This window comes from Talpa europaea (genome assembly GCF_964194135.1).
Source record: "Talpa europaea genome assembly, chromosome: 8".
In the NCBI taxonomy this organism is placed as follows: domain Eukaryota; kingdom Metazoa; phylum Chordata; class Mammalia; order Eulipotyphla; family Talpidae; genus Talpa; species Talpa europaea.
This window is the reverse complement of record NC_140075.1, coordinates 110,947,107-111,018,077: the sequence shown is the minus strand read 5'-3', so window position 1 is coordinate 111,018,077 and position 70,971 is coordinate 110,947,107. Positions and strand designations below refer to the sequence as shown.

The window sequence follows — 70,971 nt, the reverse complement described above, 5'->3', positions numbered from 1 at the left end:
CCCTGGCAGGAGGCAGTTGCCCAGTATAGACAGCTGGACTCCCCTGAGCTGCACTTTGCCCAGTGTCCTGCTCTGGGCCCCTGAGTCCCCTGTCCCCAAGCTGTGTGTCCTGGGTTCTCTCCCTCAGCCCTGTGGCTGCCCATGAGGCAGAGATGGAAGGCTCAGGCCTGGGCCCCGAGCAGGAGAAGAGCCAGGCTGAAAACCATGTCCAGGCCCTCCTTTGCCAGTGGAAAGGGGCGGCTGGTCACGGGCAGCACCCAGCTGTTCAGCACGCTGGACTCCCACCCCATTTCACGTTGCTCAGCTGGTTGGAAAGTGAAGGTTACAGAGAACTGTCCCCAGATCAGCCTCTTCCCCAGCTCTGGCTGGCCAAGGCTCCCTTCCTAGGAGGGGCGGACAAGGCAGCACAGGTAGAAACTGAGGGGCCAGGTGTGCAGGAGAAGCTCAGGTGCTGTGCCTCCTCCCCTGCTGGACAGCTCTCTTGGGTCTGGAGCAGCTTCCAGGGTGCCTTGTGGGAAATGCATTGTGGGGTCTTCCCCCAGCCTGCACCCCAGGAGTGCTGGACCCCCGGGGTCGGGGGGATGGGGGCACAGGGACACACCTTTTGCAAACCAAACCAGGAAGACCTTAACTGCCGCTCACAGGTACAATCACACAGGGACACAGTTCTTTGAAATTAAGAAGAGCAGACCTCTGACAGGGTAAGTATGGGGTGCGCCCTGTCCCTCTGCACTAAGTCTAACTGTTCGCCCTACCGTAGGAGTCTTTGCGTGGAAGCTTATAAGGCAGACAGGGTCTCCCCAGGGAAGCCCACCAGCAAGGGCACTAAGGATGTCAGAGGACACTGTGAGTTCGATCAACAACCAGGTCCCCTGATGGAAAAGAACCCCTGTCCCTATGCTGAGCTAGGAGGGTGACAGGCAGCCCCCCAGCTTGCCTTGGTGCTGGTGTTGGGTGGTGCCAGGTAGATGGTCTGTGTATGTGCCTCCAGTCTTTTTTCTTTTTTAATGATAGTTGGGCCCAGCAGGTGAGAGTCTGCCCCCTTTTCTCTGTTCCCTGCAACTGCCTGTGTACCCCCACTGCAAGGAACCTGTGCATCACTCCATTTGCTTACTGCACTCGCTTCTGGTCATGTAGCACAAGACCAGTGTCTGAGCACCGGGGATGCCACTAGAGAGGTCGCTGAATCTCTTCCCATTCCACCACCCAAGGGTTTGGTGAACCTGAAAGATGCCCTGAGAGTAGGGGAGAGTGAACCCTAAATGCCATGGCTGGGTCTAGAGGCTCAGCATAAAACCACCTATAGTCTTAAAACCCCGTATTTTACACATCACTGAATTGTACATCCTGCCCCGCATGTAATCTGTGTTTACGCTCCTCTGAAAAATGTTGTAATGGTTTATTGGCTAAAAAGCTCCTCCCCCTGGAGGAATCCAAGGTCTCTAACCCCAAAGCTTTGCTCTTGTCCTGTGGCTGCTGTGTGCTGGGATCTAGCTTCCACTGGGATGGAAGAGTCTGGTGCCCTCCTGGGCGAGGCCATTGGCCAGGCTATAAGCTCAAGCAGAGTCAGTGTTAAGTGAGGAGGGAGGAGCCTGGCTTCAAGGACAGACTGTCTTAAAGTGGCCTGAATTCCAAGTTCAGGAACAGGCCAAGGAGTCTATGGGCAGTGACTAACTGCCTGAGATCCCATGTCTGAGGCCCTGGGCGGCTGGCCAGCTGTGGGGGAGCATTTGCAATCAATTAAAAGCTCTTTGGAGAAGCCACAGTTGGGTCAGGGGTGTCCACTGTGCTCTGGAAGGGATGAGAGATCAATGTCGAGGTCCCAGCATCCTTGGCACGCTTCCTCTGGTGGCACCAGCATGGCGGGAGGCGCCAGCCCAGTGGTTGTCAAAGACCTGCCCGTGTCTCTGGTTCCTGCCCCCTCCCCCAGAGGTCTTTGGAGTAGAGCCTGGGGGGAGGAAGTGGAAGAAGGGAAGAGGAAGGGGCCTCCTTCCTTAAGTACCTGCTTCTTCTCCCACCTCCTTAAACTCTCACTGGGGTGTCCCACCCACCACCCCCCATCTCCCCCCACCCACCACCCATCCCCCACCCCCCACAGGCCCTGGTCCTGCACTGAAGCAGCTTGGAAGGGGGTGGGGAGCCTCTGTCCTAGCCTTTCTAGTCTACCCTCCCCCACGCCCCTGCTGGAGTCTCTTTCCTCACTGCTCTGCCTCCCCTCCCCCAGGCTGATGGACCTGGCCAAGGAAATGACCAAAGAGGCTCTGCCCATCAAATGCCTGGAAGCCGTGATCCTGGGGATGTATCCTTCCTGGCCTCGGGTGCAGCAGAGGAGGCCCTCTGGGCCCAGCTTCCTCCTCTGGAAGGGGAGGATTGAATAAGCTCCAGGGCCCTCCCAGCTTCCTCTCCTAGATTCATGAATTTGGCCCCAAAGTGAAGGCACTTGGGGGGCTCAGTCCTACCCCCCAACTCAGTTGCTAGCTTCCTGGGCTTACTGCGCAGCTCTTTGAGTCTCGAGGACACTGTGACCCTGTTCTCTGAACCCTAAATCAGGACACATTGTCTCACAAAGGCTGTTGTGCCACTTCCAGAACCAGAGTCTGGGAGAAGCAGGTTGAATGCCCGAATGTCAGCATTTCCAGGACATGCTGATTTGTGGGGAGATGAGGGATGGGATGAGACAGAACTCAGAACTGCCTTTAAAAAAAAAAAGTAAACCGTTTCTCTCAGTCACCTCCACCCAAAAGGCAGAGCTGAGGCCCAGGGTACTGCGGAGCCACCAGGGTAGCCAGGCCACATGGACTGGCCCAGTCAGAGTGGGAGGTAAAGCAGGTGTCTGTGGCCGCTGAGGGCTGTATCTCCCAGGTGGGCGACTCTCTGCCCCATTGGAGGGGTCGCCCTGTCCTCCTCTGGCTGGCCCCGAGCCTTCTCCTGGCGTTTCCTTAGCTGGAGTGGCATGGCCAGTTACCTCACCAACAGCATGCCCACCCTGGAACGCTTCCCCATCAGCTTCAAGACCCACTTCTCAGGGAACTACTTCCGCCACATTGTGCTGGGGGTGAACTTTGGGGGCCGCTACGGGGCCTTGGGCATGAGCCGGCGCGAGGACCTGATGTACAAGCCGCCCGCCTTCCGCACGCTCAGCGAGCTGGTGCTGGACTACGAGGCCGCCTACAGCCGCTGCTGGCACGTGCTGAAGAAGGTGAAGCTGGGCCAGTGCGTGTCCCACGACCCGCACAGCGTGGAGCAGATCGAGTGGAAGCACTCCGTGCTGGACGTGGACAGGCTGGGCCGCGAGGACTTCCGCAAGGAGCTGGAGCGACATGCCCGGGACATGCGGCTCAAGGTCAGTCTGGGCACGGGCCCTGGCCGCAGGGGTCCACACACGGCCCGCGGTGGGCCACGTGTGGACATGAAAGAACTGCCTCTTCCTAGAGGGTCATGTTTCAAGAATGACCCACCCCTCCCTCCTCGGCACCCCAGCCCAGCAGAGGAGGCGCGGGGATCAAGGGAGGTCCTTGTGGGGCCTGGGCTTTGCTTGTGGTCACTGTTACTGAGACAGCGACCTCAGGTGGGCAGACCAAGGCCCCAGAAGAAGGAAGGTCTCTGGGTTTGGGTTGTGGGCAGGCCTTGGAGCAGGGCTGGGGTGCAGCACTGGCAGTGGAGGGGTCTTGTCGGTAAAGACGCACCAGTGGGAAATCAGCCTGTCTGAGGCAAGGGTGGAGTGGGGTGGCAACAGGGGCCTTCACTTCTGTGTATCCTGACTCTTGACTTCCCAATGCCCCCCCTTACAGTAAAGGGCCATGAATCTTAGGGGAGGGCCAGGGCCATTAGACCCAGAGCAGGGGCTGAGTCACTGAGTTTGCCCCTGAACCTTACAGTGGGCAGAATCTTAGCCTCTCCCGGGGACCTCCTGGGGGAGAATGAGTCTCCCCTCTGGGTAAGGCAGGGTGCTCAGCTCCCCCCCCCCCCCCCCCCAGTGTTCAGCCATGGCTGCACTGTGAATCCACCCCTCCAGCAGCCTGGAGCTTGGCACTTTCATGCCTGCTGTTGCTCCCCACAGCCTGGTAGAGGCTCTGCTCTCCAGGTAGGAAGCCCTGAAGGCGCACACAGTGCGGGGAGCCCAGACTTGCTCAGAGGCAGTGAGATGGTACAGGAGCTCAGTCTGGCATGTCACAGGTGCCAGGAGAACCCAGCGGGGCATGTAAGAACTCGGCTGCCCTGCCCCACTAGCCCCTTGGCCAAGACCTTATGGGGTGACAGCCCCTTCCTGGGAGCAGAAGCAGAGTACAGCTGACCTTGCTGCTCTCGGGGCTGCCTCCCCCAGCTCCCATGCTGGTCCACCTCTGCGAGGGCAGCCCACAGGGTGGCCCATTGCCCCGGCTCCTGCTGTTGGAGTCTCATCCTGTCTTCAAGGGAACATGTTGGATCTTGAGTTGGAGCTAGTGGTTACCTAGTCTTTAGCACTGTGATTCCCAGTCTGTGCACTGCTGAGGATGCCCCGTGTTATTTGCTGCTCTCCAGCACCCCAGTGTTGCCCATGTTTTGAAAATTCAGGTCAAGCTGACCACGCCTTATAAAAGATGATTCAATTGCTTTTCCCATATTTTCTTAATCAGAGATAGAACTACCTGTCTGAGCTTCTGACTGGCTCAAGGTAACCAGAATCACCCATCACCTGCTGGCATCCCGGCCTGAGCTCAGACACGGCTGCTTCCCCAGGTGGCGCTTGGCGTTAGAGTAAAAGACCCTTTTCTTGAGAGCACCCTACAGTATCACAAAAACTCTGGCTTCTCCCATGTCCACAGTATTTCAGGGGCTGCAGAAAACTGGGCACTTCTGCTGAGGAATCCCTACCCTGGCAGTTTTAGTGCCCGGAAGGCAGGTTTAGAAACAGGGCATAACTTTGCTTGAGGCTTCCTGGACCCTGCCCTGGGCAGCCTCACTGCCTGTGGTGCCTTCAGGGCACGGTGGGCTCTGGGGCAGCCCGGGAGTGAGTCTTCATTTCTTTCTTACCAACAAGATTGGCAAAGGGACCGGCCCGCCTTCCCCCACCAAGGACCGGAAGAAGGACGTTTCCTCCCCACAGAGGGGCCAGTCGAGCCCCCACCGCAGGAACAGCCGCAGCGAAAGGCGGTGAGGGATAGGGTCACGCATGGGGGACCAGAAGGTTTTTTCCTTTGCCCTCATTTTCCAGATCCTGCTTATTCTTCACCCTGTTCTCACACCCACCCTTCTCCTCTCTTCTGCCCCCACCCCCACAACCCGCCCTGGAGGTGACTTGGGGGGTGGGTTTGTGTGCTGACAGGACTGGCCTGGGTTGCCCGTGCGGGGTCCTGGTGGCCAGCAAGGGGGCCTATGCACAGGTCTGAGTACAGTGGCAGGACGGGCCCTGTGACTGTGGGGGGCAGAGAGGGGAGCCCTGGAGACAGCAGGTTCTCTAGAATGTCCTTGGTTGGAACATGCCCATCAGAAGGCAGCTGCTGTGAACCTAACTTTTGCCCCCGTGAGTCTGTGGTTTTTGCTCTATCTAAATGGCAGAAACTCCCCATTAAAACACCAGGCCGCCTCCTCCTCCTCTGATTTGTCACCTACCTGTCAGTTTGGCTCTGTCTTAATATCCTGTCGTTCAGGAAGCCGCCTCTCTGATGGGAGTAAGGGCTCGAAGATATCCAGCATCATTCACTCAGACCCAGGTGGCTTGTGTAGGCAAGAGATTCCTCTGGAAGAGACTCACAGGTTAACCTATTACCTTTGACCAAGTTAGCAGACCCACAATCAAGAGCAAGTCTGTAAGAGACACGCTCAGGGGAAGACCGGCTGGTTGGGGTTTTCAGAAACTTCCCTACTGTTCTACTCTACTGAATACTCTGCCTTTGCATGTGGGGCACCTTAGAGAATGGGGCAGGGTCCCCAGGGATAGCAAGAGCCACTCCCTGGCCACTCACCCTTCTCTCTCCTCTGCTCTCTCCTCCTTCCAGGCCTTCGGGTGAGAAGAAACCTGCAGACCCCAAAGCCATGCCAGACCTCAATGGATACCAGATCCGGGTGTGAGGCGGGACAGCTCCCCAGGCCTGCCACTTCTGGGGGCCGTGATCCACTGCCAGAATCAGACGTGCCCCCTTGGGGGGAGGAAGGGGCTGGTGATGGGGCAGGGTGAGGGGTAAAGGGAAGAGTGTGTCCCAGCTCAGCCACCCAAGCTGCTGCCCCTCCCACCGAGCCACACCCCTCACTTTGGGCGGAAAGGCAGTATTTTATTTGAAGTTCTAAAACTCAACAACTGAAGTTTAAGTTATTTGGGAAGAAATGAAAACTAATGGCTCTCCCAATGGCTGAAAGGCCAGTGCAGAGGAGACCCAAGTGCCACAGGGCTGGTATAGAGGGGTTGCTGGTTCTGCTGGTGCCCCTGGCATCTCTGGGATTTGGGCCTACCCTGTGGGAAACCTCCTGATCCCCTCAGGCCTGTGGCAGGCCTGGAGCTGGAGTAGGGAGGGATGGAGGCTTCTGTTCTGCCTGCCTTGGCAGAATCTTGACCTCGGGAAAGGGAAGCAGGGTAGGGGTTGTCCTGGGAGGGCCTGTGTAGCCCTATCGGGATCTTGGCACAAGTTCCTCCCTCCAGAGTGCATGTCCAGGGTCTAGGAGAGGACGCAGGCCCTAGCAGCCCCTTGGACACTGCCATGTGGGCAGATAGGCCTACGAGTGTGGCCCCTTGCAGGGTGAGCTGGAAGCAGCCCAGGAGCAACCCTCTGGGAAAGAGTTCCAGCTGGGTGGGTCTCCTGGCTCAGTCCAGCTCTGCTTACTGCTAGGCCAGGGGCCTCCCTGCAGAAAAGCTGGTCTTTGCTAGGGGGTCAGCACATTTGGGAATAGAGCAGACCTGGTGGATGGCAGGAACCATGGTTGGCGAGATGGTGGGACACTCAGGCCTGGGTCTTTCCCACAGCAGTGCCCAGGGGTGGGCCTGTTGCTCCCTGCTACTTCCTCTTCTCCCCCCACCTAGCTGCAGCTGAGGAATTGAAGACCAGACCCGGATGCTTGTTCCGGGACCCATTTTCCCTCATTTAGCAGCCCAGCTAGTTTGGGGCCCCAATGATGATCAGATCTATCACATGTGGCAGCTTGTCAGAGAAGCACCTAAACAGCTGGAGTGGTCCACAGCCTGCCTGGCAGGGAAGTGAGGGGCTGCAGAGAGAGGTTGGTAGGGCTGGGGGGAAAGTTCTGGAGGCTCAAGCAAGAAGGAGTTGTAAGGCAGTGTGGCCACTGAGGAGCAGCAGAGCCCAAAATTGGGGGGTGTAAGTGAGGAAGGGATGTGGGGGAGAGTTTAGAATCAGGCTGCCTAGGGAGTAGTGAGCTCCCTACCGCTGAGGTAGTCAAGCAAAGATTAGATGGTACCTTGTCAGAAGTGATAGAGAGGATTCAGGTGTGGAAGGGTAGCTGCATGGGATGATCCTTAAGGCTTCTTTTCACGGAGAGGCTATGATTCAGCCTGAGGCAGCTGTGAATAAGGTTGCAGAGGGGCTGGGTGCCTGGAAGAGGGAAGTTCAGAACAATGAATTTTAACTAAATGCCTACACAGCAGACAGGTAAGTAGAAGAAGGGTTGCAGGGCTGGGTGTGGGCTGTGGTAAACTAAAGAGTGCATGCTCCATTAGAGGGGACTCTGCTGCTCAGCTGTGCTCACAGTGCAGGCCCTGCATTGCCAGATTGTCTGATTATTATCAGAGACCAGAACTCTGAATTTTTATGTGAAGCATCCTGATTTTCAGACATTAGCAGCAATCAGTTCAGAGAATTTAAAAACCCACTACAGGTGAAAAAAGAATGCTAGTCTATCGTCTTGGAAGTAGAGCTTGTGCTGGGAAGAAATTTGCAGAGAAGCCTTGAGATGGAAAGTGTGAAAGTTCCAGGCTTCCCAGAGCAGGCTGGACCAGGCAGGGTCCTCACTGCCGCAGCCCTTCCCAAATGGCAGCTGCCCTGCTCATCCTCATCACTCCCCTTGCACACAAGAGATGCCCTGTGGTTGCTGTGCAGTTCTCAGCCTTCCAGGGCGATGGATGGTGCCTGGGAAGCTAAGAAAGGGGGAAGGAGGAAGGGACACAGGGCGCCTTTGCTGATGCCAGTGCCCATCAGGGAAGGCATCAGGGACTGGCAGCTCTTCAAACCAGCAGCGAGGTCAGCTGGTCAGTCCCTTGCCTCACCAGCTTCCTCAGTGATCCTGGGGAGAAACCTAAGCTCTCCCCCCACAGGCTGCCCCCTGGCCAGACCAATCTGAGGGGCAGTGACCCCTGACTCACCATCCCAGCCTTCAGGTAGTGAGGGTGGTGGTCCCTGTGTCCCCACATTCACCGGAGGCAGATGGCTCGCTTTGGGGAGTATGAGGCAGAAAAGGAGGCCTTTTTTGAGTCTGGATGTGAGTTCCTCATGAAGGCTGCAGGGGTGTTCCCTAGGCACCCCTGTGCATGGCAGGACTCGAGGGAAAGAGAGAAGAGGCATTGGGCAGGGAGCTGGGCAGGAAGATACAGGGAAGCTGCTCCTGCTACGGGAGCTCTGGAAGGAGGCTCCCAGATACAGCTCCCCCAACTCCACCCCTCTGAGGAGACAGAAGGAAGCCCCAAACCCTACTGCTCCCTGTGAGGTCGGGAGCTGATTACCCCAAACTGATCACCCCCTAGCACTCTTCCTTAGCTGAGACCTCGGGCCTGTGGAGACCACCACAGGGTACAGCGGTGCTTTTTAATTTATTTTTAACTTTTTCATATGTAGCAACCCCTCCTCCCTCCTGGCCGTGTTTACACAGGCTCTGCTCCCTGGGGCTGGCCTGGCTGCAGAGTTTCTGGGGAGGCAGAGGCAGGGACTTCAGGGCCTTAGTCACCATCCTCGCTATCACCTCATCTTCCTGTGAGGGACGGGGGCTGGCTCCCTGACTCGGGGCTGCCTTCTAGCATTCAGCTTGGGTTCCTCAGCCCCCAGGGGTGGGGGCTGCTGGCTGTGGCAGGGTCCAGGTGAGGTTAGAGAAAGCTGTTCCATGATCGTGGGGTCTCCCCAAAGCCTGGCCCCTTGCGCAGGGTCAGAACACTGGGAAGCTGGGCCCAGAGCCTTCCCACCCCTCTGCCTGCCAGCCTTGGCCCTCCCGTGGTCTCTTCCCACCATTGGTTCCCCTACCTGTCCTGCCCTGGGCATGGAGGCAGTGGGGGGCGCAGCAGCCTCAGCCCTGGGGCGCCATGATTCCTAGAGTCAGAGGAGCCGAGTCGGCCATGTCTGTCATCTCACACCTGACCCTTCCAGCTCAGACTTGACTTCCTCCCCTGGGACAGGGTCTCACTATGGCTGGTCATGGGCTGGTGGGCTCCTAGTTGTACCTGGAACGTTGTCTGGCTTAGCTGCGGCACTGTCCCCAGGCCCACCCTCTGGCCTCCAAGTGCGTGGAGGGGAGCACTGGGCCCGGCGTACTCACTCAGTCGTGTGCTAGAGCTCACCTGTGTTAAGCCCCTACTTCCCTGTTCCCATGAGAAACCTGTGTGAGGGGCAGGGAGCGGCCTCCAGAGGAGCCTGCACCAGGCCGGGCAGGCCTGTGCGGTGCTAGCCACAAGCCCGTCAGTATTGCCCCCCCTCACCATCCTGGTTTCCCTTGTTCGTCTGACAAGGGAGAAGCCTGGTGTGCATGGCCCGTGGAGCCCGTGATGGTGGACTGCCCCCGCCCCCCAAGCTCTGTACTAGACTGTTTGTTCTTCCTGCTCTTCTCATAACAGTATTACCCTCCCCTTTCATGTTCACACTTCGTCTCATTCCTGTTCTCATTTTTCCCCTGAAATGAATAAAGTCTCCCCAGCTCTGGTTGTGTGAGCTGAGCAGAGCGGCATGTAAGCCTGCTTCCTTCGCCTAGGGCTGGGGCCTGAGCGTACACCACCCGCTACGGCCAGCCTGACCAGAAGTGGTTGTGCGGGTGGGGGTGGGGCAACCAGCCCCAGCAGTCAGAATGGAATTTCTGAGGTCCTAGTCTGTCCCCTATAGCCTGGTGAAGCCCCTCAGCTCTTGTTCCCCTAATCTGGGAGCAGCTCTTCCCTGCTGGCCGTAAGTGAGCCCTTCTCCCTCACACAGCCAGCTAGAGTCTGCTTCCAGGCTGCATTCCAAAACCTGCTCTCCTGTCCCAGTCCCCAGCTGCCCACTGGGACAGAGGAGAAAGGCCCAGTGTTCTCCTGGGAGATGGTTGTTTCAGGAAACCCTAGCAACCAGAGTCTGAAGTCCCTCCTCATCACAGTTGCCGGCCCAGAATCAGTGGTAGCTAAAGCTTCGGGAAACCCCTCTGCTCCACCAGCACCCGCTTTCGGCAGCACTGTCTGGCTGGACCTCTTCCTGTGCTTCAAAACAAGCCCGAACAGCTGCAGCCAAACTTGCACAGGTTTTCACCTTTAATGCTTCCTCCCTGCTGTGCTCTCCTGCCACTCAGCTTAAGAGGAAAACTCTGGATCCCAGTGAAGACCTAACTCGCATACAGTTTAGCACAGCAGGACTCCCTCATTCTTGGCCGCGCATGGTGGTGGGGCTGGGGCAGGGAGGGGAGGATGGGCAGGGCAGCAGGGAAGAGGCAAGGCCGTCCTTTGAAGTCCATGAACATCTTGGAATATATACCATTAAATAGAGGCAGTTTTGTTACTTACAGGCTCATTTAGACCCAGCTTAAACGATACTAAAAAAGGGTCTCTCAAGGGAACCAGGATTTGTGACTAACTCAGATTGTACACCTTTACACAAAGGCAGTGTTTTCCTTTACACAAAAAGCCCAACATACTAAGTGAAGGGCATTGTGGGCAGGTTTCCAGGAGATGGGCATGCGCAGCAACCCCTGGATGGCTCTCGTGGACATGAGGGCTGAGTGCGTGCTGGGGCCACAGTCTGTCAGGAGTTCAGCAGCTTTGCCACTTTCTTAGAGTTAACACAGAGGTGAATATCTGACTCCTGGGAGGATCAGCACCCAGCTTCCTTGGAGTGGGGAGTACCTCACTTGTAGTTGCCCCATTCCCTCTGGCTCGCAGGTGTGTGGCCTGATTTTGGCACCTGACCCATTTGGGCTGGCCCTCTGCATACAGGTGGCACGTCTTAGAACCCTGAAGAAGAAGAGGGTGGAGCTCTGCCGCCCTCCTCTGTCAGGTTCTGTCATCTTGGCCAATACTGTGTAGGGCAGTATTGGCAGGAAAGGGTGGTCCTGCCGAAGACCAGCTGACTGGCCCAGATCTGGGCTCCTGGCTACCCTATTTGCCTGTGGGGTGAGGGTTTCATGGCCACACCAGGACAGGATCTGGGAGAAAAAAACAAGCCAGGTAGTTGCCTGACAGGTGGTGGAGACAGGCCACCCCCGTCACCTGAGTCCAACCCACAAGAGAATGCGCACTGTCCATCCCCAGCCAGAAAGGACTTGGTCGTGGGAAAGACAAACCTCCCAGATTTTAAGTGGAAAGACTCCACGGCTGTATGAGGCCTCAGGCCTTAGGGGTGCAGGGAGCGACTGGGAATGGGGCAGAAGGCAGACTTCTTTCAACACATGAAGTCCACATTAATACCACATCAGCTGTCCTGACGCAGGCGAGATCTGCGCCGAGCAGGCTCTCAGCTGGCCAGCGCCTACCTGAACAGTTTGCACATTCACTCACGCGGAGAGAGACAAGCGAGGTGGTGTGGTGGACCAGGGTGTGTCTGGAGTGTAGGACCGCTGCCCGGCTCTCTCCCCCTGGGAGACACCAGAAGAGGTGGGCCCCTCCTCCTGGGAAAAGGTTGTCACACTGGAATGATGTAACCAATCAAAAACCAATCCTTTGGTTTCAAAGCCACACCAGGGCAAGAGCTGGAGAGAAGAACAAAGCCCAGTGGTAGCCGGAGTGGTCCTTTCTCTTCCTGGTCTCCAAGCTTCAAGCTGCCTCACCTTCCCTTCCTGGGCAGCCCTGATGTGTCTGCTTGCCCCACGAGAACCTCTCTCTCCTCTGCTCCTGGAAAGGCCACGATCTGAGGAGTGTGGGGCAGCAAGAGATGAAACAAAGGAGATTCTCAGTCTCTCTTTGGACTTCTACTTGCTCAGCTGTAAAGCTGCATCTCAGCACCTCAGCTGCCCCCGCACAGTCTAGGCCTGCAGGAGCAGAAGCAGGAGCCTGGTCACTATAAGCCAAAGTGTTGCTCAATGTGACAGAACCGGGGCAACCCTCCAGGCCAGGGAAGGTGTCTCTGAGGATATGCCTCACAATTTAGCAGTTCTGGAATAATCCGGCTCCATAGGCCAATTGTCCCACATAGCTGGGAGAACTACCCACCTATGTCCTACCAATAATACTCCAGTATTCCTATAGCATCCCTCGCTTGCTAAAGCCCTCACAAGGAGAAAAGATGATTAAATTCCCACTTTAGCAAGGCGGGGTTCACTTACCCGGAGTCACCAGTTGATCAGGCCAGGATGATAAGTGGTGTTCCTAGACCCTGGCTAAGATTTTCCTTCTATTGAATCCTAACCTGGGTGGTTCAACAAAAGCACCTGAGTCTCTTTAAATAACTCAGATCCTGAGGGACTAATCTGGAGCTTTGGAATCTGAGACTCTGCCCAGGTAAGGGAGCAGGCAACCCTGGCTCAGGGCCTCCCATGGGCATGTAGGCTTGGCAGAACCACTGCAGAGAAGGCTGGAGGAAGACACAAGTGCCAGCAGAGTGAGGCCTGTTTCCAGCAACAGATGGCCCACAGCTCAGCCCTGGCTCCAGAATGCAAAGGAGAGGATCAGAAATAGACGCTCAGCAAGAGGCATCTGCCACACGCATCATGCCTCATGTGGCTGCGTGGCTCGGCTCGGGAAACACACGTCTCGTCCCACTTCCGGCACAGACCCTCCTAAAATGTAGTGTGGATTGGGGGAGGCAGGGGGGACAGCAGATGGAATAAGAAAGAAAGCAGCTGAAAGAACCGTTCTCCTCTTGCATGGCAAGGATGGGAGCGGGAGCTGCACCCCAAAAAGTTGGGAAGCAGACTTTGCTCAAGTGCTTTGCCTCCCAGGCCTCCCAGCAGTTACCAGCAAAAGTTTACAATACATTTTTCTGGTCTGGATTCAGGACTTGAGACCCCACCCCAGGATCCAAAGTTCCCCAGTCTCTTCCTTTCGGCCCACCTCATTCTCCAGGCCCTCCCTCATCAGGCCCCTGAGGATCCTAATAAAATGACCAAGAGTGGGGGGAAAAGGCAAACCTTTATTTGGAAAAGAGAGTTTCTGTGAGCATTTAAAACCCCATTTCACTTCCAAAACAAAAATAAATAAAACAGGAAAAGATTGCCTATCACGCTCCTGCCCTCTGTCATCTTCAGCCATTTTTAAATTGCATTTCATAGCAGAAGAGAACAGCAATGGACCATTGTCCTGTGAACCACCCGGACAGTGTCTTGAGACCATCTCAGGAGGGGCTCAAGGAAAGACAGAGAGTCAAGGGTGGGCTGTGGACAGATGGGCCTGGGGCTCAGACAGGCACATGCCCAGTACCCAGTAAATCATGTTTTAAAAAACAAAAAACAAAAACCTATGCAGAGATAAATTCCCCCGAACCTAGGCATGGAAAACTTGTAACCATGAACGCAGCATCGAAATTCAAGCTGGGTCTTTGGCTTTCAAAAAAAGGAAAGAGCACTAACCTCTGGTTAACTGTCCTTAACTGCAGCCTCTCGGCCACTGCCTTCAGTTCCACTCTGGGGGCCAGGTGGGGCAAAGCCAGCATGTCTGCAAGGGTCAGCAGCTACCTGAGTTAAGGGAGATGTGGTGGGGAGCTGGTCCTGGAACATCCCAGGCCGCCTCCCAGTAATGAGAGATTAAGGCATGCAGGTGACACCTGTGAGCCAGGGACCCCCGTGGTTTGGTGGGGTGCCCCTCCTGTAGGAGAGGGTCTGCAGAGGCAATGAGCAGCCAAGGTCTTGTTGGCCAGAGCAAATCCGCAAGCTCAGCCAGGCCACCTCAAGTTCTCGGACCAGTTCTGCACAGGGCCACCCCTGCTGAGAATCAGGTTTGGCTTGAGCCAAGTGGCAGGCTTTCCTAGGGGAAAAACAATGGGAGGAAGTGGGGGAAGCAGCGAAAAGGGAAAATTTGTGGGAAGAGGCACAGAAAATTGCTGCTTAGGTGTGCAGAGGAAAAACAAGTCCCTGAGGTCTTGAGTCCCAGCTGAAGCAGCTGCAGAGCCCACCTACTCTCTTCCCTACTCCCCGGGACTCCTACCCTCACCCCAGTTTTGCGGGCTGCAGAATCCTGTGAGACAAGAACTTCCTGGAGGTTCTTTCTCCTCATCCTTGAAGAGATCAGAAACCTTACACCATGATCCCAGTCCACAAACTTTTGCCTCCCTAAGGGCAACCTGGGAAGAGGACATGACCTAGAGAAAACATGCCAGGTCTGCAGGGAACTCTGGACCGGAGACTCAGAGGTTACTGGGGCAGGTGGTGCTTCCCCAGGTCGGCTGCCCCAGACTGTGGGGCATTCATTCCACAGCCCAGATGGGAATATGCCCTGGCTGGCAAGATGAATGCCTCAGGAAACATAGGATAAAAGGAGAGAAGGGCCGCCCCCCTGCTGCTGCCTGGCAACACACAGCTGCCAGGTCACGCTCTTGGCCTGCCTTTTGGCTGACAGCCCCAGTGTGGAAGTGGGCTGTTCAGACGCAGGCCTGGCTATCCGGAGCGGTCCTGCCCTGACAGGATCCATGCACGCCACACACATGTGTGTGCCTGGAAAGGGGGGTTGGACCCAGAGGTACAAAAGTCAAGAAGAAGATCGGGTCAGAATGTACCACCAAGAAACGGCCTGAAAGCAAATAACCAATGAGATCAATAGCTCCCGCAACCCTGGTAATTAAAAATCAAGGGGGAGCACTGGATACATGGAAGGAAGGGGGAACCCCCTCGTTCAGCCTCTCCCAAGACCACTGAGTATGTGGCACAGGATTAGGAAGAGGTTGGGATGGGGCAGGGACCACAGGCGAGAACATGGACAAGCCTGGAGAATATCTAACCATGGGGAAAAGGGAACAAGGGAGGGAGGGGATGGGGACATAAGTTCCTTGGATCTAAGTTTCCAGAAGCATTGGATATTTCCACAGTCTCTGATCCAGTGAGCTCGCTCTTCTGGAGGAAAAGCTCTCTTCCCCGGGAGCTGTCATGGGGCGGTGACTTCCATCCCGAAGCTGGCCAGCAGGCAGAGGTGGTCTGAAGAGCAGAAGGGGTTGGGTAAGCCATTGGCAGCCCAGAGAATCTCTTCAGAGAGGAGGGCGAGACGGCCCAGGAGCTTGAGCGTTCCATCTTGATACAGCCTGCGGTCTGGGGCACAAAGCAGAGGCCAGTGGGTAGAGCAGCCATAGTCACCTATGGGGCTTCAGGCAACCCCGCCTATGGTGGCATCCCTTGGTTGCCCCCACTCCCCGATCCTGCGGCCTCTGGCTGAGCCTCCTTCCCCAGACACTCCACGACAGATCAGTGAATGAAGCAGGGTGGGTTCAGTGGGACTGCGGCAAACTGGAGAGCATCTGCCCAGACCCAGCATCACAACATCTGATTTGCCAAGAGAAGCTGGAAATGCAGATTTTCTACATAAAATCTGACTTTTAAACACAAACAATTAAGGCAAACATTTTAAAAACCATCCTTTACACAAAACAGGCCTAGAGCTGGCAGACTCTTACACCTCACCTATGGGTACAGGGCAAGGAAACAGGTTAGGGTCTCTAACCTACCCAAGTCCCTCACTCACAGGGTTCCACTGAACAAATTAAATCACCTCCTGGGGTCACAGTTTTATCTCTAAAATAAGGATGGTTTTCAACGATCCGCCCCCCCCCACACACACACACACACTCTCTCTCTCTCCCTCTCTGGTGTTGCAATGATAAGAGAGAAGGAAGGCAAGTGGCCGAGGTAAGTATAAAGAGGATGACCAGTGCCAGGTAGGCATAAAACAAACTCCTGTTGCCCGAGCAGCCCAAGTCTGGCCACCAAATGCCTGACTCAGTTGATAAGCTGAGCCCAGGACCGACCAGGCTTACCAGTTCTGTTCCCGTTCTCAAAGGACTCAGCTGAGAAGAAGATATAATCCACTGTCGTTCCAAGGCCCAAGGGCATAGTGGTGACCTCTGGGCGGCCATGCTGGGGCAGGAAATGGGTATATACTGAGGTCAAGTGGAGGCAGTGCTGGATGGTGCCCACAGTCCTACAGGAGTGAAGAGGGAGATGTCAATCAACAAACATCACTTTTCCCAAGGTTACTTTCTCTGGGGACTTTATGAAGTATTTTTAAGGGATGATCCCAAGTAGCTCAGTCTCAGCAAATTCCTTCTAATAAGAAGCTGACAGTCTTAACCTAATGTAGAAACAGACAGATTTATAGCCAGTTCCCCTAACATTCCACATCCTCCCCCATACTCTCCTCTTACTCCTTGGTGACGGAGACCTAATGTCCCCGTCCCTGGTCAGCAACCTCTCTGCGAGGCCTCACCTCCTAAGGAAAGAGGGCGAGGACTGTTCACCTGCAAGAACCTAAGTGGGTCACCCCTGGTCTCTGCATACTTTCAAGTCCTTCCGCAGCTTAATAGGTATTAGAGGAAGACAGAGCTCGGTGAAAAGTGCTCCCCACAATCAGCCTCAGGTAAGCCGATGGGAATTTCTCTCATGCACCTAGACGGGGGTGACACGCAAGCTGGAAGGCACTGGGGGGACACTACCTGGGGAAGACAGTCTCAGGCTCAGGCTCAGATGCGTCTTCCTCGAGGACAGACTCAGTCCAGCCAACAGGTCGCTCTGGAGGAGAGAAGGGGGTTTGGCATTCACAGACCGTGAAGCAGGGTGCCACCTCGCACCATGAAATGCCCCTCAGATCCTTGAGCGGGGACAGAAGGGGACAGAGGAAGAGAAAAGGTGAAGGGAGGAAAGATACAATGACCCAAAGCGAAGAACCTCAAGAAGGCAAATATTCCGTGGTCTTTAGCAGAATGGTCTTCCATGGTAAAATGAAAAAGAACCTTTTTTTAAGTTTATGTTTTCAGAACAGGAAATAAAAGCACATGGCACAAAAGTCAAACATAGAGAACAACACCCCTTCCACTTTGGGGCCTCTGCCACTCATTTCTCATCTCCAGAAGCAACCCATGTCACCAAATTCCTGACGTATTCCTCCGGGTTTCCATCATGCAGCACCCAGAGTGTGTGTGTGTCTGTTTGTGCTACATAGATACACACACACACACACACACACACTCACACACGGGATCAGGGTGATGGGCTATGCGTGCTCTGGTGGTGGGGGAACTATGGTGCCCACGCCTGAGGGGAGAAATCATATATTGTCTAAAAATTAATAATGATGTATGAAAAAGTACCAAAATGAAAAATAAAATGTTTCTTTATATACCTTACATGTTCCTGTTAAATTTATTAGTTTTTCTTTTTGTTGTTACTAGGTCTATTTTTACTATCTTTTTTTTTTTAAAGATTTATTTATACAAGAACTGGGGTACAGGCCAGATGCGCAGGAGGGTGAGAGAATTCACCAGAGTGGGGAACAGAACAGGCCGACTGACGAAACACATTGCTGAGGGGAGCAGTGGGCGAGACAGGAGAGGTCTGCTGCGCCATGTAGGACCCTCACCAGCAAGCCAGGATCAAACCCGCGCTGCAGAGGCTGCGGACAGCTTCACAGCGCTGCACTCAACCACCTGCACCACTAGGGGAGGGCCTATTTTTACTATCTTTTAATAAAAGTATTATATCATGTATAAAAATGTGTATCAATATAGAATTGATACCTACATATTAATTTTGTAGAATTATTTTAATGCTTAGAATAGCTTTTACTTTATTCTCTTGGATGAACAGTTACATAACAATATTAGCAGCAAGTACTAACCCTCCATGCCATTTTTACTTCTATATTCTTACCTATATTTCTATTTTCCATTTCTAATTTGTTAGCTGCTATTTCTGAACACAGCTAAAGGATAGTGATATCCTGCTTTTGTTCAGAAATGTCATACAGCATCTTCTTTAAGTAAGATGCTGGTATCTGGAGCTGAGATAAATGTGGGGTTTTTTTGTTTTTGTTTTTAAAGATTTATTTATTTATTTGTTTGTTTGTTTGTTTATTTATTTATTTATACAAGAACCAGGGTACAGGCCAGATGCACTAGAGGGAGAGAGAATTCACCAGAGACAGAGCGGGAAACAGAACAGGCAGACTGACTGAAGCACACTGCTGCGGGGAGCAGCAGGCGAGTCAGGAGAGGTCTGCTGTGCCATGTGGGACCCTCGCTGGCCAGCCCGGATCAAACCGGCACTGCAGAGGCTGCGGACAGCTTCACAGCGCTGCGCTCAACAGCCTGCACCACCAGGGGAGGCCCTGAGATAAATGTGTTTTAATCATGTAAGGAGTTACCGATTTTTTCTTAATTTAAGAGGGTTCTTTTCAAAGGAACCTAGATGATAAATTTTAACAAATTTTCTTCAACATTAAAAAAAGATGGTGTGTTCTGTATACTTTAATAGACTTCATGTATACATTAGCATGAAAATTATAATAGACTTCCCAAAATCAAACTACTGTTTGATATTACTGTTGATAAACTACATTTGGTCATGATATAAACTACATTTGGTCATGATATAAGACCTGCTAGGTTCTATTCCTGACCCTCTACTTAAATTTTTTGCATCAATTCATGATAAAAAGAATTCTCTTAAGTGGAGAATATAAGAGTCTATAGCCTTTTTCTGTTAATTGTTAAATGTTGGTGTCAATATACTTGTTTGATAAAATAACTTGACCCCTTCCTTCCTCTGTGCGTTGTAACAATTTAAATAGTAATGGAATTGCGGTTCTTAAAAGACTTGATGATACTCTCCTGTCTGAGTCTGGTATTTTTGGAGGAACTGCATCTTTGAAACCTTTTTCTAATATTTCCCATGATAGTATATGTAGATGATCCCTCTATCCTGCAATCAGTTTTAGTAAATTACATTTTCTAAAATCAATATATGCCATCTAAATTTTCAAATTTTTTGCACTTAGTTGAGCAAAGAATCCCCTTCTAATCCTATCAATTTTCTGTATCTAGATACTTGACTTGATCCTCAGCCCCACCTTTATATATGTTAACTAGTGAGGATAACTAATTGACAGCTGTTTTTCTGTCTAAATAACCAACTTTTAGATTTATTATTATTGCATTTCTTTTTTTAAGATTTATTTATGCATAGAAAAACTGGGGTGTAGGCCAGAGGTGCAGGGGGTGAAAGGATTCACCAGAGACAAAGTGGGGAACAAAATAGGCAGATCTACTGAAATACACTGTTAAGGGGAGCAGCGGGAAAGACAGGAGAGATCTGCTGTGCCATGTGGGTTAGCTCCCTGGCTGGGGATTGAACTCAGGTTGTAGTGGTGATAGTGCTAAGACTTAACCTCTAGGCTACTAGAGAGGCCCACAATTGTATTTCTGTTCTTAAAATTATTTACATTTTTATCCTCTTTCCTTCTGCTTTCTTCCAGTTTGTTCTTTTTTTCCTAACATAAGCTGGATACTTAATTCACTTCCATCTCTTCTCATCTATTAATATAATTCTGATTCTATAATAAATATTCCATACAATTCTATAGATTTTTCACTGCATACTGTTTTAGCTATAGCCCATAAATATATGGTATTTTCATTATTATTTTCCAGATACCCTGCACTTTCAGTATAAATTTTCTCTTTAACCTAAAAGTTTGAATTTTCTTAAATGTCCAGATGATAATTTTCCTTTGTTTTATTCCTATTTAATTTTATTTTATTTTTTAATTTTCATTTATTTATATAAGAACCGAGGTACAGGCCAGATGCACGGGAGGGTGAGAGGATTCACCAGCGACAGAGTGGGGAACAGAACAGGCAGACTGAGGAAATACACTGCTGAGGGGAGCAGTGTGTGACAGGAGAGGTCTGCCGTGCCATGTGGGACCCTCGCCAGCTGGCTGGGATCAAACCGGCACTGCAGAGGCTGTAGACAGCTTCGCAGCATGGTGCTCAACCGCCTGCGCCACTGGGGGAGGCCCTTTATTCCTATTTAAACTGCATGTGTGAGAGAAAGATGACTATACTACTTCCTCTGTTTGAAACTTACTGAGGTCATTTTTGGTGGTCTAATACATGGTCAATTCTTAAGAATTTCCTATGATTACTTAAAAAGATGTTTCTGCTCTGCTCTGTGTTTACAGTTTGATGTGTAGTGATTTACCATCAGATTTACCAGGACATGTTCCATAAGTCTTCTGTATTCTTAGTTATGTTTTATCCATTTGATCTGTTGCAGGTAAGATGAATTAAAACCTTCTACCATTAGTTATTTTCTGACTATTACTCCTTGTTATGTCCTGCAGTTTCACTTTGTGACTATTGATGTGATGTTATCTGGAGATGCACATTCAAAACACGAATATCTTCATCTTATCAGAAAAATCACAGTGACCCAGCAGGATATTAAAAATGGTTTTCTTCAACACCAGCTTCTGCCCAAGCAGCATCTGTACAAACACCACTTTGGCAGTTAGACGGATTCAAGCCTTCCACCTGACCAAGCAGGCGTGAGTGCATCCGTCATAACTGCCTCTAACTGAGCTGCACCCTCTCCTGGGCCCATTTGGCACTGGCAGCAGCCAAACAAGTTCTTCTGCAAGAGAAGCTGAATTCAGAACTTTCCTGGTTGGAGAACCGATCAAACCGCCTTTGCTCTGTGGTCAGTCTGCAAACAGTGGTTTTATAAAAATCACCTATAATTTTTTTTCCCCTGTAATACACTTATATGGGCATATGCTTTGTTCTTACTGGTTAGAAGACGTGAAGTTCCAGCGTTCAGTGTAAATACACAGTGCTCAGAGAAAGAAAACATAGTAACCACTACTAGTGTAGTCACAACCATACTGCAAAGAAGAAATCATTAATGACTGAAAATATTAATGAGAGAGACTTCAAAAAAGAGAGCTGGGGAGTGAGAGTCACTTTTATTTTTAAGTTATACAACCTGAATGATGTAGAATGTCCCAATGCAATGCAATGTCAGTGTGTGGGAAAGTCACACAATCACTACCTGACACTGAATCTTTTGCAAGTCAGAGGATTCCCATTAAAGTCAATGTCACAGTCAAGTCAGCGTGTTTTGATGTGCAGAGTTGGGATGAATGACTCTAGTATTGGGCTGGAAATAGTACTTGTTATTCCATCTCAACACACCCTCTTGAAAAAAGAACTCATGGTATGATCTCCTTGTGCTGCAATTAAGTCTTTCTACTCCTAGCCTAAGAATGGTGAGAGCTTTTTAGGTTTAAGTCTTTAAAAGAAGTTCATCGGGAGCCTGTTTGGCGCTGGGTGGGGGTACCCAACGAACAGAAGGGCATGCTCCCAGTGTGTGGTGGATAAATGTGTTTACGCACATTTAATCTCAATTTTGAAAATACTGCTATTATTTTGCACTGTTAGTGAACTTGATACTTTCTGCTGACAAAGTGATTGTCAGTATGTATTTTAAAAGGATTTGGTTTAATTTTGTTATTAAATTGAATTGCTTCTTTTGTGCTTCGAGTACAGCACTGATTTTTTTAATAACCTATTCTTGACATGAAATTACCTACGTGGGATCCTGTCACCACTAAACTTTATGATTTTTCAATCTTAAAACAATGAACCACTGCTTCCCTGCTTGAGCCTGACTGATACACAAATACTTATCCCAGTTCCTGGCACATGCCAGTTGCTCAATGCCCAGTGGCCATCATTATTATTATTACTGTCATTACCACAGCTGTAATAAATAGTTTCACAATTGAAAAAAAAAAAAGCTGAGCCATTGAAATGTTCACTGTTCTGTGAAAAATGCCAATTCAAACTAAATTTCAACAAGAAAAAAAATAAATTCATTGCTTACCACCAGTCCTTCTACTATCGTTCTTCCCCAGTCATTGTTTGGTTGTCTAAAAGTTATTCTTCTAGTGAGTTCTTCAAGAAAGGCTTTTGACTGAGTTTAAAATTCTTTTTTTTTTTTTTCCTATATTTATTTATTTATTTATTTTTTCTTTTTTTTTTTTTTTTATAAATTTTATTGTTATATTCCCCATACAATTGCAGCCCCCCATTCTGACCCCAATCCCTCCCCTCCCGCCCCCGCCCCCCTAAAAGTGTCTCTGGTTCATAGTTTTTTGTTGATTTTGATTTTCACTTTCTTATAGTTATTCATTTTCCTGGTCCCTTATTTAAGTTTTCTAGATTCCTGCTATGAGTGAGACCATCCGGTATTTTTCTTTTTCTTTTTGGCTTATTTCGCTGAGCATGATCCCTTCCAGCGCCATCCATGTTGCTGCAAATTGCATGTGTTTATCTTTTTTGAATGCTGAGTAATATTCCATGGTATATATGTACCACATCTTCTTGATCCAGTCATCTATTTTTGGGCATTTGGGTTGTTTCCAAAGCTTAGCTATTGTAAACAGTGCTGCTATAAACATAGGGGTGCAGGTGTTCTTTGGAATTGATGTTTCTGTGTCCTTTAGGTAAATACCTAGGAGTGGAATTGCTGGGTCATATGGTAGCTCTATGTTTAGTAGAAATAAACCCACAGATTTATGGTCAACTAATCTTTGACAAAGGAGCAAAGACTATGCATTGGAGCAAAGAAAGTTTGTTCAATAAATGGTGCTGGGAAAACTGGGTCGCTACATGCAAAAGAATGAAGCTTGACCACCACCTCACACCATACACAAAAATCAACTCAAAATGGATTAAAGAACTAGACATAAGACCTGAAACCATAAAATATATAGAAGGAAATATAGGCGAAACACTACGTGATTTGCACATCAAAGACATCTTTACAGACACATCACCCAAAGCAGTGATAGTGAAGGCAAAGATAAACAGTTGGGACTATATCAAATTAAAGAGCTTTTGCACAGCAAAAGAGACAATAACAAAAACAAAGAGAAACCCCACCAACTGGGAGAACATTTTTGCACCCAACACTAATGATAAAGGACTGATCACAAAAATCTGCAGAGCTGATGAGACTCAACAACAACAAAGAAAATAATCCAGTCAAAAAATGGGCAGAAGAGCTTAAAAGAAACTTCTCTGAAGAGGAAATGCAAATGGCCAACAGGCATATGAAAAAATGTTCAACATCACTTGTCATCAGGGAAATGCAAATCAAAACTACCATGAGATACCATCTTACACCAGTGAGAATGGCACATATTAAAAAAACTAGCAACAACAAATGTTGGCGAGGGTGTGGAGAAAAAGGAACTCTTCTGCACTGTTGGTGGGAATGCAAACTGGTCCAACCACTGAGTTTAAAATTCTTGAGCCCACATCTTCCTTCCATGAAGACTGCTCCATCGTCTTCTCGAGTTGAATGTTAAAAAGTACGAGGCCAATCTTAGAAGCAGCTCTATCTTTTTGGTTCAACTGCCCAATTTTCTGATATTTAGTAACTTCACTGGGATGTCTTCGTTTTGATTTTCCTATGTCATTTCTTACAGTGACATGGTACACCCTCTCAATCTAAAGATTCAGATTTTGCATCTTCAGAAAAAGTTTTCCTCCAATCACACTTAAAGTTGCCTTTTGGATCATTGTATCGGTTTTCTTCTCTGTGAGCTCTGGTGATATGTGTGCTGAATATCCTTATCTTTGACTACTGCCAGCTCCCCTCGTCCTTTTATGCCTTCACTTTCTTTTCATCTTGCTTTCTTCCCCTGGACCTGTGCCTCATGTCCTGTTTTCAACAGTATCTATTCTCTCTTGTGCAACATCCAATTTTGCCTTCAGTTTATGTGCTAGTCGTCATTTTTTAGGACAGTTCTTTCCTGCGCTCTGCTGCTTACATTTCATCTTCTAATGTGCTGCCATGTCTCTGAACTTACTTTATAAAGACAATGGTTTTGTTTTTGTGCTCCTATTTTATAGAAGCAATTGTTTTTTTTTATTCATTGGAAAATAATTTTCATATGCTCTGTTGCATGAGAAACAATTATTCTCTTTGAAATGTTCCTTACATGTCATTTATTTCTCCTGCATCTTCCACTTTTTCTTCTGGCATTGTTTTAGTGTACATCTCACGCTGGCGCCTTTTGGGTCGCCCACTCTGAATTGGTCAAGGTTTTCCAGTACCACCTATTTGTATAGTGTACGTAAGGGAAGAGCTAGGTATGCATTCCAAATAACGGGAATTTTCTTATGATATAGGATTGCATTTGAGTCCTTTTAATCTTTACTTTAATCTTTACTCCCCAGTCAAAAGAAATCTACAGCTCAGAAGTATCACATCTTCCCTCTGCCACTTGAACAGACTACTTAATGCAAATATGGCTTGACTGATCTTTATTGGTGCTTTCTCCACTGCCTCATAGGACTAAAACAGGTTCAGAGAACATCCTAACACAATATGTACATCTATTCCTATAGGTGAAACAAGGGATTTTGATTTTGTGCCTCAAAATATATTCCTAATCTTGGAAAAATGCACTCTGCTGGTTCTTTCCAGTATCCATACAGCCCCTGGGGTGAGTCGCGGCACACTCCTCCAGCACCCCTGAACCATCTCTACTGTGTTGTGCAGCCATTTCTCCTTTGTTGTGGTTCATGGCTTCAGAGAGCTTCAGATCTCCCAGTTTTCTCAAAGATAGAGTCTACATTTCTTTTTTCCATTCTCTTCCCTGCTTTGGAGTAGTTTCAGAAACAAGGGGGAGGGGGTGCCAAGTACACTCTGCTACAATCAGCCTGAAAGTTCTCAAGAGGAGTAACTATGTTACTCCCATCCGGACTACTGTCCCCTGTGATTTGCAATGCCCCATCTCTGTGTCTTCTTTCCCATACACGTTGTACTCTTGCCAGTTATAAGCAATGTATGGCTAAAAAGATTAAGTGGCTTCTCAAGTTTCAGGGCTGTTTAGAACCCAGGTCTCTTGATTGCTGGTCCATATCCTTACTGCATTGCACATCCAATTATGTCCATGGCCACTGAATCCCACTGACCTTCCTTCTAAGCATACTTAGTAGCAGAATCTGGCCCAGCAGACCTGTCTTGACTAGATGCAGGCTGCTCCCCTCAGCAGTGTATTTCAGTCAGTCTGCCTATTCTGTTCCCCACTCTGTCTCTGGTGAATCCTCTCACCCTCCGCACCTCTGGTCTATACCCTAGTTCTTGTATGCATAAATAAATAAAAATATTTTTTTAAAAATCTGATCTCTAAGAATTTTATCTAGGAAAGACTAAGAGACCACAGAACTGATAAATACCAGGGGTGAAGAGGAAAGAAGGCCAAGAAGACAGGCTTAGTTCCCATTACCTGGCTTCATATCTGTGACTCCCTCCATGAGAACCAGCCCCACCGGTCGCCGACAAGCAATGTTGCAGAAGCGGAAACGCAGCAGGAAGTCTCGGCTATACTTACGTCTCTCTGAAAAACCGGGGAAAGCCACACAGTGAAAGAAAGGAAGAGGAGTAACATGATGAGACCTCCTGAATACCAAGAAGCTTCCAGCATGGGGACCCAGAGCAAGTCTGAAGATAGGGCACTTTCCAATGGCTATGAGTTAAAGTTACCCGCTTCATTAGGTGACTGTGAGGAAGACAGTGAGGAAAACAAGAGGAACTTGCTAAGGAATTGAGAGGGTTACACCTTGTTTCGCCACTGAGGTGCCGGCTTTCTCCCAAAATGTGCATGGAGCCACAGTCACCCAGGAATATGATACACACTCACCTGATTTCTTGGGCTGACAATAGGTGACATACTGGCAGCAATCAGTGATGCCCAGGGAGCTGGGCCATAGCGGGGCCTGCAGCTTCCGCTGGTAAAGCTGATGGGAGAAGTCCTCCTGTCCAGACACCTACAAGGAAGGACCAGGTGGGAATGAGGACACTGAGATGGACAAGGGAAACATCCCACGTGTTAGGACGTGTGGATGAACACACTCACGATCACACACTACACACATAATGTAAGCCATGTAAGTTCCCATGGGAAGGTTAAAAATAAGAAGCTAATTAAAACTATTTTTTTTTTTTTTACTAGAAACACTGAAATACCCATGAGACAGTGCTGAGGTGTAAGAGAGTGAGATATGTGAGTCAAAGAAAACAGAATTGTGTGAGCATATGGTCCTCTAAATTTCAGAAAAATCTACACACTTCTCCACAGGAAGACCAGCTTTCCAGGATTTTAATTTGCAATGGGAAAAAGGTTTTCTTTGGATCTTCTAGATCAAGGTTAGCATCTTAAACCTGTTACTGAGAAACCACAGAGTCAAAAGCACCAAAGCCTATTGCTGTCCCTATGTCACCATCCTCAGTCAAATGAGCAGCCTGGGAATGGACAGAGCATCGTAGGGGAAGCATGTGGCAGCATCAGCCATCTGCATGTCTCCAACATGTGTAGCCAAAATCCCTTTATTTCATTTAACGACAAACGTCTGAATGCCAAGTGTGCAAGACATGAGCTAAGTGCTGGGGGAGAGAAGTGATGAACACAACTTCTCTGCCCTCCGAGGACATAAATTCTCCATATGCTACCTGCAGTACAAGGAACCTGGAACTGAATGACCCCTTACTAGCTGTGCGACTTCAGGCAAGTTAATTAACTCGCCTGGGTCAATATCCTCTGCTATAAAATGGGATAATAATATAACATTGATACAGGAACTGGAAAATGCTTTTTGTACATTATTTTATTTAATCTACCAAACAAAAGAAAACTTTAGTAGATGCCATTATATCCCCAGTGTAGACATGAAGCAAATGGGGCTTAAGGAAGTTAAGAAATTTGCCTGATGTGGGAAATCAGGGATTTGAACTAAGGACTGTCTGGTTTCAAAATGAACGTTCTGAATCACTATGTTAACAATGTCTGCCACACTGTGGCCATTTAGTAATTTTTTTTTTTTCCTGTTCCTTAAATTTATTGAGCACAGCACCTTTCTGGCAGAACAATGCTTTTCTCTGCACATGCAGCAACCAGGACATCACTGGCACTTGAGTAACCTCATTAAAATAAAAGGCCATCGCTTCTCGGCCTTTTGGCTAAGATCAAGTGTAAAATAAAAGGCCAAAGTGTCCAAGAACAATTCACTTTGTGTCCTTATTTCATATCACCTCGCCAAAAATTAAGCAGTAAATTGCATTAGCAGGGGTGAAGCAAAGGAACAGGAAGATTAAGTGACATAAAAGAAATCAATACAAACTGAATCCATCACAGTGCTAAATAAACTATGATAAAACTGAGATATCTATGCTGTCACCTTTCAGCAGGTGACAGGAATGAGCAGATTCATATACACGCTGAGTGAAAAAACTCGAGCTACAAAGGGAAACATACAGTGCTATGTCATGTGTACAGACACATACACACAGAGGACAGATTACATAACGGCTGGTAAAAGCAATCACTGCATAGCACTGGAGGGCAAGAGCCCTGGGCCTAGACCACCAGGTTACAAATCCTGACTCCACCATTACCCTGTATAACTTAGAACCAGCAAATTATCTAACTTCTGTGCCTTCATTTCCTTATTTTCAAAATGGAAGCAATGCCAGAAATTGTGAAAATTAATACATGTAAAGTGCTTAAAATAGCATCTGGCACACAGTCAGCACTTACTAAATGTAAGTTATGATTACAAAATCATAGGAACAGAGATAGCAGCATCACGGCACAGAAAACGATCTGGAAGAACACCATCAGGCTTTGAACAGTCATTACTTGACTCGAAGGAAGGGAATTAGATAATCAAGGGGCATTGGTTTTCTTTTATGTTTGGAGTCTTTGCAAATATGTAAACATGTACTGCTTGCAAATGAAAAATGAATAAGAACTCAAAGGATTCCAGTAAGCCAAAGGCACTCAAGAGTTCCCAACTTCTAGATTTCTACAAACTATTCAACCAACAAAGCAAAGCAGGACTGGGTCAGATCAGGTGTAACCCAGGCCCCTGCCACAGATGTGGCACTGGATGCCAACACCTGGCTCTCTCCCTAGCTGTATCCCCCCCCGCCCACGGTGACCGCCCCCATTTCACCTTCCACGCCGGCATCCCATGGTACTGGATCTCTCCGTCCCTGATGAAGTTGTAGAGAGGCGAGTCAGGGACGGAATTCAGGTCCCCGCACAAGATGATGGGGCAGTGGCTGCCATCAGACAACCTGGCCACCTTGTCCACTTCGGCCAAGAGAATGGCCATCTGAGCCAGCTTGACATCGCCCCGGCGTGGGTTGTATAGGACGTGGGTATTTGCCACACATAAGGGGGCCACCGAGACTTGCCCCAGGCCTTCTGGGACTAGTGGCTGCAGCAGCAACACTAAGCCCACGTTGTCCCGATTGAGGAGCTCCAAGCCAGGCCGGAAGTACTCCACAGGGCTGGCGCAGAGCAAACGGAATCTCGTAGGTTTGTAGCAGACAGCACAGCCATCTGTTTTACATCCGGTCCTCCTCTTGTAGAAACAGGTAAAGCCTGCAAGGAACACCCCACCAAGGAGAGGGGTCAGAGTCCTTGAAGCCTGAATCCCTCCAACCAGTGGCAGCAGCCCAGGTGTGTACACCTAGGGGACTCTCCTGCTGCTCACAGGGCAGGCCTTGCCCTTGCCAGTGCCTTGGTTCTGCTGCTTGTAGCCAGATGACTGAGTGCTAGAAGGGGAAGGAGGACAAAAGGGCATGAAGAAATACAACTTGATAGGAAAAGCACGAATCAGACAAGTCGGAGTCCTAGCTCCACAACCTACCCTGTGTAGTTTTGTACCTTGATCAAGTTACACACGTTTTTAAAACCTGTTTCCTCAGCTATAAAGTGGGATAATAGTACTCAGCCTCCAGGGTTGGTTATTTCAAGGATTAAGTGGCAATGTGTGTTAGAATTGCATTAAGCACTGCAGAACTCACCCTTCTTTCTCACCCACACCAGAAAGAGCTGGCTCACAGGTGAGAATGAGGAGTTATTGGGACAAAAGACAAAGGCAGTGCCCTCAGGAGAGCAGACAGGGCTGCAGGAAGGAAGGCTGGCAACGATGCCAATGCCAGGAGCTGCATTACCCATCATTCGCAGAGAGGGCTCCAGCTGCTCCCAGTAATGATCTTCCTGGACTTCCTGGAGACACAGGATCTGGGAAATTAACAGGACAACCAATCACTTCAGTGTACCGAGTGCTGGAGTGTGACTCTGGGCCTAGAGCAGGCACTGAGGACAGGTGGGGAGCTGCTGCAGGTGTCAGGCATGCTCACAATGAAACTTCCCACAGGGTTGACTTACCAGACACACAAGGCAAAAACAAGCCTCAGACTTAAGCTGAGAAGACCACAAATACGTGCAGGACTTTCCTGCTCCTGAATCCCTCAAGTCTCGCTCCCTGGCTAAAGGTACGGGGAAGTGCACACGGAGGGAGAATCTTCTCTACATCTGCCAAAACTCATTTACCCCAGGCAGGCAAGTCCCAAACCTAGGCAGGGATCCAATCACAAGAAGAGTATGAACTGAATTCTTTTTGCAAGAGAATTGGGAAACAGCCCAGGTCCCGAGCAAATGCAAGATGGCACCTCCCCCCTCTTTACTCACATCGGGGTCCCAGTGCTGGAATTCCTGCATGAGGTTCGCAAAGCGATAGTTCCAACTGAGGATGTCCGGGTGGCAGTGCAGATAGAGCTCTGAGCTCTGCTGCATCAGGTCCTGGGCCAGGATGTTATAGGACATGAGTGTGAACTGGAACTGAGGGCCATCCCCCACCTCCAGGCCCTGGACATCTGGCTGAGAGGAGAAATCTTCCCATTCTCGCCACAAGATTTCTGTGAAGCAATTGGGAAGAGCATGTTATCCCGAGTGCTGTGTGCTCTCCTGACCCAGCGATGCTGTGTGAGAAGCTCCTTTCTGCATCCTCCCGCCACCCGGCCCTTGTGCCGGGCCATCTGAGCAGCGCTCAAAGGAGCTTCTCAGACCACAAAGCCAGAGAATCTCCGCTTGCTCACCACGGTGCCACAGTATCCAGCACAATACCTGGGGCCTAGTATACACTCACTGCCAAGGGCTCACTTTTGATGAATCCATGGGCCTCCGGGGAACCACTCAGATCAATGTTCTGAACAGTCACCCAAGGTTAAAGACATCTCCAGAGTAACCTCAGTCTGGGGAGTTCTCTGAAGAGCCTGTGGAACTAGAAACCACTTGTCCCCCATCTCCCCTAGACTGGGGAACCACATGGACTTCAAACCTAATTGCATCACAGAACTCACTCTTCCACGGGAGTCCAATAGGTAACACATTAGAAAGTGGAGCATCCAGGCACTCTCCATCTGTATCCCTAGGAAACCCTTAGGTCACCTCCAGAGAAACAACAGTGTACAGAACTAAGACCTGTCACTACCTAGCTATGTGGCTTTTGGTGGGCACCAGTGCCCTTCTGCACAGTGGTTATTTCATCTGTGAGATCACAGGCCTGGATCAGGTGATCGCTGAGGCGCCTCTAGACCTGACGCTTCAAGAGTCTAGGGAAAACAGGCCACAGAGGCAGAGCTCCCCACTGGAGAATCTGGTTTATCAATGGCTTCGCCCACACCCAAGAGAACCTGCTGCCAATACTCGTGTAGCCCTTGTCGACTCACCGTGATATGGGATCTCTAATGAGGGAGGCTGCAACTGCCCCAAGCCCTCAAAAGGCCAGATGGGAGCCTCTTCCTGGGGCACAGGCTCGGATGCTAGGCTCCAGGCCACCACAGCGGGGTCCTCCTCCCACTGCTCTGCGGCCAGGGCACCCATTGGGAGGACAGCACAGTCAGCGTACTGGGGGGCCGTCTGCATGGGGACTGGGGCCCACATGGGGCCCTCAACCTCTGGCAGTGGCTCCTCTCCTTGCACCTCTGGGAAAGGCTCCTCCAGATTCTCTGCTGCCTGCAGGTCACTCAGCGGCCTGTTGGACCACTTGTCCTCTGAAGCAGCTTCCTGTTCTCCAGGATTATCCATCAGGAGTGCCAGGCTACTCTGGGCTAGTCCCTTATCAACAAGGGGACCCTCGTTCACAGTTGAGAGCCCCTGGCTTGGCCCTTCTTCTCGCCACTGCTGCAGTAGGCCCTCACATTCCTCCTGGCCAGGGCCCCGAGGGGCCATGGCAAAGTCTCCCTCTACCTGGGAGGGTGAGCTCTTCGCCAGGAGGGCATTTTTTCGACATGTGAAGAAAGCATCTAAGAGGAAACACAGAACACCATGTTATAAAGATGACAGCATCCCCCAACCCATACTCTTCTCCCAATCAGAATGCATGTAAGTCACAGACAAGCAAGAATCGTATCCATCTTGCACATCATTGTGCCTGAGCCTACCTGTTTTAGTGCCTAGAACATCACCATCAGAGTAAGGTGCTTACTATGTGCCAGGCAGTGTTTTAAGTATTAACTAATATATATGATAGGGATCTGATAAATATTCAGTGCATGAATGAAAGAAGGGTTGTCCCATGTAGTTCAGGACAGACCTGAGCATATATAGCCACACCCCTTTTATCTGGAGATTTAGATTCTGTTAAATATCACCTTTCAGGTTCTAAGAGCCATATTACATTGGAGTCAGCACTTGACCATAAATCACAACTGCAGGTGATGTTCAGGAAAATTAACAAAACTAGGTGACCCTGGACCATGGCCCTCGGCAGGTGGGCTCACTCTTGACTGTAATCTGGGAACAAGGGAAGGTTGAACTAGATAACCTCCAAGAACTTTTCTAATTCTATAAATCTCCTAATGCATTCCAAAAAGATTAAAGTAGATTTTTTTTAAAAAAAAAGCGCCTCAAAATCTATACAATTTACTTCTTAGCAAAAGCCCTCGGTCCTCTTTTCCAAGCTATTTATTCTACTCATAAATCTTCACAAACTTCATTATCAGCTTCCCCATTCCTTAACACATCAGAGGCTGCAAATCAGAAAGTGCCAACAACTGACAGCAAGAGACAGCTGCCATCTCTCTGCTACAGCAGCCACAAATGACAGCCAACAGGCAAGAAAACAGGTGGGAAAATCTCTAAAATTAGAGCCCCAAAACTCCAAGCAAGTATTTTGATGCAAGCAAACAACTCACACACACTAAATCACTTATTTACAGCATAGAACAAGGGATATGCATAATCCTGACCCTCAACCACCAAGATTCATTTTATCAATCTATTTTTTTTAAGACAAGAAAAACTTCAATACAGCTCATATGTTGAAAGACACTATCTTATTTATGGCTATTGTGGATTTATGTCCCTCTAACCCAGTGATTTCCAGAGGTGATGTTGCCCATAGGGTACATCTGGCATTATTTGGAGATACGTGTTTGTCATAACTGTGGGGGCGCTACTGGCATCTAGTGGTCATAGGATAAGGATGCTACTGAATCTCCCACTGTGCATGAGACAGCCCTACAACAAATTACCCCCATCCAAATGTCAACAGTGCTGACTAGAAAGTCCTGCTTTAAACCCGTGGGTTGGGCTGCTCGCTGTAATATCAGAGACCTACTAATTCCCTGCTCCTTGAAACATCCTCTAGGTATACCAGATGGCAGGGATTCTTTGGGTTTGTATGTGTGAGGTTACTAGTTTTCAAATCTGGTAGGTTTTTGTTGGTGGTGGTAGATTATGGCAATAGACTCCTTTAAAAAAATTTTTTTTCTGTAGAAATCAAAAACTCACAGTTACTACAAGTGGGGCTACTTTAATGGGTGTGTAGATTCAAAAGGGTGGCTTCTCCCCTTTGAATTCCTTAAAACTCTACCGGTCTAGAAACCTCTGGACAAATATGTAATCACTTATGTAATCAAATATGTATCACATGTAATCAAATATGTAGTTATGGACATTGGAAAAGCTCCAGAAATGACTGCTCCTAAACATGCTTTAATTCTCTGGCAACTTCTTTGGAGTTTCTCTTTCCTCCTAAGTAAGGATAAAGATATTCCTGAACTGAGGGGTGACTATACTCCTGGCAGTGTGTTAGCAAGAGAAGTTCTGGGCAGAGCAAACATAGGCCTGCCCTCCTGCAGCTTGCATTCCAGTGACAGACACCCAGTAAAAATGAACATAAGAAATACAAACGACACACATTGTGTCAAGTTCAGAAGGGAAAAGCACAGAATGCAATTGGGCCCCTTATTTTCTAGGAAACTACTTCTGGGTCCTGCCCCTTGCGTTGCCAGGGAAAAGCCTGGCTCTATGGGACTTCACAGGGGAACTGACCATCTTAGGAAAGCCTCAGGAATTTCAAAGGCCAGGAATGAGGAATTCACGAAAAAAAGTGACAGAACAACTCTCTTCTCTCTCTCCAGTATCAGCTGGGCATTGCCTTCGCCCCACACACCTCTTACAGGAGCTGGACTTACACTGCTTCAACTGTTCCTGAGGACCCGTTTGGTTTTAATCTGGCTGAGAGGGGGCGCAAGAGCGGCTGTGGGGAGGGGGGGGTGTGAAACTAACAGGGCGGGGGGAGGGGGGGGAGAGGTAGCGAGAGTCTCCAGGCCTCAGCCGCCCCGGCCCGGCGGCCTCCCCCCAGACGCCCGTGGCCCTCCCCGGCCGAGCGGCCGGCGCTGGGCCGCCCCCAAGGCCCTCCCCGCCCACCGCGGCCAAACGCCGCCAGGCCGCGGGCCCTGGGAGCGGCCGCCGGGAGCGTCGCCGGCCGGTGCAGGCCCGTGAGGTCAAGGACCACCCGGCGGGGCCCGCGGGCCGCCTCCCCGCATCTGGTCGCTGCCCGGGGCCGGCGGCCGTGGGCCCGACCCGCCGCCCCACGCCCCGCGGGGCCCCGCCGAGGCGGGCCCGGGCTGGCACCCGCCGGGCAGGACGCGGCGCCGGTACCTGACAGGGCGCGGAAGAGGCGCGCGGCCGGCAGCAGCAGGTAGCACAGGCACGACGCGATCATGGCCCGCGCCCGCGCCCGCTCCGCGGCCCTGCTCGCCGCCGCCGCCCCGAGCCCCGCCCCGCCCGCCCGCCCGCCCCGCCCGCCCCGCCCGCCCACGTGGCGCAACGACGCTTCAACAACTACTTTATTGAGCGCCGGGGCCGCGCGCGCACTCGCGGAGGCGGGGAAGCCGGTTGCCTGGGCGACCGCGGGGCCGCGCTCCCCACAGCTCCCCGGGCTCTGGGTTTGGAATGAAGCGCCTCAGGCCTTCCTGGTGGCGCAAGGGGTTTAGTGCCGCACTATGAAGCAATCCGCAGCCTCTGCAGCACGAGCTCGATCCCCGGCCCGCCAGGGAGAAATCCACATGGCATGGCAGACCTCTCCTGTCTCCCCCTCAGCAGACCTCTCCTGTCTCCCCCTCAGCAGACCTCTCCTGTCTCCCCCTCAGCAGCCTCTCCTGTCTCCCCCTCAGCAGCCTCTCCTGTCTCCCCCTCAGCAGCCTCTCCTGTCTCCCCCTCAGCAGCCTCTCCTGTCTCCCCCTCAGCAGCCTCTCCTGTCTCCCCCTCAGCAGCCTCTCCTGTCTCCCCCTCAGCTGATTCTCCCGTCTCCCCCTCAGCAGCCTCTCCTGTCTCCCCCTCAGCTGATTCTCCCGTCTCCCCCTCAGCAGACTCTCCTGTCTCCCCCTCAGCAGCCTCTCCTGTCTCCCCCTCAGCAGCCTCTCCTGTCTCCCCCTCAGCAGCCTCTCCTGTCTCCCCCTCTGCTGATTCTCCCGTCTCCCCCTCAGCAGACTCTCCTGTCTCCCCCTCAGCAGCCTCTCCCGTCTCCCCCTCAGCAGACTCTCCTGTCTCCCCCTCAGCAGCCTCTCCTGTCTCCCCCTCAGCTGATTCTCCTGTCTCCCCCTCAGCAGCCTCTCCTGTCTCCCCCTCAGCAGACTCTCCTGTCTGCCCCTCAGCAGCCTCTCCTGTCTCCCCCTCAGCTGATTCTCCTGTCTCCCCCTCAGCAGACTCTCCTGTCTGCCCCTCAGCAGTGTATTTCAGTCAGTCTGTCTGTTCTGTTCCCCACTCTGTCTCTGGTGAATCCTTTCACCCCCCTGCATCTCTGGCCTGTACCCCAGCTCTTGTATGCATAAATAAATAAATCTTTAAAAAAGAAAGAAAGAAAGAAAGAAATTAAGCGCCTCGCTGGAGGCTTCATGGTATTATTCAAAGTCCTCGGAGTTTTATTTCCATCGTGCCTAGTAACCAGGTGCCTGCCTTGGGCCCACCATAAAATTTTCCCTGCCTCCCTTCAATCTCCTCATCTGTACAATGACGGCTGGACTTTCCTTAAGGCCTCACTCCAGCCCTCTGGCTGCGATGTCTCGCCTCAGCCCAGACTGGAGAGAGGGTAAGCTTTTCCCGTTTTTCTCCTTTCCTGTCTCTACTGCCTTCCCCAGCTCAGATTCTAGGCCACAAATTGAGTCCATATCTTGCATTAGCACATAAGATTTTGTCTCCTTTCCCATCTTGTTCCAAATGAACCCATATTTCCCTAATCTGGAAAAAGAAGGGGTGTCCCATCGTAAGAAAGCCAAGAAAGGAGGGTGAGGGAAAACAAACCCTTTATAAGCACGGGGACCAAGTCTATTTGGTTGGATGATTTTCACAGAAGTATCACTCAAGTGTCCCCATGGTGCCAGTTACTTAGTAGGGACCAAACCTTTGTTGACAAAGCATATGTCACTCCATGGAGGCCAGCTCTTCCAGGAATTCGGTGCTACCCAGAGGCCTCACTGAGTCTCTCTTTCCTGTCCCCCACCTTCAATCTTCTGCCCCAACCATGATCTGAAGGAAGGGCTGAATAAAACTCCCAATCTTAGTACCTAGTGTCTGAGCAGTGTGATTTCCAATTTGTGGCTGAAGTCTGGGCTGTTCAGGGAAGCCCTCTGGGGAGTCACCGGATCCAGGACCAGCGGGGTACATCATAACACTGAAAGGCTAAAAGGAGGAAGATGAAGAGTGTCAGTATTGTGGCTTTCTTGCTATGTACACTTAGCTCCAGAGACAGTGGGCTGCTGAGCACCAATGGGTACAATGGCCGCCCACACATATTGGGGTCACTATTGTCCTGGCTCCAATCTCACATCAGTGCTCAAGCCTCCTGAGCCATCCGTGTTTTTAATTAGCCTTTTTTCCCATTTCTGCAATGACCATTGAGGAAATTCAAACTTGCTCTTCTGTTGTCTCCCTTCTTGCTCTCTAGAGGTCACCTCCCTACCAACTTTAGATTAAAAGCTAGAGAAATCCAGAGAGTAAAATCTCTCTACTCACTGTTGTTCCACCAACTCACTGACCAGAATCCATAACCACCTTTTCCTCTTTCCCTCTCAACCCAGGGGTTGACCCTCCACCTTCCTTGGGATCCTCTCCTCTCTGCTTCCTCAGAGATGGTGCCTCTTCTGCCTGCCCTCTCCTTTCTTTGCTGACTCCTTCCCATCAGCGTTTTAAAAAACATTTATTTATTTATGCATACAGGAGCTGGGGTATAGGCCAGAGGTGTGGGGGGTGAGAGGATTCACCAGAGACAGAGTGGGGAGCAGAACAGGCAGATCCACTGAAATACACCACTGAGGGGAGCAGCAGACAAGACAGGAGAGGTCTGCTGCACCATGGGGATCACCTCCCTGGCGGGAGCAAACTCCTACTGCAGTAGTTGCCGATAGCTTCATAGTGCTGACGCTTAACCCCTTGTGCCACCAAGGAGGCCCCCCCTCAACATTTAAACATGCTCAAATAGCTCAAATAGCTGCATTATGAAGCCCTCCCTCCACGCCTTGGCCCCCTCCGGCTACCCTTTCATCTTCTCCAGGCTCCTTAACAGCCAAGCTTCTTGAAAGAGTTGTCAGCTTCTGCCACCTAAGCTTCCTCACCTCTCACACATCTTCAGTGAAATATAGCTAGCATGCTCTTCATCCTCTGAAACTCCCCCACCAAATTTCATAATGCCTTCCTTGTCCCTGAATTCAATGGACAGTTAAACAATGGCACTCCGATTTTTAAAAAGTGGAAAAAATAATTTTTAGGAAAAACACAAATTAATTCATTGGACACTCCCAAAACTTAGTATGTCTTGAATAGTCTGTAATTTTGCCTAACTCCCCCCTTCTTGTAAGATTCTCTTCCCTTGGTTTCTGTGATATTCTTGTTTCCCTCTCACTCTGTGGACACTTTGTCCTTCTCTTGTGTTTCTCAGGGCCTCCCCCCACTCTTCATGATAGAGTTCTTATTTCATCCTTGGCCCCTCTCCTCTTCTTACTTTCCCTCCTTGAAAATTTTCCCTCTTCACCTCCCCAAAGGTTTCAAGTGTCATCCAAATACTAAGAACTCACACGTCCACATTTTGAACCCTTTTCCTGAGCCCCAGGATCATAAGTCATTTTGCCTATGGACTTCTCCAGTAGATTCCCACAAGCACCTCAAAGACTCAATGCACCCAAAGTTGCACTCCTTAACTTCCCTCACCATCCTCGAAGTAACCACACCCCAGCTTCTCTGTCTTCTCCATGAGTGGCACCCACATCTGGCAAGTACTCCCAGCCTTCTACTTGTTCAGTCCCTCTTTTTCTTTCATATCTGATCTGTCCCTAGGTCCAAGTGGTTTGCCCCTCTGGTGTTGTCATCCTCCAACCATCAATCCACTTTCCACACTGCAGCCAGAGCAATCTTTCTACTATGGGAATCATATCAGGTCACACTGCACTTAAAACCTCTCTATCTACAAACCCCAATATCTTCAAAATAAAGATCAAACTCCTTAGCACAGGCCTGGAGCCCTTCATCATCAGCCTCTATTCACCTCCTGTCTCCTTTCTCAGGTCTTCCTTTCCACCACCATTCCACACTCCAGGCCCTAAGTTACTTGAGACACCCCCACATGCCACAGGAATTTAGTATCTGTATTTTTCTCTCAAATACTTCTCCTCCCCACAGATCTACCCCATCCCTCTACTGTCACCGGTTACTGCCCAATGGACCTTCAAGTTTCAGCCTAGACCTCCCTCCTCAAGTAAGCCTTCCCAGATTTTCACCCCCGGTACCCCCAATATGCAAACACATAGATATTCTGTGTGGTTCAAAGAACCCCGCTTACTCAGTACTCTCACTGTCTGTTTACTCATCAGCACCCCTCAGTAGACTGCATACTGCCTCATGAAGCTTACTACTATAGCCCATCGCCCACCCCAGCATCAGGGCATTTAACACATTGAGTGAATGAATGAATGAATGATCATTCTAAAGCATCTCAAATGGACACACAATTGAGAATTTTTTTTATACTTGTCAAAGAATTTTTTGCTTTACAAAATAATTCCCAAATTCTTTCTTTCAAAGACACCCCCACACACATACCATATTTGAAAGCTGACTTGATTTACAACCGTCATTTAAACAGAACTAGCCATGTGAGTTGCAACTTTGGGTGGCTGAAATAGGAAAGCAATCTCACAGAGAGTGAGTAGATGCAGAGGCCACACCAAATCCCCTACACAGATGCACTTTAAAAAGCCACTCATGCTTTGGCTTCAACTATAATTAATTTATTTTATGTACAATAAATTTCATTTCAAAAGAAAAAATAAAAAGAGCCAGTCATGTATAAAAATTGGGTTTTTTATTATTACAGCTAATAATAACAACCTCTGTTATTTCCTTGATTGTGCTTTTCCATCTCACCTCCTACTATGGCTTCTGACAACTTACTTTGATTCTTTTCTCACTATTTTTTCCATTGGGGAACTTGGACTTTGAGTAATCATCTTATGCTAATGATCATCCAATACAATAGCAATCATTTTCTTAACAGGCCAGATGGGAAACACTTTTGATTTTTCAGGCCATGGGTCTTCTGTAGCAACTGCTCAGCTTTGCCAGTGTAGCAAGAAAGCAGCCACAGGCAATACCTAAATAATGGTTGTCACTGTGTTTCAGCAAAACCTCATTCACAGTAACAACCAATGGACCTACCTGACTTGATTCTTGAACCGTAGCTTGCCAGCTCTTGAAATGTATCACCTGAGCCCAGAGCCTTCTGAGCCAGGGGCAGCAATTACCCTGGAGGTGGTGGGGGAACAACTTTGTTATTTTTAACGAACAGCAAGAGGGTCAATGTAGTGAGCTAGAAAGGTTCTGCAGCTGAACTGACTTCACTTACATCTTAATTTTGCCACTTTCTAGTGTGTCACCTTGGGTCAATTACTTAACCTCTCTGTGCTCAATTTTCTCATCTATAAAACAGGAATAAAAATAGTACTTCATAACAGCATAATAATAGTTCTTAATTTTAATGGTTCATACATGTAAAATCCACAGAACATTGAGTATACTTATAAGTGCTGTATAAAATAGTTTATAGAATATTAAGACCCCTCTGTCTTGATCCTCATTAGTGGAACTGTTGTAGTAGGACTATTCTTAATGAAAGCAATTATTATTCTCTTAGCATTGGCATCCATACTCTGCCCCAGATGACATTCTGTTTGACTCATTGCAAGTCAAATCACAACTCATCTCCTCTGCTGGGACAGTCTCCTTTGCCCCTGCTCTGTTGATTAGCTGTGAAATCACTTCACCTCCTACCCACTAAGTGCCCAAGGTCCACTTCCCAGCACCATGGGGACTCTTCCCACAAACTAGTAATTTAAATTTAAATATACAACATTATGATTACATGGTACACTGCAGGCTGGTTATGTGATTTCTGAAATGTTAGCCCCCCAAAAGAACACATATAGTAAGCTAATTTTTGACAATGGTAAAAAGACAATTTAGTGGAGAGACAGCTGGAACCATTGAAAAGCCACATGCACAATGAATCTCAACATATAACTCAAACTTTCATATAAAAATTAACTCAAAATGGATCAGAGAAAAGTTCTGGAAATGGATAGTGATGAGGTTGTATGACTTTGTGAATATACTTAATGCCACTGAATTGTATACTAAAAAGGATTAAAATAAAGGTTTTTGTTATGATTATTTTACCACAATAAAAGTTTTTTTTAATAGATCATAGACCTAAATGTAAAAGCAAAAACAATGAAACTTCTAAAATAAAATATAGAGAAAATCTGTATGGTTTTGTGTTCGACAGAGAGCTTTTAGATATGACACCAAAAACATGTTTCATAAAAGAAAAACAATGATTTTTTTTGATAACTTGGATAAAATCTCACTTTACCAAAATTAAAATTTGTACTTTGTAAAAGATATTAAGAGCTAGAAGGTAAGCCACAAACTGAGAAGATATTTGCAAATCACATTTCTAACAAAAGGACATGCATTCAGAATACATCAAGAACTCTCTAACCTGGATAAGAAAATAACCCAATTTATATGGGGAAAAAATCTGAACATGCAACAAACAAGACAGGTAAATGACAAATAAACAAATGAAAGGATGTTTAACCTCATTAGTCATTAGGGAGATGCAAGTTAAAACCACCAAGAAACACCATAATCCACTTATTAGAATGGCAAAACAAGAGCAAAACTGACAATATCAAGTGTTGGCGAGAGTGTGGAGCAACTGCCATTCTCAGATACCCCTAGTGGACTTTCAAAATGGTATAGCCACATAGGAAAAACAACTTGACTGTTTTTTTTATCAGGTTAAACATACACCAACCAGATGACCAAACAGGAATTTACTCAAAAGAAACGATAACTTATAGTCACACAAAAACTTTTATGTAATTAATTATAGCCACCTTTTTCATAATCATCAAAGAAAGGGAAAATATGAAAATGTCTTTTAGCAGTGGATGAATAAGGGATGGCATGTTCCTACAATGGAATATTACTTTGCCATATAAGGAACAAAATACTGCTTCATGTAGCAACCTGAATGAATATTAAATGTTTTTTCTAAGTGAAAGGAGCCAGACCAGAAAATCTACACATTGTATGACTTCAATTCTGTAACTCCAGAAAAGATAAAACTATACAAATGGAAAATGGAACAGTGATTGCCAGGGGTTAAATGAGGAAAGGGGTCATCAAAAAGAGCAGCATAAGGGTTTTTAGGGTAACGGAACTGTTTTGAGTGGAACTGTAGTGGTGATGACAGCTCTGAATTTATCAAAACCTATAGAATTGTACAATACAAAAAGTTAGTTTTGCTAAATGAAATAAAATCAACTAGGAATGGATGAAATACCAATGATGACAAATAAATCTAACCATATTGAAAGGCAAAAAATGTTTTGACTGGCTACTGTAAGAATAAATACACATATAACTATATACTAACAATATACTTTAGTTGGTGAATTTATGTCCAGGAACATGATTTAACAATTTTGAAACTACTTTGTAGGTATACGGGGAATGGGCAAACAGGCATATGGATTATACCAACTTTGAAATGAGAGCCAGTTTTCTTGAGAAGAAAGAAAGGACAAATACGAGAAGGGGTCAGGCTTGAATATCTCCTGTGAAATTGGATTGGAATCAGAGGTGTGAGTATAGACTCATGGCTTTTGTTTGACACATGCATAGATAAGTGAATACAGCAATGAATACACTCCTGTGATGCTGAGTAAGGGTGGTACATCCTCAGAAATATGGTATTAGGTGTTTCATCACTGGGAAAATGTCATTGAGTGCAATTATACGAACCTAGAGGTATAGCCTAGCACACACCTAAGTTGTATATGAGCTAGTCTACTGGGACCTCCATCCTATATGTGATGTTATCGACTGAGCTGTCATTAAATAACATTTAAGTGTGTAGATGCATGCTATGCACGCGTTGAATACATGCATAAATTTCCTAGCTCTATCCACCAGTATCCAGATCTAGTTTTCTCCTTGGAAAAGCAGTCAATTTCTGTGGTGCCAGAAAGTAATGGAGAGCTCAAGAACAAAAGTGTACAAGGGAGGGAGTGCACGTCAAAGGGCATAGGAGCCAACCTGAATGAGCTTCTAGCCAAAACGAGAAATTGAAGAGTAAAATAAACTACAGTATTGTATTGTAATCCAAAGAACAAAATAAACATCTAAGAGTCCTTATGAATATAAACCAAACAAACAAACAAACAAGGGACAGAAGAATTCATATTAACAAATGTAGGATTGTGGGAAATAGAAAATCTCCATCAAACTCCATAGCAATGACTGTAGACAAGAGCCAGCAATGGGTACCAAAATTTAGTGGGTGAAGATTTTAAGCAGAAATAGGATGTTTGCATTGTCTTGAAGTATTTCTACCAAAAGATGTACTAATGACACAGGGCGGGAAAGTAACTTATAGGAGAGAAACCTGGCAAATACCACATTGACCTCCATGAGCAACATGATACATATTGACATGTGCATCCCTGAGAAGGGCACATCAGCTCTGGTATCCTGCAAAGTAGTCAAGACAAAGCATCAGACAAGCCCAGACTGAGGGACATTGTAGGCATCTGACCAGTAATTTTCAAAAGCGTCAAGGTCATGAAGGACAAAGACCGAGGAAATGTCACAGGCTGAGAGAAACTAACAGAGACAAGACAGACAATGCAGTGTGGGGTCCTCAATGGGATCCTGGAACAAAGAATGAACATTAGTGAAAAACTAGTAAAATGCAACACTCGCTGGGCCTCCCTGGTGGTGCAGGGGTTCAGTCTCAGCACCATGAAGCTATCACAGCCACTGCAGCACAAGTTCAGTCTCCAGCCAGGGAGCTGACCCGCATGCTGTAGCAGACCTCTCCTGTCTTGCCTGCTGCCCCCCTCAGCAGTGTATTTCAGTCAGTCTGCCTGTTCTGTTCCCTACTCTGTCTCTGGTGAATCCCTCTCACCCGCTGCTCCCCACAGCAGTGTATTTCGGTCAATCCACCTGTTCTGTTCCCCACTCTGTCTCTGGTGAATCCTCTCACCACCCGCACCTCTGGCCTATACCCCAGCTCTTGTATGCATAAATAAATAAATTATTTTTCAAAAAATACAAACACAAGCTGCAGTGAATAGCATTGTAGCAATGTTCATTTGTTCGTTTTGATCATTTTTCTATTTTTTTTAAGATGTCAACAAAAGAAACTGCTTGAAAAATAGATAGGAATACTACCATTTTTTAGACTTCTGTCATCTAAAATTATTTCAAAATAAAAACTTTAATTAAAAACAAGGATACTGGGGCCTCCCTGATGGTGTAAGGCGTTAAGATGCAACCTATGAAGCTATCTGCAGCCACTGCAGCACGAGTTCAATCCCCGGCCAGGGAGCAACCCACATGGCACAGCAGACCTCTCCTGACTCGCCCACTGCTCTCCTCAGCAGTGCATTCCAGTCAATCTGCCTGTTTGGTTCCCCACTCTGTCTCTGGTGAATTCTCTCACCCCCCACACCTCTGGCCTGTACCCCAGTTCTTGTATGCATAAATAAATCTTTTTTAAAAATTAAAAAAATAAATAAACAAGGATACCACTCAGTAATAGAGAGGAAAAATGTTTTTGTGTGTATTATTATTTATTTAATTGTATTCTTTTTTACTGTACATGATTAACATGTACCTATTCTGGCATATGTTACCACACCATGGTCACCCCCTAACCACTCGCAATCTTCCACCCTCCCCAGCCTCACTGTCCCCCCTCTTCTCATCTGATAGCTAGTAATAGAAAAAAATTTTAAATAAGAAGTTACAAGAACTGTGTTTCATGATCATTAGAATGATATAAACTTTTTAAAATTAGGCTTCTTGAACATTTTTATTTCTCCAAAATTGACTTATGACAAAAAAGAAAAGGTGCTACCATATAAAAAGCTCTGATTATATCATGCTCCTGTTCAAAATGTTAAGTGATCCCCTACTGCCTTTTCATTGAGTTTGAATCTATTCATTAAATGGCTCTGACCTTTGTGGCTTCCCCTTCCCTATTAGGCTCTGCACACTTTACTCCCTCAAATCCACCTTGGGCTCTGCTGCCTTCCTTTATCCTGCATCTGGAAATGTCTTTTCCCCAGACTACTTGTCCAGAGCCTATGCATACTTCCCAGAATGAAGAAACTTCTCTCTCCCTTGAACTCTCAAAAAGTCTCCCTCACAACCCTTATCAATTTCCAGGACTAACCTTAGATGCAGGTGACAGGGGCTTCTGCCCAGTAGCTATTTGGAGTGCCTTCTTCCAAATTTTTTAGCTCTTCCTTTGTTCCTGAGACCACAGGGTTCCATCCAGAAGAGACCCAGAGGTTAGACCAGGACCTACATACTGCCTGGTCCTCGTTTCTCCCCCTTAAGGACACTTACCCTCTGCACCTGTAATGGGTTGACCAGATGTCCCAAGGGTCTCGAGCACCTGGGCCTACTCTCAGCTGATCCTAATAGGTGGTCACTCCCCCTGCCTGTTGGACATTTCTTTTAAGGGTCTGCATGAGATTGGACCACTAGAATGGTGCCACCATACTGACTAGGCTGACTCAACTTGTTTGTATGAATAGGAACTCTGCTAAAAAAATTTGCCCAGGACCCTCACACTCTAGGGCTGTCTATTTCTATTCCTACTTCTATCCTGAATGGCACATTCCTTTAAAGACCCATGTTTTAGTCCTAACTGTATCTCCTCCCCAGAATGTTGCCTATCTTTGTGCTTTGTATATAGCAGATGCTCCAAAAATATTTCTTAGAATGAATGCCTAAAGGAATGAGCAACATCTCAAATTTACATACTTCTTTTGAGCCAAAGTTCTAACTATATTTTCCCTGAGCAAATCCCTAGATCTTCATTATTCTTCTGTGTGGCAAAGAGGAATGTTCATGTCCCCAAGCCCTCCAGACACTGACCTGACTGTCGATGGGCTGAAAGCGTATCAAGAAGGAACAAACAGGTCTCCAGATTCTGTTGACAGTAAGCTGCAAGTGAACTTCAACTCCAAGACTTGTGAAAACAGCCAAGCGTGGGAATGGTGGTGAGTGGTTCAAGTTAGGCAGTCCCGAAGTTCAGATTGAACAATGCTTTGGCTGCAACAAATTGTAGTGATAGAACATATGTTTGTCGTGCTTTGCTTTTGATCTTCTGCTCCAAAGTTGAGGATACTTTCCCAAGGGGGAGGAAAAAAGGGAAGAAGAACTGAGTAGAAGAAAACTGAGTTCACCCATCACTGCAATACTTCATACCTGAAGCACAACTACCTTGAGAGAAGAACATGGTGGCGGCTCTTCACAGTCACCTGATTAAGGGGCTTGGGTTTGATCTGACTCAGAGGGAAATACAATACCACTGAAAGGCCTCCCCCCAGCACCTGAGCACTCACAGCCAAGCCCGGGCTTGGCCTCAGCGGACATATGAGAAAAGATGACTGCCAGAGCCACACGCGGGAGGAGGCCTGCTGTTGCCAGGTCCGCCCCTGGGGATCACAATGACCACGTGAGGTCATGGAATGTTGAAGATGAAATGAAAGTAACTCCTAAGTCACAAAGTCGCAGGCGGGTGGGCATCCTTTTGGCAGAGCTCCCAAGAATAGGGCTGATTCACTCTCCCTGATGATCCCAGGAAGTAGCTGCCTCCTCCAGACAAAACTGGGGTCTAATCCATGCATGTCCAATTCCCACCAAAGCCCCCTCTCCCTAGGGCTTGCTGAGATGGAAGGATAATGACAAGCCCCCCAAAGATTTGTCCGTGTGAGGACAGGGTGGACAAAGTTTGAGACAGAGGTGAATGGACAGGTGTGCTTCTAAGGGAAGCAGCAGAAAGGTGGCAAGAAACTGGCAGCAACCCCCGAAAGGGTCCTGGCAACATGGATGATGACAAACCTCTTGATTCTGAGACACAAGGTGAAAAGGCACCCCATTTCTCACCTCTCAGGCCTCCCTGCCTGAATCTAACACCCAGTGATCACACGCACCTTGAAGCCCCCCGCCTTCCCTCCTCACATGGAACCTCCTAGAATTGGAATGTGTTACATTGACTTGACTTCAGGGCTTGCCAAGTAAGGGAGAGAGTTGGCTGTGATGCTGTGCTGGAACTGGCTCACGCCACCTCTCCCCAGCATCACACAGCTAGTTTGAAGTCAGACATGTTGGGAATATTTACACCATGTGCATGGCCTAACCCTGAAAGGCAGGATACTTTGTTCCTGGAGAGTCAGTTACACATTACCAGCATTCCACTATTGAACGGAATTCTAAAAATGCTGGACGAGAACATTAAGGCTCAGAGAGGCATCCTTCTTTGATAGGGGTACGTTTGATGGCTAAGTTGTATGTCTTCTAACTGCCAGGTCACTTACCCCTTGTCTTACAGGCAGGGAAATCAATGTCAGGGGCTGGGCCTATGGACATGGACATGCAGATCCACTAGGCACCCCACCATACAAGAACCACAGTGGTCAAAACGTGGACCCCTGCCACAAATGCTCATCCCACCCAAAGAAAAGGCTGGCTAAGTTCTGGCAAGCCTGCTGGGGGCACAGAGTGGCTTCCCTGAGCCATTTCATCTTGCTGATGCTGAGGACCAGCTCTGGACCCTGGGTGTGGGTTTCAGGAAGCCAGGCCTGGGCTCAGGTCAGTGGCCCAGTGGCAGAAAATTCACATGAAGCAAGTGCAGAAGACTAGTGTAAAGGAAACTCACACGAGAGTACTTATTCACAGCAGATAATTTCAATCTAAGCCGCCTTCAAGGACATAAAATAAATGTTGGATTGGAAGGAAGAGAAACTAGGTCAAATTCTTAGGAAGAAAAGTTATCATTCCCGATCCCTAAGTCTGCTCCTGCTCACTTTTATTTTACCTTTGGCTCAAGTCACCTGCCCTGCCCCTTGCCATCACTAGTGCCTGCAATGAGGAAGCTTTGGTACCTGTATTTCCTCTGAAAGAACAACAGTGGACTCTGAATCCCAATTAAGTAGACTCTGAATCCCACCTAAGCCAATAAGAAGGAAAAGAGTGAGCAAGAACCAATTCTCCAAGACAGGCCCTAACCAGAGAGTGAGGTGGGAGCAGGAGATCCCCAGAGGCCATAAAGGGGTGTTTAGCACCAGGCCCCACAGCCCAGTCATCTGCAAGATAGCTTCCTGATGTGGAGGAGGGCTTACAGAATGGAGCTGAGCGTCGAGCTACAGTTCCATGGCCTCCTGAGCCACATGAGGTCAGGGATAAAGGCTGCAGTCATGACTTGGGGCGCAGAGAAGGGAACGGAGGCACAACAGACGCACTCTGGGTTCTGTAGGGGAAACCACAGTTTCCCTTCCAGAATCAGAGATGACTTTTCCTTCCAGATGAGACTGAAGCTGAGTTAGCACGACAGAGCAGTGAGGAAGCCCTGTACTGTGAGGCCGGTGCGCCCCTGGCTGTTGAGAAAGAGAAATTAATCCAGGAGGACTCAGAAACGGACCTCGAGATTGAAGGTGAGAATGGGCGTTTGCAGGGTGGGTTGGCTGCTGGCCCCCTTCCTTAGAAACTGGAGAAATCTGGTTTCTCCAGGGGGCCAAGGCATTGCCCGCCAGGACGCCCTGCGTAGGGAACGGGCAGAGACAGTCACGGCCATTTCATACCGCGTCCTCAAGGCTGACCCGTGGCCGCAGCTGCCCCTGCTCGTGGCCACCTCATGAGCAGAGCAGTCACGTCAGCTTGTTGAAAGCTGAACCAACAAATGAGCAGGAGTTTCGTGTTTCCTAGTGTTCCCACTTGCGGGGCCTTAGGGTCATCTTTGCAGCAGTGCTAGGAGGGAGGCGTTATTACTCCCATCTTTCACAGAGAAGGAAACTGCTGCTTAGTGAGACTGTGTGAGCTGCCCAAGGCCACCCGCCCACATGCCCTGACCACAGGCCTGTCCCACCTGCCTCCCACACGCCGTACCCCAGGACCCCCAACTCCCGGGACTCCCATCACATATCCTACTGACTCTCCTCTACGTGCATTAGAGTTCTGGTTTCTCTACTTGAGGGGCCTGTGTTTTCCCCCCATAAATCTAAGCACACCTGGGTGTGGGGGGGCTGGTGAAACCGGAACAGGAGCTTGTCCCTCCTGTTTCCCCAACGAGGAAAGGGCCCAGAGGAACACCGTGCATGGTGCCCCCAGCCGCTCTGCTCCTGGTGTCCCTCCAGCTGGTCCCGAGATGCAAGGGGTATGCCAGGAAGGGCTTCCTGGGATGGCCTGGGCTGGGCCTGGGTGGAGACAGCAAGTGGTGGTCAGGCCACAGAGCGAGAAAAGGGAGAGAAGTTGCTCATCCACCCCATGCTGTTTTTCCAATCCGACAGTGGTCCTCACCCCAGGTGCTTCTGTACCTGGGGTACATATGGCAAGCTGGGGGGTGGGAGGGACAGGTGCTACTGTCACCCCATGAGTGCTGGCCGGGGATCCTGCTCAACAGCCTGCCAGCACCGCCTTCACTCCTGAGAATTCTCCCACTTGGAACATCAACACTGCCAAGGTTGAGAAGCCTAACTGCACACCCATCCCAAAGAGAAAGCCAACTTGAGCTGTGTCTGCAAAAGCAATTCCTAACTAAGTTGTGCTTTCACAAACCAACTTCTCATTGTCTGCCTTAGAAATGTTTGGGGTGGGTTGGCCAAAGGCCCTAGGATCTGAAGGAGGAACAGAGGCAGGCTTCCCCCTCAGCTCTCCAGCTGGCCACGGGAGCCCGGCCACAGGTGGGCACAGCTGTGGGGACACCCAGAATCCAGAATCCAGACACACAGGTCCATCACCCAGTGACCACCAGTCAGCCTCCCAAAAGCTAAGAGGTAGGTGTGGAGAGGCCACAGGCCCGGCTGTGCTAGCTGCAGGGGGCACCGATCAGCTGTGTGCCATTTGGGGATGGCAGTCCTTGCGAGGAGAAACGACATGCAGGTTTTTTGACAGAGGAAACCCCACTTGAATACAAGTTTGCTTGTTTCTGGCAGATTTGGGGGGTCTTTCCATCTTGCACCAATTTGCCCCTGGAAAAGCCCACTCTGTCCTACCTGGGCTTTTCACAGTTGGTACTTTTCTTAACCTTTACTAAACTTTTGTTTATGGCTTTCACCATTGGAACGTGGCAGTGGGATGGGAACAGAAATGCAGACACTCTCAACCATCACAAGACACCAGCCTTTTGTCCAGCAGCCTTTCAAAGCTGTCCTACGTGGGCAGGAGGCTGGATGTCCAGTCAGCGCCGTGGCCACCTAGAGAAGGGCTAGAACACACCACTGCTGCTCTTAGGAAAGCTCAGGGCCTACCTCAGAGGAGAAGTCTGTTGGGGTTTTGGGGCTTGGGTCCCCCCCAACACACACACACTGGCTGACTTCCTGAGAGCACACGCCACAGGGATGGAGCCTGAGGAAGAGGAGGCACCAGTCAGAAGCAAACACGGTCGGGGGTGAGAGGGAAGGTGATGGCAAAGGTATGCCATCTTGCTTCTTTTCTGCAGATTCTGAGAAATTTTTCACCACTGGACAAAAGGAGTTGTACCTGGAGGCCTGCAAAGTGGTGGGTGTAGTGCCTGCCTTCTACTTCATCCGGAACATGGAGGAGCCCCGCATGAATCTCAACCACCACGGGCTGGGGCCCGAAGGCATCAAGGCCATAGCTATTGCCCTGGTGGTGAGCGTGGTGGGGGCAGGGCAGGGCAGCCTGGTGGAAGTGGGGTGTGGACAGGCTTGGTGGGCCCCAAGTTCAGAGGTTCCCCCCCTCAGGACCCCAAATTGCAACTTTTAAGCCCACCCTGTCCTAGGCTCTGCTTGGTTGCCTGATTTCCCCCAACAGAGACAACTCCCCTTTAGCTCCTGGGAAGGAGGCTTTGGAAGTCTGTGCTCCTTTCTATTCAGGAAGCAAAGGCACCAGCCGTGGGCCCAGGAAAAGCGGCTAGCACGCCTTCACAGGAGCGCTCATACACCTTGTCCGCCCGGGGCTCATTTCCAAAGCTCCCCTTTGCTATATTAATGGCTTCACTACTGAGCTACCCTTGTGTGACATCTAACTCTTAAAGGTCACACTGTAAAGAGTGTTTCCCCACAGGAGTAATCTCTCTCTCCCTCGCTCCCTCCCTCTCGGCTTGGCATAAGCGAACCAGGACTTGACCTTGCATTCATCACCGCTTATGTAATTATAATTGATTATGTACAAAATGGACTCCCATCCCAGAAAACCAGATAATCTAACACCCACTTCTCAGCACAGCACTGCTTCTTCACTTAGAATGGTAAGAGCAAGTTCAACTAAAAAGAAAAAGCTCTTCTTACACATTGTTTGGAAATACAACAGCATTTGCATTGAGGACACGCCCGTGAAGAAGTTACATGAAGTGTGAGCTTGTGCTGATCGCTGGGGTGAGGGGGAGGAGGTAAGAGCAGAGAGAAGAAAGCCACCTTGAAATGTCGTGAGCACAGAAAGGCCGAGGGATGCAGTGTCCCGAGTGCACCGTACCCCATGAGCTTCATGGAAAAACATGGATAATAATGGAATCTTCTCCAGATTTGAGCCACTCGTTTCTTGGCAACAGTTTCTGTTACCAAGCTGAGTTATCCCTCAACTCTCTGGATCATGCCTTTGACAACTGCTGGGACATTCTGGTGGACTGGACACTCATTTATCTTTTGTGCTGTTTAACTTTGCATGTGGTGTATTTCCCCAGCCTGCATGAAAGACACTGATGATAATATTTCACACTTCCTCCAGGCTGGGCCTCACCAGCCCACCCCCCACCCCCACTCCCTGTGGCGAACAGGCCCTGGAGAGCAGGGATGTTCTCTGTTCATTCTCGAGGGTGGCACCAAGGGTGGCATAGACACTCACTGTGTGAGGTGAATGGGCTTGGTAGTGGGCTGGCCACTGATCCCCAGGATGACAGCGACCACGCCCCTGCCCGGGTCTGGGACCGAGAAGTCACCTGAGCCATCCCTCTTGTCTTTGAGCACAGATGAATTTTGCCCACCCCCAAGTGCCGAGCCCAGGGACATGTCACCGTGTCGCAGGGTGGGTTGTTTGCACCAGGGTAGCTCGCACGGTCTCTTCCCTTTCCTGGAGTGAGAGCGGTTTTCCAGAGAGTAGCTTCTCTCCCTACTTGGTGAACTTTGAAAATGCTCAAATCTCATGACAAAGGGAAGAAGAAATGTTCAGGTTAGAGCTAATCAGTGCTTCAGGGATGCTTCGAGTCACGTCCTCTGGTCTTGCTCCTTGTGGGAATGCAGACTAGTGTGGGTGGAGATATCTGAGTTCAGCTCCTTCCAAACAGCCTTGAGGTCACATCCTAACTAAGAGAGAGCACCACCATTAAGCCTGAAGACTAAACTAGAATAAAGGCCTCTGAAGGAAGCAGGCACAGTAAATGCTTTATGCGTGAAGCTTTTTGCTTTAACGCCCTTATTAAGAATATTGAGTTCTCCTTCATCTTGAGGTGGGCAGAGGCTTCTCTCAAAGCCAAACAGTTCAAGTGCATCCTCATGCCTCTTTTTAGGGCTTGAACTACTTTCGCATCCCTCTTCTGAATTTCCCCATGGAAGAACCCCTTTGGGTGGAGGTGCCCAGAATAAACACATTGTCTTGGCAAAACCCAGTGTGAAGCTATCTCCCCAGCCCCCACAGCTGTTTTCCTACTCCTGGCACCTTCCAGAACTGCTAGCCTGTGTCTCTACCCTCTGCCTTAGCTGGGATGTTCAAGAGAGGGGGCAGCTTCTGGGTAAGAGCGAAGAACTGGTGGGGTCACCAACCACCTTTGTCTTTCTCCCCCTCCGTTCGTCCATGGTGGCTGAAGTCCAACACGAGTGTTGTCACACTGGAGGTAGCAGACAATAACATCATGGCCAAGGGCGTCCTGAGCCTGATGGAGATGCTGCGTGAGAACTACTACATCCAGGAGATGGTACTGTGCCCACCTTGCGCCTGCAACCACCACACCTGGGGGACAGAGCCCACTCAGAGGACCCCAGGCCCCACCCCAGCCCCCCGCCAGCCTCCAGGGCTTCCACACTCACCAGGGCGCCTCTCCCCTGGCAGTCACTCCTCAGCAGAGGCCAGGGGCACCTGCTCCCTATGGCCTTAGGCAACCTCCCTGAAACCATATATTGGGGGCCATGTAGGCCTGTTAGTAGACTGACTCACTTCCCTGCAGTTGCCTTAAAGTGCACTTTCCTTAAAAAAAAAAAGAGCATGAAATAATTTCCTAAGTTGCAAGGTACCTACAGTGAGGTAACAGCGATAATGGTACAATATGAGTATCCTGCCCTTAAAAACGGCCCGGATGGAAATGTTGTCTGATGTTTATGTTAACCACAATTTTAAAGATTGGGGAAAAGGAGTTGCGAGAGTAAGAACTGAGAATGTAAAGTCTCCCCACTGGCCTGAAAGTGTCCATTTTCAGCCCTACTCCTTCCAATCAGTGAAGGGAATTTAGCACACACACATTATAATGTGCTTGTCAGGGAAGTGGGGTGTAAATGAACCAACTTCAGAATCCCCCAGAGCCCCCGGGGAGCACTGGGAAGGCTGGGATTCCCCCCTCCCTTCTCGCTTCTGTAGGACACTAATCTCTCCAATCCCTCACTCCCAAGCCCCCAGCCTCCCATCCTACTCCCCCTCCCCACCCTCACCCCACCCCAGAGCCAGGCCTCAAGTAAGGCCCACCTGACAACATCCTCTGCTGAGGGCCTTTTGGTGGGGTGGAACATACACAGGTGTTTTATTGCCTTTTAGAATATTTCTGAAAATGATCTTGGTTTTGAGGGAGCCAGAATCATCTCAGCATTTCTCCAGAGGAATACCTCCTCCCTCACGAGCCTGCAGCTTTCAGGTGAGCCCAGGGGAGAGGAGAGGGAGGAAGTGGGCCATGAGGAGGGTGGAGGCAAGAACTGAGAGACTCCAGGTCCAACCAAGCAGGACCGGGTCCTTCTGACACTGAGTCTACACCTGCCTTCCCCACCATGGCCACCCGCTCCTTCTCGGACAAGTGACTTCCAACTCATTTTGCAGCCTTCCTTCCCCTGCCTATACATCTCTCGCCCCAGAGAGCTGCCTGCTCTTCATTCACATGGCCCCTTGACTGCCACCTCCTTGGGGGGTTCTGACCACCCCACAGAAGCAGCACAAGCCCATCAGGCCGTGTGTCCTGGCTCCCTGCTTGGCTTCCTTCACACCAGTCATTACTACCTGACCACTACCGTATGCCGACGTTTGAATTAATTTATGATGCCTCACAGGAAAGACATAGCTTATTCTAGTACCCACAGACCTCCCCTCACTACAGTCTGTGGTTTGAATGTGCCTGCAAGAGGTGCACACAAAAGGTGGTTCCATGCTGGTAATACTTCGGGCCATGCGTCAGAAATGAACAGAAAACCACAACCCAGATCCAGGCTGCTTGGGAACCCCACCCATATCACTCCATTAAAGACTGGCTCACAGTCCAAAGCTGCAAAACAAGGAACTAAACACTATGAAAGTTGTCAGACTCAACGAGTGACAGCACGAGACCCTGAGAAGCTTCAGGAACTAGAATGATCGGATCTGGACTATACATTGACCTGGGCCATATCACTTACCCTTCAAACCGCACAGGGGCATTAGCAATTAACTGGAACCACAAGCAGACTTTTTTTTTAATGTTAAGGTAGAGTTTAATGCTGGCTCATTGCTACTTTTCCATCAGATGTCAGCAATGGCGCCATACTCAGTATAAAGACGAGATGCTCCCAAAGCAGAAAAATATTAACTTAGTAGTATCGTGGAGGATGCTATTAGGCCAATGATGCAGACACATCTTAACACCCAACTATGTTTAATATGATTAAGAAGATAAAGGTAAAAAACATAAAAAACAAATCACTATTTTTTAAAAGATCCCTGCCCCCAAAATAGAGCTTCTAGAAGTGAAAACTAAAATTTAACAACTCAGTGAATAAATGGAGCAGATTAGATATAAAGGAATAAAATTAGTAACCTGGAAGATATTTTATGTACCTTTGCAGTATAGAAAGATAAACTATAGGAATATAAAAGATAAAGGAATGAATAGATCCACCATAGCCAATAGGCGTTCCAGAAGGAAGAGAGAACCGGTGAGCACAAGATTTGAACAAATAATGCTGACGTGTTACCTGAATTGATGAATTCTCAGATACTGGAATCTTAGTGCTTCCTAAGTAAGGTAAATAAAAAGTCCACATCTGATTATATCAGTAAAAATGCCTAAGATAAAAAGATTTTAAAAGTATCCAGAGATGGGGCCTCCCTGGTGGCGCAAGGGGTTAAGCACAGCACTATGAAGCAATCTATCCTCAGCCACTGTGGCACAAGGTCGATTTCTGGCCAGGGAGGTGACCCACATGGCACAGCAGACCTCTCCTGTCTCACCCGCTGCTCCCCTCAGCAGTGTATTTCAGTAGATCTGCCTGTTCTGTTCCCCACTCTGTCTCTGGTGAATCCTCTCACCCTCCCATGCATCTGGACTGTACCCTGGTTCTTCTATAAATAAAATAAATCTTAAAAAAAAAAATTACAGTCTTCACGCACCAGGCTAGGGATTGATGCTTCTGGTGGATGTCCAGGTGTGGTGGACCAACTCCTGGAACTTCCTGGACCAGCAGGGCCGAGAGAGAAGGGAATGGGCATAACGGGGGCGTGACCAGTTACCCTTTATTCTCCTGTTTTCTTCTATATCCATGTATTTGCTTTAAGTCCTCGCCCCCTTGAATGTGACTGGTTGTTTCAAAGGGAAGAGGCAGGCAGGGCTAGGATGTGGGAGAGCCTAGCTAATACCTGCTAACGCCCACCTTCATTACAGGAAATAACTTCAAAGAAGAGTCTGCAGAGCAGCTGTGCCAAGCACTGTCGGTAAGAAACCAGGGACGGGAGTGGGAGATGTCCCGGGGGGACCTGGGGCACCCAGGCTGGTGGCTCTGAGCATAGAGTGGAGGCTTGGCAGCCACCCACATGGTTTAGGGAGAGGTTGTGTGAACTCAGCCGATCCTGGCAAAAGCAGCGGCGAGTGGTAATGCTGTTTGGCGCCTACTAAATTCTCCCCACAACCATCGACAGCTACACAGCAAATGCACAAGAAGTTGTCTTCAATCTAAGAGTGCTAGCCCACCTGAATCTTGGTGTGTGAGAGCTCTCCATTACACCCTGAGATCAGAGAGGTCTCTGCTGTCACATAGAAGACAAAAATGATCTCTCTCTCACTGTTTCTTTCTCTAGACCAATCACCAAATTAAGTCGCTGGATCTCAGTCACAACCAGCTCTCTGATAAGGGAGGAGAGTACCTGGGACAGATGCTGGGTGAGTTTCCCGCGGAGGGAGGGTGGAGCAAGGGACCTAGGGACCATTAATGGTAGTTATTATGGTTATTAAATATTCGCATTATAAAAGTGATGTGAACAATACTCAAAATGCATTTTATTTTTTTCCTAAAGATTTATTTATTTATTTATACAAGATTGATTGATTCATTGATTTATTTATACAAGCATTGGGTACAGTCAGAAGCACGGGAGGGTGAGAGAATTCACCAGAACCAGAACAGAGAGCAGAGCAGGCAGAAGGAAGGACCGAAGTACACTGCTGAGGGGAGCAGCGGGCGGCTGGAGAGGTCTGCGCGCCATGTGGGACCCTCCTCTGATGGCCGGGGAGCAGCTGGGAATTGAACCAGTGCTGCAGAGGCTGCGGGCAGCTTCGCAACCCAGCGCTCAACAACTGTGCCACCGGGGAGGTCCTCAAAATGCATTTTAAATGAAGCCAATGTCTGGATACGGGAAGTAGAACTTTAAAAATGGTTAAATAAACAGAGGGAGAGATAATTTGCTGACCTCATGCAAGCTGAGGATTAAATACAAACAGCAGGCATCAGCTGCAACAAACACGATTCATATTCGGCAACAAAAAGCTTAAACTTGCATGTGATAAAACTATAGACAAAGGTAAAAGATAAACAGCAGATGGAGTAGGTTTCTACAGCATTTATATAACAGATCCATGTTCGGAAAGTAGATAGAAGATCTAATATTTATTATCCTATATGAATTAGTCAATGATAATCGCTCCCCATAAAAGAGTGGTCATGAAATATGAGCAGTGAAAAGAGAAAGCCAAACGCCCCCTCTGTGGTCATTAGAGGAAAGCAAAAGACGACAAGAAAAAGATTTCCCTTGTCATCTACCAAGGCTGCAACATTTTCGAGCAGGAATATCAAGTGCGGTGAGCACAGAGGTGCCGCGGCCCAGCCCAGCAGTGGCGGGAGATCGAGACAATCTCAGGGTTGAATGAGAATGAGCAAAAGGTGATCGAAGGACTTAGGGCGAGGGACAAGAAAGAATGACACACAGACACACTCAAGGGAGAGTGAAAATCTGAGTGCACTTTATTGTAGACAATCTTTTCTTTTTATACTTTTTTACAGTAATTGCTTCATTGTTTCTGCATAGCATATAGTTAATCATTTATCAAGGCATACGTGCACATTGTGTCACTTATCATTACATCTTGCTTATTATTTATCAGAAAATCAAGTATAAATCAAGAACATTTCATACTCTAATCTTCCTACTGGAGATTCATTCTAGAACATCTGAATTATGATCACATTGTTATTATTACTTTATTCATTATGTCTTCCATATACTATTATCTATTTTCATACCTGCGTTTGGCTATATTATTTACTAAGTAATAGTTTCTGTTTCCATAGTTGCATTCCTTTACTCTGGCGCCTAATTGCTGGCAATGAATAACAACATATTTTGGTGGTGCCTTAACAACGCCCAGGCCTAATTGTTCCAGTTATTCGTCATGGCTGAAAAGGTGGGAACCAAATACCCCTCGGGGACTGCGTCTGTCTTAGGTTGTCAGAATTCACTTCCTGATCTTACCCGTCATTGACTGTCCAGTCCAGCGCACAGGGGCAGGGGGCTTCTTATGCCACACTAGCACAGCCACCCAATTAATGCGAAATTGCGGCAATTGTCACATTGCTCTCAGGAGCCGCCACAACGGAGGAGAAATAAGAGTGACCAGAAGCTTCTGGGTAAAAGCACTTTGGAGAGCAATTTGAGCATGTCTGCAACATGGAGAAGGTATTTGCCCTGTGAGGCAGCAATTCCCCTCCACAACGAAGGCCACAGAAGCTCTCAGACACACAGGGATGTCAGAGGAGGTGCTCTGCAAAGGGAACCAAAAAAGACAGTGTAAAAAATTAATAACAGTACAAAACACAACAAAGCAAAAATGGACAATTATAATCAGAGACATCCTGCAGGGGGGAGGCGGGAGAGGGCTCAGAGGGAGGGAGGGAGGAGCACAGGGACTGAGGTGATGGTGCATGGGTGCCTTGGGGAAGAAACTCTATGGGGACTACACCTGAAGGGTGGGGGGAAGCAACTATTGTTTTAAAATGAACAATGATGTAAAAAAATATAAAAAAATTAATTAAAAAAAAAACTGCTATGAAAGAAAAAAAATCACCTAAATGTTCATCCCTGGGGAAATGAGAGGAAGGGGGAGGTCACTGTGAGCAGTAGAAACAGGGAGCTAATTTGGATGGGGTGGTAGGAACAGCCCCGCAGGGAAGGTGACTTTTTATTGAAACCTGAATATCAAAGAGGAAACAGCCTGTGGGTTCCGGGAGCACAGCTGGCATGTTCACAGCTGGCATGTTTGGGGGAGGGGGGCGGGGGGCCAGTGAGGTTGGAGCAGAGCGGCCAGGGGAGGAGGAGGAGGGAAGAGGGGAGTCACAGAGACGACCTTGGCTAGACCTATTGGGCTTTGAGGGAGCAAAGGCACAAAGTCTGGGTTTTATTCTACCTGCACTGAGAAGTCCCTGAAGGATGGTAAAATGGGGGGGGGGGTGGTGACATAGTTTGATTAGCAATTTTAATAGAACTGCTGTATGAAGAAGGTGACTGAGCCAGAAGGAAGAAGGGAGGCCAATTCGGAGGCTAGCGTGGTCGTCTGGACAAGACAGGATAATAGGGCGCATCGAGGGAGGAGGTGGTGCTCGAGAAGAAGGCGTGGATTCACAAGATATCTTGCAGGCAAAGCCCAAGAGCCCTTGCGGATGTGGAGGAGCAGGCAAGGGGCAGATAAAGACAGGCTTGTGGTTCTTTTGTTTCAGCTCCTGGGTGATTGGTGGGGAAAATTCCATCTACTCCAGGGAGTAACAATAAGAGGGGCAAGATCTCCACTTTGGCCATGTCATGTTTGCAAGCTCCACTCTACAACTCTGTGACCGTTTGCTAGAGATGCGTAGAGCTTGGTGAATAGGTATAGACCAGAGATATATATCCGGGCATCAGGGGGATATGAATGTATCTAATGTGGGACAAGATGAGATCATCCAGGTAAGGCGTGTAGATAGAGTTGAGCAGGTGGTCACGCATGCCCCTGGGTCACTCCAACATTTTTAGATCCAAGGCAGAGGGAAAAGAAGGAGAAAAGCCTGAGAAGGAGCAGTCAGTCAAATAGGAGGGAAAGCCAGGTCTCAAGGAAACATATAGGGAGTGTTTCAAGATGGGGGAAGTGACTGGCAGGGTCACGTGCCACTTAGAGGTCAAATAAGATGAGGACAAGAGAGGGACATTGGGACTTGGCAGCATGGACATAATTGACAAGGGCTGTGTTGTAAAGTGGGTGAGTAGAAGCCTGACTGAAGTGTGCTGAGTTGAAGATGGGATGCAAAGAAGTGGACACAGCAGCATAGACATTTCTAGAAACTCCACTCAAACAAGGTTGGCTCAGCAAGATGAGGACAGAGTCCAGCAAGGTCTTTAAGGGTGGAAAATGCTGATGGGGGCCTCCCAGGTGGCTCAAGGGGATAAGACGCAACCTATGAAGCTGTTTGCAGCCACTGCAGCGAGAGTTCGATTCCCAGCCAGGGAGCTACCCTCATGGCGCAGCAGACCTCGCCTGTCTCTCCTCAGCAGTGTGCTGAGACCCGCTGCTCCCCTCTGCAGTGTGTTTCAGTCAATCTGCCTGTTCTGTTCCCCACTCTGTCTCTGGTGAATCCTCTCACCCTCCCGCACCTCTTTCCTGTATCCCAGTTCTTGTATGCATAAATAAATAAATCTTTTTTAAAAAGGAATGCTGATAGGAAGAAAAGAAGAAAATATGATGCAAACAGAAGAGAAGATCATTCCCAGAGCAGAGTCCTGGAAGAGCCACAGCAGAAGCATCCAGACAGAAATGGGGTTGGGGGGGTGGTCAGTGAGCAGCAGGACCAGGAGTTCATGGAGAAGAAGGAGGTCAAAAGAGCTGGTGGGCAGAGTTCAACTTGGGAGGAGAAAGGGTAAATTTTCACCTGAAGGTGGAGGGCAGGCTACAGGCATGCAGAAAAAGGAGAATATGTAAAACAGCATCTGGGAGGGAATGAGCAAAGGTGTAGAAGAATCGGGTGGTCCAAGTCTCCATTTAAAAACTGAAGTCCTGAATTTAAGGTGAGACAGACATAATGATTATCATACCACATCATCCTTAAAAATACATATTCTTTAGTTCAATCATTGATATTAATAATAAAATATTTAATAGTCTATCCTTATTATTAAAGCTACCAAATGTTAAGTGATTCAAACGTGACGGGCATCATATTAGGCATTTCACATCAATCCTCATGAAAACCTTGCTCAAGTTAATATCTCCATTTTACAGGTAAGGGAACAGAGGAAGGGAAGGATAATAACTCACCCAAGGTTACACAGCTAGTAAATGGTGAGGACAGAATTAAAACTTCAATCGTGTGGCCATTTACAAGATGCAGTTGTGCAAGATGTAACTTATGAGAGGGAACTGGCAGAGAAGAAGAAATAAGGGTAAGAAGAGAAAGAGGGAAGGAGAAAAATTATTCTCAAAATAATATCAGGTGTTGTGCACTTTCCAAAAGTACATCCTGGTGATTGACACAAAGAGAGAGACGTGACCAGTATGGAGTGCACGGTCCATAAAAATAAACTAGAATAAGACATTTCTCCCTGCCTGAAACCCAAAGGCAATTCTTCCCATTCAGTAAAGTTTAGAGTGCTTTAGCTTCTCTTTCCAGTGCTATTCTCAGCATAGCCGCCCTCCCAAATCAAAACAATAATAAAGGGCCTCCCCAGTGGCGCAGCAGTTGAGCATTGGGCTTCGAAACTGCCCTCAGCCTCTGCAGCGCTGGTTCAATCCCTGGCCACCGGGCGAGGGTCCCACATGGCGCGCAGACCTCTCCTGCCACCCACTGCTCCCCTCAGCAGTGTACTTCATCAGTCTGCCTGTTCTGCTCCCCTCTCTGGTGAATTGTCTCACCCTCCCGCGCTTCTGACTGTACCCAGTGCTTGTATAAATAAATGAATGAATGAATGAATGAATGAATGAATGAATGAATCTTTTTAAAAATTAAAAAAAACAATGAAAATTTGCTTAAATGGGATGTTTCCCCAACCCTAGGTATGCTTTATAAAAGGATGCTTTATGCAAAGCATCTTTAAGTTTAAAAAAGTGCAATTTCTATACAAACCCAACTTCTAGGTAAATCTGATATCTCTGCTACCCCAAATGATTGTGTCCCTAACGCTCTCCTGGATAGAAACTTTGAAGCTACCACTGCTCCCGTAGGTCTCCATGAAAAAGACACCACACAATATAATCTGCCCATCAGAGCCTCCCTTTGTGAATGCCACCCCTATTTTCCATGCTGTATCCACCTATTTTAATGGCTGTGTAATATTCCACCAGATGAATAGTTATGATCTATTTCCCCTTCCCTTGGGAGTCACAAGCCTTCCTTTTCTAAGCGATGTCATGGTAAACATCTACCAGCACTCAGTCCTTCCCTAATCCTGCACTGTCTTCTTAGGATGAGTCTCCGCAGAGATATTGCTGTGTGACGGGGCACACACATTTTAAGGGGGAAATATCTGTGACCAGATAGCATTTGCCAAATAGATTCTATCAGTGTGCGTGCCACCTGCAATCTATGAACATGCTTGTTTCACCACATTGTAGCCAGCACTGGGAATCATCTCACAATTTTGTGTTTTAATGTATAAACAAAAAAAAATAAATCACACCAGCGTCTTCCTCTGCATGACCACTGGCGAGAGTTCTCCCGATGCTGTCCACATCTGCCAAATCTGAGAGGGGTTCTCTGGGATTGGAGAATGCTGACATGACTCCCTCTCTCCCCAGCCCTCAACATAGGGCTCCAGTCACTGGATCTGAGCTGGAACCACTTCCACACACTGGGAGCTGTGGCCCTGTGCAATGGCCTCCGGGTAAGGCACTTTCTGAGAGCGGGGTGTTGAGCCCTCCTAAGGACTCAACATGGCACCCCATCCTACCATCTTGAACCCCTTCCTCAGGGTCACCATTGAGAGGGATTTTTCCTTTAGTAAAAATCCTACCTAGGTTAAGTCATCCTACTCGGGACCCCATGATGTTTGGGGGGTGCTTAAGCAGGTAGTTTAATTCGAGGATAGAGAATGACCAGAATTCAAAATGAATGAGTCACAAGAGTACATGAAACTGTGAGCCCAGTGAGGAGGTCCAGAAAGACCTGCAGATCTTGCTCTCCTGGAAGCCCCTGAGTCCCCAGTGTGCCTGCTGTGGGGGATAGCAAGCGGGGCCTGTCTGACCGGCATGCAACCTTATGCTGGCGCTGTTCTCCTCTCCCCCTGGAGGCTAATGTGACCCTGCAGAAACTGGCTCTGTCCATGAACGGCTTTGGGAATGAGGGGGCTGCGGCCCTCGGAGAGGTCCTCAGATTCAACAACAGCTTGAGCCACCTCGATGTCAGCAGCAACAACATCGGCAACGAAGGCATCTCCAGAATCAGCAGAGGACTCGAGTCCAATGAGTGCCTCAGAGTTCTGAATGTGAGGTTTTACCTTCGCTGAGAATGGGCCGCACGCGCATGTTTGAGAGAGAGTGTATATGTGTGTGTGTGTGTGTGTGTGTGTGTGTGTGTGTCCATGCTTCTGTATCTGTGTTTCCATGTTGTGCATCTGTTTCAATGTGTGGGCATATGTGTGCATACCCATGTGTCTGGGAATATCCATGCATGTGTGCAAGTGTGACCCATGTGTGTCCATGCTTCTGTGTCTGTGCACATGTGTATATGTGTGTGTCTGTGTGTCCATGCATATGTCTGCGTACCTGTGTGTGGCATATATGTTGAGGGGGGCAGCAGATAGATGGAGCTGGATATTGTTGGAGAGAATCGTCAGGCAAGTCTGCCTTGTGCTTCACATATGTGTATTTATGATTTATTTATTTATGCATACAAGAACTAGGGTGTAGGCCAGAGGTGTGGAAGGTGAGAAGATTCACCAGAGACAGAGTGGGGAACAGTGTTTGCTTCGGCAGCACATATACAGAGTGGGGAACAGAACAGGCAGACTGACTGAAATACACTGCAGAAGGGAGCAGCAGGCGAGACAGGAGAGGTCTGCTGCACCAAGTGGGTCAGCTCCCTGGCTGGGGATCAAACTCATGCTTCAGTGGCTGCCGATAGCTTGATACCACTGTGTCTTTAACCCCTGCGCCACCAGGGAGGCCCTATGGGTATATTTGACTGTTTCTCTACTGCAAACCCAGTGTCACCCTCCACTCCCACTTGGCACAAGTTTCTGTCTCCCAACCCTTCTTCCATCCTTCTGTCTGGGTCTCCTCCAAGCTTTCTCGACATTCCGGTGAGAGGGTGCTCTTGATTATAAGTCTGACTTCTACTCCCCATCCACTCTCCTGTAGTTTAGCTCCCCCATGCCCTTGCTCCCCATCTGAGACCTCCAGGTCTTTCATCTCCTTTCTTCCTACCTGAGTCTTACTCTTTCTGCATCCTCTCCTGCTGCACCTCTCTGCTCGCCTCAACACTGCCTTGCTTCAGTGCACAGCTCCAGGAGCAATTCCACAGCAAACCCCATGGGAACCCTCTTAACCCTGTTCACCCCTTCATGATGAATTTTCCAATTTCTAATTATATTCCCATTTGACTATTTCACTACCTCCTCCACTTGGGTGAAAGCTACATGTGAACAGAGACTGTTGCCATTATCGGGCAAACAGCAGGTGCCCAACAATATTTATTGAATGAATGCAGGCAGATACCTCATCAAGTCTGCCTGTGCATCCCTCAGCACTTAACCCAACAACCAACATGTGGAAGGACCCCAACACATGTTGGATGGATGGATGGATGGATGGATGGATAGATGGATGGATGGATGGATGGATGGACAGGTGGGTGGGAGACTGGACAAATAGATGGACACAGAGGCAGGTACTTACAGAGAAGTCTGAGAGGAAGACAGAGATTGTGATTTGACAGAAAGAAATGGAAGCTGTCCCATCTCAGCTTCCTCCTGTCTTGCCCCTTTTTTCACAGCTTTTCCTGAACCCTATGAATATAGAAGGAGCTGTTTTGCTAGTCCTGGCCATTAAGAGGAACCCCAAATCCAAGATGGAAGACCTTGATATTTCTGTAAGTGATCAAGTGGTAGTCACTGGCACCAGGGAGCAGCAGGTCCCATGGCCCCTCTCGGGGGCAGGTGCCAGCAGCTCTGTCCCTACATGCCCTCACACAACACTCCAGTAAAAGGCCAAAGGTCTTGGGGTGAACTCTGCCCTCTCCAGGGAGCCTTTCAGTAGGGGGGGCTTTCAATGATGATACCACAGTGTGGGATCCTGGAAACCCAAGCCCTGTGCGTTTGAGAGTGGGCCTGAGAGCAGAGGTGAGAAAACAAAGGTGGAGGGTTTCCCTGGTGGTGCAAGGGGTTAAGATGCAGCCTATGAAGCTGTCTGCAGCCTCTGCAGCATAGTTTGATCCCCCAGCCAGGGAGCTACCCACATAGCGCAGCAGACCTCTCCTGACTTGCCCGCTGCTCCCCTCAGCAGTGTATTTCAGTCAGTCTGCCTGTTCTGCTCCCTACTCTGTCCCTGGTGAATCCTCTCACACACACCCCACACTTCTGGCCTGTACCCCAGTTCTTGTACGCACAAATAAATAAATCTTAAAACACACACACACACACACACACACACACCAGGGTCCTCCCTGGTGGCCTAGAGGTTAAATCTCAGTGCTGTCACAGCTAAAGTACTAGTTTGAATCCTGGCCAGGAGCTATCCACATGGCATAGCAGACCTCTCCTGTCTCACCTACTGCTCCCCTCAGCAGTATATTTCAGTCAATCTGCCTGTTCTGTTCCCCACTCTGTCTCTGGTGAATCCTCTCCCCACCCCCCACACCTCTGGCTTGTACCCCACTTCTTGTATGCATAAATAAATAAATCTTTAAAAAAAAAGAAAGATAACAAAGGTGAAGACACCCCAAAACCATCAGCTTTGCTGATGGATGGCTCTGGAGCCCAGAATGGTTCCAAGATACAGGAGTTTAGAATCTGAGTATAAAAGCATGTACAAACCTGAATTTTCATTTCACAACTTGGCCTACTCTATTCAGAATAACATTTGAGGGTGAAACTCCTTCACTCAAGTACTCTTATCTGAATCAGGGTAGAGGGGGTAGCTGATTACAGCAATACTCTCAGAATCCTATACTTGTCCACCATTTTATTCCCTTCTCAGTGATTTTACATACACTAGCTTACACCATCCTGCTCCGGGAGGGAGGTAGAATATAGTGTATCCTAGGGTTCCCATAGCAAAGTACCACAAACCAGTGGCTTCACCAGTAGGCATTTACTGCCTCCCAGTCCTGGAAGCTGGAAGTCCAAGATCAAGGTGCTGTCAAGGTTGGTTTCTTCTGTAGTCTGTGAGGAAGTGTCCATTCTCTGCCCCCTTCCCAGATGTGGATAGTTCCTGGCTGTGGTTGGCGCTCCTTGGCTCTGTGTGGCACAAGGTGCCCTCCCCGTGTGCATGTCTGTCTCTGCATCCAAATATTCCCGTTTTATAAGGACATCAGTCATGTGGGATTAGGGCCCAGCCTAACGACCTCCTCTTACTCACCCTGATCATTTGCAAAGACCCTATTTCCAAACAAGGTCACAGTCACTAATACTGAAGTTAGGGCTTCAATATCTTTTTGGTGGGGCTCCAGCTCAATCCATACCAGAAGCTTTTCCTCATTTCCCCCGATTTATATATAGAAACTGACAAAGAGAGGTTAGGTCACTTGCCCAGGAACACACAGCAAATGAGAAGCACAGCAAAAAGTGAACCCACGGGCCTCCCTGGTGGCACAAGGGTTAAGAGGCAACTTACGAAGCAATCAGCAGCCACTGCAGCATGAGTTTGATTACCTGCCAGCCAGGGAGCAACCCACATGGCACAGCTGACCTCTTCTGACTTGTCTGCTGCTCCCCTCAGCAGTGTACTTTGGTCAATCTCTGCCTATTCTGTCTCCCATCCTGTCTCTGGTGAATCCTCTCACCCCCCCACACCTCTGGCCTGTACCCCAGCTCTTGTATGCATAAATAAATAAATCTTTTTTCTTTAAAGATTTATTTATTTATTTATACAAGCACTGGGTACAGTCAGAAGCGCGGGAGGGTGAGAGAATTCACCAGAGCCAGAGCGGGGAGCAGAGCAGGCAGAAGGACCGAAGTACACTGCTGAGGGGAGCAGCGGGCGGCAGGAGAGGTCTGCACGCCATATGGGACCCTCCTCCGGTGGCCGGGGAGCAGCCGGGGATCGAACCGGCGCCGCAGAGGCCGCGGGCAGCTTCGCAACCCAGCGCTCAACCGCTGCGCCACCGGGGAGGCTCATAAATAAATAAATCTTAAAAAAAAGAAAAATCAACCCACGCCTTCTGCCTCCTACTCTGATTTCCATAAAGGTAGGGCGCTGAGGTCCCTTTATATTTTTTAAATGCCACACAAATATAATATTTTGTTAAGATTTTAACACTTCACAATTATATCAGTGATGACGTCTTAAATGTTTAAAACCAAACTCCTTGAAACTAAGTAAAATAATAAATAAAAGTTATGTTCGCCATAAATTATAAAACATAAAAGCACACCTGCCTTTCTTTTCCCTGTGTTCCTGCCTGCTCTCCGGCTTCTTGTGCTCATGGTCTTTCTCCTCAGAAGCCCTCCCTCCACCCTCATTTTACAGCTCTGACCTTATGCCCCTCAGCCCTCCCTGAGCCCTCCTCTGCCCTTCCTCTGAGTCTCGGCCACACCTCCAGATTGTGTTGGCACAGGGTTTTGCCCCCATGCAGATCAGAAGGCGTGGAACTGGCACTGCCATGGTGGTGGCTGAGGGAACACCGAGACGGTGCTGTCAGCCCTGGTTGGCACATAACCCCAGGGCTGGGCTCACACTGCCGCATAACAAGCCTACCTGAAAAAATAGGTCTGAACCAGCCTCTTCCTCCCTTTTGTCAACTATGCTGCCGTAACTCTACATGGTGTTAGAATCCCTTCACTGCAAAGGCTTCCAGAACTTTTTCTAGGATGTCTGCAAAGGGGAGAAAATAAGCCTTCAGTTTAATTCTTTGAAAAGGCAGAAGACACTCAGAACCACACCTGAGGACTGATGCAGGCTGACCCGGTGGTGGAGGCCGCTTTGAGCCAACACTAGTGCCCAGAACACACCTTCTCCTCTGGCCTCTATCCCAGCTCTGAGGCGCTTTCAGTGCACTGGGGGTGATGCCCAGTGCATCCTCAGGTGTGATAGGGTGGCTGGAGTGAGGGGCCTTCTCCCAGGGCCCCTGTCCTGAAGGCCAACACCCCTGTAGACACAGACATTTCAGGGTATCTGTTTCCAGTCCCGCCTTACACCCCCGTAGTAGTGTCCCCTCTGTCCTGTGCAGGAGCTCAGCGCGGAGCTGAGCAGACAGGTTGTGACAAGCCCCAGCACTCAGCAAGAGCACAGGATGGAAATGACATAGCAAGCCCACACATCAAACACCAAGCTCTAAAAACACAGGAACTAGTCAACCCATCCAGAAGCAGCACTGCAGGACAAACTGGAAAACACAGAACACCCTGACTTTGCTTTGGTTGCCGCCCAAACCTGGGTGGGGAGACCCTTGGGTCACTGAGTCCTCTCTCTCCCTGACTCAGAACGTGCTGGTGACCGAGCAGTTCACCAAAACCCTGGAGGGGGTATACGCCATCCACCCCCAGCTGGACGTGGTCTACAAAGTAGTGCAAGGTGCCCTGATCAAGAACACCTACCTCCTGTGGACAAACCCCATGAGGCAGATCCTGGTGAGTCTCTGCTTCCCTCTCAGCGCCCCAGGGATCCTTGGAAAAAGCTGACATTTGGCTCCAATTCAGCCACCCAGTTTCCCCTTCCCAAGGTGGCTGCACAATCCTCTCTGCCCAGGAATGCCTAAGACACAGAGAATTCCCTGGGCATGTCTGTGTTCCTCTGCAGAGAAGGGAAGAGCCAAGAACTGGCTGAAGGGGGGGGAACTTGGGAGCTCCAGGCTCCTCCTCTTTCTGACACCCCACCTAAGGCGAGTCTTGGAGGCTCTCTGTGTCTTAGGATCTTCAGCTGTCAATCCGGCATCTGATTAATTTCTGGGCCCTGCAGGGCTGCTGTAAGAGTCATCCTGAAACAGGTAGGACATGTAGGAATAGCGCCTGCATAAAGTAAGTGCCCATCAACTTGGGCTATCCCAAGAGCTGCTGAGGAAGTCAAGACACCCCTATGGGCAGGATGGCTGGTGGTTTCAGCTAAAGAGGGACCTTCACATCCTTGGCTAGTGTGAACCTGTACCTGGCTTGAGTCTTAGGAGGCAGGTGAAATAGTGGGAATAAAAAACCAGGCAGTGTTGGAGCTGGAAGGGCTGTCAGGACCCCAGGGGTTTGCCCCAGGTCTAGTGTTTGTGCTGCTGGCTGTCGCCCCAAGGATCCTGCTACACATGCATGTACACACGTGCAAATTTGACCTTGTAAATGCAGGGTGTGCAGGACATGTGTCCCTGGACTGCTTCCTGCCCTCGGTCTGCCTACTCTGTGGATTAAACAGAAGAGTTCTTGTATGAAGACTGCTGTTGTGTATAAAGTTCTAGAGGCAATCTAAATAAAATACATGGATTGGTCACTGGCCCTATTCCCTCGAGGCTGTGGCACCTCCACAGAGACAACGCCAACGCTTCCACCTTGGAAAAGAGCATAGACCCTGCTCGGGGGTGAAGGCGCCCAGAACCGGGCACACACCGGAGCTTTTGCAGCTCTCCTGGCCAGACGTGTCTGTGCCGGGTTCTTAGTCTGAAATGTGGGAGACCCTGGGGCCTGGCCCACCTTGTGACACCCCCCCAGCCCTGCCAGCCAGGTCTGGGAGCTTGGCCACCTTGGTGGGGTGGCTGTAAGGTCAATTGTGTGCTCCTGGTGTCTCCTCAGAACTACACAGAGCAGCAGCAAATGACCGTCATGGACTTCTTCAGAAGGCTGAACCCGACTGGGTCCATGAAGATGACAGTGGGCGAGTTCCGGAAAGCTATGGTCCAGGTGTGCGGATGCTGAGTGGGTGCAGGCACTGTGGGTGTGGTTGTACATGCATACGTGTGCACGTGTGTGTGCACGCATGTGCAGTGGGAGCCTAAGGGGGTAAGCAGAGCGCGCCACTAACCCTGCTGTTCCATCACCTCCCCAGCATAAGAAAGTCCACGTGAACCTGTTCCAAATCAGGTACCTGATAAAGAAGATGAAAGACAAGACAGGCATGGTGGACTTCAGGTCAGCCCAGGGCCCGCAGCCAGGCCCCTTCTGCTCTGCCCCAGGCAGGCCCCCAATTCCCCATGAGGCATCATCCCTGTGGGGTGACCTGAGCTCTGGGGGCCTCCCCAGCTGCACCTCCTCACCAAACCTGAAGCTGCTGCTGGCTCTCCCCAGGTTCCCAGGCCTAGTCCGCTGTGTAACCTCCTTATCTTGCATTTGCTCTCTCTGAAGAGCCTCAGTCTCAACTTCCTGGCTGTTGGCCGGGGCCCAGCTTCTGGGGACATGTGCTTATAGCCTAACATGAGGGGGCACGGGAAGCCAAATGCCAGACCCCAGCACGGTGAGAGGGTTGATGGAGCGTGTGGCAGGACCTCAGTGACTGAAGGGAACATACCACTCAGGCAGGGAATGTCACATGAACTTAAACAAAAGATGGAGATAGGACAACTGCACACACTGAAGTGTGAGCCTGCGGGTACCGTGGGAGTCTCAGCCATGCGCCTCTGCTGCATTATTCCTTGAAGAGTTGGGGAAGGGGTGAATGTGGCAGTAACAGTGGCCAACACCTGTGAGCCCTTACCACCTGCCAAGGACTCTGCCAGTCACCAATAAGCACAGGTGCCTGAATTCTCACTGCCCAAGGGTGGTGCTCTTATCAGGGCCAGGCTGCAAATACGAAACTGAGCTTTTCAGAAGGAGCATAGAAGCTAAATGCCAGAAAGGTGCTCTGGCCTTTGACCCCAGGACCCTGGAGATGCAGAATCTACCACCACCATGCTAGACCTGCTGGCCGGAGCCTCAGGACACTGCTGGGTCTTTGATCCGGGCTCCTATCACCTCATGGGCTGTGTCTTGCTGGTGCCCTCACTATCCGAGGAGACCCCCTTCTGGTCCTACCCACAAGCTTTCTGCTGACACCACTGTGCTGTGCCTCAATTCATCTTCTGGGTTGCCAGGGCACAGGTGGGGAGAGCAGACCCTGTTCTGCTTAGTTAGGGTGCACAGGGCTCCGAGCCTCCAGCCTTGCATCCCTCATATTGAGAAAGGTCCCTTATGGGAGAAACATGCAGCAGGGACAGGCCTCACTGGGCACCCTGCATAGCTAAGGCTTGCACACAGTACCACCCGCACCCCCAGGTCCATTCACTGTGCTGCTCTGTCTTTGACCACCCCATCGGCCCTCCCTTAAGTGGAGGACATGTTCCTTGGGACACTGGCAGACAGTGCCCAGAGTGGAGAGCGAGAGACCAAGTTGAGAACCTCTAACTTTGCAAATGAACTCACATAGCCACTGAGAGGCAGAAGTGGGGCCTGGATCCCAGAGTCTTGGCCCCTGGGTGGGGGCTCTCGAACTGCCCCTTAGTTGACATGCTGCCAGTTCACCAGTTCTGACTGAAGAGCAGCATAATCACTTTATTGTGTGAATTTTTGACTTTCATTTTTTTTCTACAAATGATATGTACTAATACAAATTTGAAATCCACAGAAGTACAGCACAGAGAAATCGGAGCTCCTATTTTACACCCCCACCCAGTCCCCACTCGGAGCTCTCAGGAAAAATTTCAGGGTGCATGGTTCCACAGCTTTCCCAAGTAGCTGCAATCAAATAGGTGTGAGTGATGCAGAGGTTAAAGCCATGGGCTCTGGGGCCAGACCACCTGAGTTCCAGTACTGGCTCCAGTCCTGGAGATCCCTGGGCAACTCACCCAAGCACCCCATGCCTCAGTTTTCCCATCTGTATTAAGGGGGTCGTGGTAGTACTCACAGCACAGGAATTTCGAAGAGTAAGTGGGTTCATGCCTGTTAAGCATTTGGGACACCCCATGGCCAGGGGACACATGTGATCTGTTACCTGTTATTTTACCTTGCACACGTGTGGGGTGCACACACACAACTTCACCCTAAACAGGCCCAACTTCACATTCCTCTGCTTTCGCTTTGCCTCAGAGCACACCTTGGCAATTCAGATCCATCTCAGCCTCTTCAACTGCAGCCTGGAATTTCATATCAAGTACTTTTTTTATGGACACTAGTCATTTCTAATGTTTTGGTTCCATGAGTAGCGCTATCACCAGCACCCTGCTCTAGATAGTCTGTGTATGTGTTTCTCTGCTCAGCAGGCCCAGGGCGATTGCTGGGATAAAGCTTGGCTCCTCCTTAAGTTGAAAACTACTGCCCAGCCTTTGCCAACCGGGTAAACTAATTCCCCACAACACCTCCCCCCACCCCCAGCCTGCCCTGACCCTCACGCACACCCCATATCCTGCTACAGTGAGGAGTTTCCTCCCGATCCCACAAGAATCTGGGCCTGTCTGAACACTCTCTCAAGTGCCACAAGCCTGCCCTGGCCTTCTGCCTAACCCCCTTACCTTTCACACCAGCCTCTTGATGTGACGACACAGCAACAAGCCCAGTCTGGAAAGAGTCTCCGCGGCAGTGAAGTCCTGCCAAGTCAGGGGATGGCGGCGAGGAGGCGAAGTGCGGCCAGGACCTCGGTGGACCAACATCGCGGCCACAGCTGTGAGCAGCGAATA

At 49.0% G+C, this 70,971-nt stretch overlaps 3 protein-coding genes across 3 annotated transcripts in view; 2 read left to right on the top strand and 1 right to left on the bottom strand.

The window, feature by feature from the left end:
* Positions 1–6,104, top strand: part of VASH1 (vasohibin 1) — a 12,235-nt gene extending 6,131 nt beyond the window's left edge. The window contains exons 3-7 of the mRNA XM_084240064.1: positions 645–701; positions 2,225–2,299; positions 2,962–3,343; positions 5,021–5,133; positions 5,979–6,104. Coding sequence (XP_084096190.1) covers positions 645–701; positions 2,225–2,299; positions 2,962–3,343; positions 5,021–5,133; positions 5,979–6,051 — 700 coding nt within the window. The 3' untranslated portion in view covers positions 6,052–6,104. The remainder of the gene's footprint in view (positions 1–644; positions 702–2,224; positions 2,300–2,961; positions 3,344–5,020; positions 5,134–5,978) is intronic.
* An 8,880-nt stretch (positions 6,105–14,984) lies between these two features.
* On the bottom strand, positions 14,985–33,935 carry ANGEL1 (angel homolog 1; the record flags this gene model as incomplete). The annotated part of the gene is made up of 10 exons (XM_084241050.1): positions 14,985–15,315; positions 16,038–16,201; positions 16,713–16,788; positions 25,358–25,468; positions 25,772–25,898; positions 28,083–28,516; positions 29,092–29,161; positions 29,612–29,838; positions 30,652–31,227; positions 33,872–33,935. The coding sequence occupies 10 exons, from the start codon at positions 33,933–33,935 to the stop codon at positions 15,155–15,157; spliced, it is 2,010 nt and encodes a 669-aa protein (XP_084097176.1). The 3' UTR covers positions 14,985–15,154.
* An 11,734-nt stretch (positions 33,936–45,669) lies between these two features.
* LRRC74A (leucine rich repeat containing 74A) lies at positions 45,670–69,352 on the top strand (the record flags this gene model as incomplete). The annotated part of the gene is made up of 15 exons (XM_084240307.1): positions 45,670–45,706; positions 47,149–47,277; positions 49,281–49,453; positions 51,603–51,710; positions 52,541–52,637; positions 54,597–54,676; positions 55,040–55,121; positions 60,993–61,078; positions 61,484–61,678; positions 63,187–63,282; positions 66,833–66,979; positions 68,120–68,227; positions 68,373–68,455; positions 68,567–68,633; positions 69,182–69,352. 15 exons carry the CDS (start codon positions 45,670–45,672, stop codon positions 69,350–69,352), a joined length of 1,659 nt encoding a protein of 552 aa, XP_084096433.1.
* Positions 69,353–70,971: the final 1,619 nt, after the last annotated feature.